The sequence below is a fragment of the Trachypithecus francoisi genome, unplaced genomic scaffold (genome assembly GCF_009764315.1).
Source record: "Trachypithecus francoisi isolate TF-2019V2 unplaced genomic scaffold, Tfra_2.0 Contig00404, whole genome shotgun sequence".
NCBI classification, from domain to species: domain Eukaryota; kingdom Metazoa; phylum Chordata; class Mammalia; order Primates; family Cercopithecidae; genus Trachypithecus; species Trachypithecus francoisi.
This window is the reverse complement of record NW_022680624.1, coordinates 5660-77748: the sequence shown is the minus strand read 5'-3', so window position 1 is coordinate 77748 and position 72089 is coordinate 5660. Positions and strand designations below refer to the sequence as shown.

The following is a 72089-nucleotide window of genomic DNA, read 5'->3' as shown; positions in this document are numbered from 1 at the left end:
TTTTTTTAATTTTAATTTTTGTGGGTACGTTGTAGGTACTTATATTTATGGGGTGCATTTGATGTTTTGATACAGGTATGCAGTGTGTAATAATCACATCAGGGTAATTGGGGTCAAGCCAAGCATTTATCATTTTTTTGTTGTAGGTATATTCCAATTCTACTCTTTTAGTTATTTTCAAATATACAATAAATTATCATTGATTGTAGTCACCCTACTGTGCTATCAAATACTAGATCTTATTCATTATATATAACTATATTTTTACACTCATTAACCATCCCCACTTTATCCCCCAATTTCTGCTACCCTTCTCAGCCTCTGGTCATCATCATTCTACTCTCTATCTCCATGAATTTAATTCTTTTGATTTTTAGCCCCCACATATGAGTGAACATGTATTTGTCTTTCTGTGCCTGGCTTATTTCATTTAACATAATATCTTCCAATTATGTCCATGTTGTTGCAAATGACAGGATGTCATTCTTTTTTATGACTGAATAATATTCTTTTGTGTAAATGTACCACATTCTTTTTATCTATTTATCTGTTGAACACACTCCCAATCTTGGACATTATGTATAGTGTTGCAATAAACGTGGGAATGCAGGTATCACTTTGCTGTACTGATTTTTTTTCTTTTGAGTATATATCTAGCAGTCGGATTGCTGGATAATACAGTAGTTCTATTTTTAGTTTTTGAGGAACCTCCATACTAGGTTGCTGAAATGTTTTCCATAGAGATTTACTAATTTCCATGCCCACTAACAATATACAAGTGTTCTCCTTTATTTTTTTATTTTTTATTTTTTTTTGAGACAGAGTCTTGCTCTGTCACCCAGGCTGGAGTGCAGTGGCCAGATCTCAGCTCACTGCAAGCTCCGCCTCCCGGGTTCCCGCCATTCTCCTGCCTCAGCCTCCCGAGTAGCTGGGACTACAGGCGTCGGCCACCTTGCCCAGCTAGTTTTTTGTATTTTTTAGTAGAGACGGGGTTTCACCGTGTTAGCCAGGATGGTCTCGATCTCCTGACCTCATGATTCGCCCATCTCGGCCTCCCAAAGTGCTGGGATTACAGGCTTGAGCCACCGCGCCTGGCCAAGTTTTCTCCTTTATCCACATCCTTGCTAGATGATGTCTCATTGTAGTTTTGATTTGCATTTCTGTGATGATTAATGATGTTGAGTATTTTTCATATATCTCTTTGCCATTTGTATGTCTTCTTTTGAGATTTCTATTCAAATCTTTGACCCATTTAAAAAACAGAATTATTTGATTTTTTTCATATTGAGTTGTCTGAGTTCCTTACATATTCTTGTTATTAATCCTTTGTTAGATGGATAGTGTGTAAATATTTTCTCTAATTCTGTGTGTTGTTGCTTCACTTTGTTGAATGTTTGCTTCGCAGAATCTTTTTAAACTTGATATATCCCATTTGTCCATTTTTGCTTTGGTTGTCTGTGCTTTTGAGATATTACTCAAGAAATCTGCGCCAAGACCAATGTCCTGGAGAGTTTTCCGGATACTTTCTTTTAGTAATTTCATAGTTTGAGGTCTTAGATTTAAGTCTTCAATTTATTTTAATTTGATTTTTGTATATGGTGAGAGATAGGGGTCTAGTTTCATTTTTTTCTGCATATAGATGTCCAGTTTCCCCAGTACCATTTATTGAAGAAAATATCCTTCCTCCAGTTTATGTTCTTGGCACTTTTGTGAAAAATGAGTTCATGGTAGGTGTGTGGATTTATTTCTGGGTTCTCCATTCTGTTTCATTGGTCTGTGTATCTGTTTTATTGCCAGTACCATGCTGTTCTGATTGCTATAGCTCTGTAGTATAATTTGAAGTCAGGTACTGTGATTTCTTCAGTTTTTTTTTTTTTTCTTTGGATAGCTTTGGCTATTCTGGGTCTTTTGTGGTTCCCTATAAATTATAGAATTTTTTTTCTATTTCGGTGAAGAATGTCATTACTGTTTTGATAGGGATTGTATTGAATATGTGGAGTGCTTAGGATAGTATGGACATTTTAAAAGTATTAATTATTCCAGTCCATCAACATGGAATATCTTTCCATTTTTTGTGTACTTTTCCATTTCTTTTATCAACGTTTTGTAGTTTTTATTGTAGAGATCTTTGGTCAAATTATTCCTAGATATTTTATTTTGTGTGTAACTATTGTAATGGGATTACTTCTTTTATTTATTTTTGATTGTTCACTGTTGGCACATAGAAATGCTACTGATTTTTGGATGTTGATTTTGTATCCTGCAACTTTACTGAATTTGTCAGTTCTAATAGTTTTCTTGGGAAGTTTTTAGACTTTTCCAATTATGAGATTATATCTTCTGCAAACAAGAGTAATTTGACTTCTTCCTTTCCAATTTGGATGCCCTTTATATCTTTCTGTTGTCTGACTGCTCCAGCTAGGACTTCCAGTACCATGTTGAATAACGGTGGTGACAGTGGGCATCTTTGTCATGTTCCAGGTCATAGAGGAAAGGCTTTCAGTTTTCCTCATTTGGTATTATACTAACAGTGGGTCTATCATATATGGCTTTTATTATGTTGAGGTATGTTCCCTCTATCCCCAGGTTTTTTAGGGCTTTTATCATGAAGTGATGTTGAAATGTATCAAATGTTTTTTCAGCATAAATTGAAATAATCATATCGCTCTTATCCTTCATTCTATTGGTATGTCACATTGACTAATTGTGTATGTTAAACCATCCTTGCATCCCAGTGATAAATCCCACTTAGTCATTCATCATCCTTCTAATGTATCGTTGATTTTGGTTTGCTAGTATTTTGTTGAGGATATTTGCATCAATATTTATCAGAGATATTAGCCTGTAGTTTTCTTTTTTTGTCTGGTTTTGGTGTCAGGGTAGTACTGCCCTTGTAGAATGAGTTTGGAAGTATTTCCTCCTCCTCCTCCTCCTCTGTTTTTCAGATTAGTTTAAGTAGGATTGGTATTATTCTTCTTTAAATGTTTGGTAGAATTCAGCAATGAAGCCATTAGGTTCTGGGTTTATCTTAACTGAGATTTTTTCTTAAGGCTTTGGTCTTGTTCTTTGTTACTATTCTGCTCAGGTTTTGGTTTTCTTCATGGTTCAATCTTGGTAGCTTGTATGTGTCTAGAAAATTGTCAGTTTCTTCTATATTTTCCAATTTATTGGCATGTCGTTGCTCATAGTAGCCACTAATGATCCTTTGAATTTCTGCAGTATCCGTTGTAATGTCTCCTTTTTCATCTCTAATTTTATTTATTTGTATTTTCTCTCTTTTTTCTGAATCTGGCAAAAGGTTTATCAATTTTGTTTAACTTTTCAAAAAACAAATGTCTTGTTGCATTCGTCTTTTGTATTGCTTTTAAATTTCAATTTTATTTATTTCTGCTCTGATCTTTATGATTTCTTTTTTTCTATTAATGTTGGGTGGGTTTGCTCTTGCTTTATTTATTTATTTATTTTTATTATACTTTAAGCTCTAGAGTACATGTGCACAATGTGCAGGTTTGTTACATATGTATACATGTGCCATGTTGGTTTGCTGCACCCATTAACTCATTATTACATTAGGTATGTCTCCTAATGCTATTCCTCCCCCTTACCCCCTGCCTACAATAGGACTTGGTGTGTGATGTTCCCTTTCCTGTGTCCAGTGATCTCGTTGTTCAATTCCCATCTTTGAGTGAGAACATGCGGTGTGCGGTTTTCTGTTCTTGCGATAGTTTGCTGAGAATGAAGGTTTCCAACTGCATCCATGTCTCTACAAAGGACACGAACTCATCCTTTTTTATGGCTGCAGAGTATTGCATGGTGTATATGTACCACATTTTCTTAATCCAGTCTGTCACTGATGAACATTTGGGTTGATTCCAAGTCTTTGCTATTGTGAATAGTGCCACAATAAACATACGTGTGCATGTGTCTTTATAGCAGCATGATTTATAATCCTTTGGGTATATCCCCAGTAATGGGATGGCTGGGTCAAATGATATTTCTAGTTGTAGATCCTTGAGAAATCGCCACACTGTTTTCCACAATGGTTGAACAGTTTACAGTCCCACAACAGTGTAAAAGTGTTCCTACTTCTCCACATCCTCTCCAGCACGTGTTGTTTCCTGATTTTTTTAATGATTGCCATTCTAACTGGTGTGAGATGATATCTCATTGTGGTTTTGATTTGCATTTCTCTGATGGTGAGTGATGATGAGCATTTTTTCATGTGTCTGTTGGCTGTATGAATGTCTTCTTTTGAGAAGTGCCTGTTCATATCCTTTGCCCACTTTTTGATGGGGTTGTATTTTTCTTCTAAATTTGATTGAGTTCTTTATAGCTTCTGGATATTAGCCCTTTGTCAGATGAGTAGATTGTAAAAATTTTCTCCCATTCTGTAGGCTGCCTGTTCACTCTGATGGTAGTTCTTTTGCTGTGCAGAAGCTCTTTAGTTTAATTAGATCCCATTTGTCAATTTTGGCTTTTGCTGCCGTTGCTTTTGGTGTTTTAGACATGAAGTCCTTGCCCAGCCTATGTCCTGAATGATATTACCTAGATTTTCTTCTAGGGCTTTTATGGTTTTAGGTCTAACATTTAAGTCTCTAATCCATCTTGAATTGATTTTCCTATAAGGAGTAAGGAAAGGATCCAGTTTCAGCTTTCTACTTATGGCTAGCCAATTTTCCCAGCACCATTTATTGAATAGGAATCGTTTCCCCATTTCTTGTTTTTGTCAGGTTTGTCAGATGGCTGTAAATGTGTGGTATTATTTCTGAGAGCTCTGTTCGGTTCCATTGGTCTATATCTCTGCTTTAGTATCAGTACCATGCTGTTTTGGTTACTGTAGCCTTGTAGTATAGTTTGAAATCAGGTAGGTGCCTCCAGCTTTGTTCTTTTGGTTAGGATTGTCTTGGCAATGAGGGCTCTTTTTTGGTTCCATATTAATTTAAAGCAGTTTTTTCCAATTCTGTGAAGAAAGTCATTGGTAGCTTAAAGGGATGGCATTCAATCTATATTATCTTGGGCAGTATGGCCATTTTCACAATATTGATTCTTCCTATCCGTGATCATGGTGTGTCCTTCCATTTGTTTGTGTCCTCTTTAATTTCACTGAGCAGTGGTTTGCAGTTCTCCTTGAAGAGGTCCTTTACATCCCTTGTAAGTTGGATTCCTAGGTACTTTATTCTCTTTGAAGCTATTGTGAATGGGAGTTCATTCATGATTTGGCTCTCTGTTTGTCTGTTACTGATGTATAAGAAAGCTTGTGATTTTTGCAAATTGATTTTGTATCTTGAGACTTTGCTGAAGTTGCTTATCAGCTTAAGGAGATTTTGGGCTGAGACAATGAGGTTTTCTAAATATACAATCTTGTCATCTGCAAACAGGGACAATTTGACTTCTTCTTTTCCTAACTGAATACCCTTTATTTCTTTCTCTTGCCTGATTGCCCTAGCCAGAACTTCCAACACTATGTTGAATAGGAGTGGTGAGAGAGGGCATTCCTGTCTTGTGCCAATTTTCAAACGGAATGCTTCCAGTTTCGCCCATTCAGTATGATATTGGCTCTGGGTTTGTCATAAATAGCTCTTATTATTTTGAGATACGTTCCATCAATACCGAATTTATTGAGAGTTATTAGCATGAAGGGCTGTTGAATTTTGTCAAAGGCCTTTTCTGCATCTATTGAGATAATCATGTAATTTTTGTCTTTGGCTGTGTTTATATGCTGGATTATGTTTGTTGATATACGTATGTTGAACCAGCCTTGCATCCCAGGGATGAAGCCCACTTGATCATGGTGGATAAGCTTTTTGATGTGCTTCTGGATTCATTTTGCCAGTATTTTATTGAGGATTTTTGTATCGATGTTCATCAGGGATATTGGTCTAAAATTCTCTTTTTTTTGTTGTATCTCTGTCAGGCTTTGGTATCAGGATGATGTTGGCATCATAAAATGAGTTAGGGAGGATTCCCTCTTTTTCTATTGATTGGAATACTTTCAGAAGGAATGGTACCAACTCTTCCTTGTACCTCTGCTAGAATTTGGCTGTGAATCCGTCTGGTCCTGGACTTTTTTTGGATGGTAGGCTATTAATATTGCCTCAATTTCAGAGCCTGCTATTGGTCTATTCAGGGATTCAACTTCTTCCTAGTAGTCTTGGGAGTGTGTAAGTGTCCGGGAAATTATCCATTTCTTCTAGGTTTTCTAGTTTATTTGCATAGAGGTGTTTATAGTATTCTCTGATGGTAGTTTGTATTTCTGTGGGGTCGGTGGTGATATCCCCTTTATCATTTTTTATTGCATCTATTTGATTCTTCTCTCTTTCCTTCTTATTAGTCTTGCTAGCGGTCTATCAATTTTGTTGCTCCTTTCAAAAACCAGCTCCTGGATTCAATGATTTTTTGGAGGGTTTTTTGTCTGCTCTGATCTTAGTTATTTCTTGCCTTCTGCTAGCTTTTGAATGCGTTTGCTGTTGCTTCTCTAGTTCTTTTAATTGTGATGTTAGAGTGTCAATTTTAGATCTTCCCTTCTTTTGTGAGCATTTAGTGCTATAAATTCCCCTCTATACACTGCTTTAAATGTGTCCCAGAGATTCTGGTATGTTGTATCTTTGTTCTCATTGGTTTCAAAGAATATCTTTATTTCTGCTTTCATTTCCTTATGTATCCAGTAGTCATTCAGGAGCAGGTTGTTCAGTTTCTATGTAGTCGAGTGGTTTTGATTGAGTTTCTTAGTCCTGAGTTCTAATTTGATTGCACTGTGGTCTGAGAGACAGTTTGTTATAATTTCTGTTCTTTTACATTTGCTTTTGTTTAGCTATGCCCTGTCCCCAGAGGTAGAGTCTACAGAGACAGGCAGGCCTCCTTGAGCTGCAGTGGGTTCCACCCAGTTCGAGCTTCCTGGCAGCTTTTTTTCCCTACTTAAGCCTCAGCAATGGCAGCGCCCCTCCCCTAACCTCGCTGCCTCCTTCCAGTTAGATCTCAGACTGCTGTGCTAGCAATGGGGGAGGCTCTGTGGGTGTGGGACCCTCTGGGCCAGGTGTGGGATATAATCTCCTGGTGTGCCCTTTGCTAAGACCCTTGGTAAAGTGCAGTAGTAGGGTGAGAGTTACCCGATTTTCCAGCTGTAGTGTGTCTCAATTTCCTTTGGCTAGGAAAAGGAATCCCTTCCCCCTTGTACTTCCTAGGTGAGGCGGTGCCTCACCCTGCTTCAGGTCTCGCTGGTCGGGCTGCCCCCGTGGACCAGCACCAACTGTCTGACATGTCCCAGTGAGATGAACCTGGTACCTCAGTTGAAAATGCAGAAATCACCCGTCTTCTGTGTCACTCACGCTGAGAGCTGGAGGCTGGAGCTGTTCCTATTCGGCCATCTTGGGCGTGCCCCCTACTTATTTTTTAAGATGCATTATTAGATTTCTTTTCTACAGTTTTTCCTGTTTGTGATGCAAGCAGTTATAGCTGTGAACTCCCTCTTTGTACTCCTTTTGCTGCATTCCATAGGTTTTTGTATGTTATGTTTCCATTTTTTTGTCACAAATTTTTTCAATTTCCTTCTTAATTCTTTATTGACCTGCTGGTCTTTCAGGAGTGTGTTATAATTTTCATGTATTTGTATGGTTTCAAAATTTCCTGTTATTAATTTCTAGGTTTTTTATTTTTTATTTAGTTTTTTTCTTTTTGAGATGGAGTTTTGCTCTTGTTGCCCAGGCTGTAGTGCAATGGCATGATCTTGGCTCACCACTACCTGTGCCTCCTGAGTTCAAGTGATTCTCCTGCCTCAGCCTCCCAAGTAGCTGGGATTATGGGCATGCACTACCACACCTGCCTGATTTTTGTATTTTTAGGAGCTATTGAGTTTCTTCCTGTTGGTCGGACTGGACACAAACTGCCGACCTCAATTGATCTGCTCACCTCGGCCTCCCAAAGTGCTGGGGTTACAGGCATGAGACACTGCACCTGGCCGATTTCTAGTTTTATTCCATTGTAGTCAGAGAAGATGCTTGATATTATTTCAATATTTTTGTATGTGTGTGAGAGGGAAACATTAAACGTTTCTTCCTATCTAGGACATGGAGCTGGTGCAGCCCACTCACCCTTTACAGAGACATCAATGAATCTTATCAGGAGCTCCTGTCAGCCATACTCATCAAACCCCATGCCTATGCTCATCACTGAGTTATTTATGGGCAAGCCAGCTTTGCCCAGCTGTGGCTCTGCATCCCCACAGAACAGGAAACTCAGGGAACTGGGTACTCCAATGTCCAGCCTATCACTTGAAACAACAGAGAACATCTCACAGTAAACAAAGATCCACTACATACACATCTGCTTGTGACACAGCTGGTTCTTACCTGTAAGTGCCATCTACTTGCTTGTAAGTTGAATCAGACAGTTTAATATAAAATCTGTTGACAAAGGGCATAGGGCTGTAGAAAAAAGCCAAAAGACCTTACCCAATATACTCTATAGTCACACCCCATAGGAAGGAGAGAAGGATAAAGGAAAAGAAAAAAATAAGAAAAGAAAAAATTCTATCCACAGAAAAATAGTTTCAAAATTAAAAGTGGCAGCCTCTCCAAATGAGAAGGAACCATCATAAGAATTCTGACACCATGAAATATCTGAACATTGTAAACCACCAAGGATCATGCTAGCTCCCCAGAAATGAACTCTAAGCAAAATGGGAACTCAGAAATGACATATAAAGGATTCAAAATATAGATTGCAAAGAAGATCAGTGAAATTCAAGACAAAATTGAAAATTAACACAAAAAACTACCAAAGCAATCTGGGAAATGAAGAAAAATAGACATCTTTAAAAAATCAATCAGAATTCTGGAATTGAAAAACTCGCTTAAAGAATTTCAGAATACAATGGAAAGATTTATAAATAGACTAGACCAAGCCAAAGAAAGAATTTCAGGGTCTGAAGACCAGTCTTTTAAACTAAACCAGTCAGATAGAAATAAAGAAAAATAGTTTTTAAAAATGAAGAAAGCCTTTGAGAAATACATGATCATGTCTAGCAACCAAACCTATGAATTATTGGCATTCTTGAGAGAGAAGATAAAGTAAACAAAATGGAAAATGCATTTGAGGGAATACTTCAAAAATTTTCAAGAAAAAAGAGCAGCAAAGTCTAGATGACAGCACATCAGTGTGCATGATAATTTGCTGAATATTTAAGACCACTTTTGAGATCTACCACTCAGAAAAAAGTTCTTTTGAAAATACTACTGCTCCTTGACCACGCACCTAATCATGGCACCCATGAGCTCTGATGGAGGTGTATCAGGAGAGTTCTTTTCATTACTGACAACACAACTTTTATTTTGCAGTCATGAATCAAGTAGTAATTTCAAATTGTAAGTCTTATGATTTGATATGTACAGTTCAGAAGGTGATACCTGCTAGAGATAGTCATTCCTCTGATTAATGAGGGCAAAGTAAATTAAAAACCTTTTCAAAATGGTTAAGAACATTGGTAATTCATGGGAGGATTCAAACTATCAATATTAACATGAGTTAGAAGAAATTGATTCCAACCCTCATAGATGACTTGGAGGTTCAAGACTTCAGTAAAGAAAGTAAATGCAGATGTGGTGGAAATAGCAAGAGAATTAGAAGTGGAGCTTGAAAATGTGACTAAATTGCTGCAATATTATGATCAAACTGTAATGGATGAGGAGTTCCTTCTTACAGATGAGCAATGACATTGTTTCCTTGACAATGAATCTACTAGTGTTGAACATTGTTAACATGACAAAAGAAAGGATTTAAAATATTATATAATTTTGTTGGGGAAGAAGTAGCAGGATTTCAGAGGATTAATTCCAATTTTGGAAGAAGTTTTACTGTGGATGAAATGTTATCAAACAGCATCACATGCTATAGAAAAGTCTTTTATGAAGGGAAGAGTCAATGTGGTAGACTTCATTGTTGTCTCATTTAAAGAAATTTTTACAGCCACTCAAAGATTCAGCAAGCACTACCATGATCAGTCAGCAGCCATCAACACTGAGCTAACACTCTCCACTAGCAACAAGATTATGACTTGCTGAAGACTCTAATGATTATAACCATAAAGTATTTTAAAATTAAGTTATGCACACTTTTTAGATGTAATGCTATTGTACACTTAACCTACCGTATAGTGTAAACATAACTTTTATACATACTGGGAAGCCAAAAAATTCATGTGTCCTGCTCTATTGAAATATTTTCATTATTGTGGTGGTCTGGAATTGAACACACAATATCTTCAAGATATGCCTGGTCATCCTCATAACCAGAATGTAGGTTTTCATCCAGTTTTGTACATTGTGGTCATTCTTCACTGTGTGTCTGTTTAATAATATATCTACCTCCCATATATCACTGAAACACATTTTTTTTTTGCTGTTCTATCAGCTTCCTTTCTTGGTGTGCATTATTTTATTATTTCTGACAATGATAGGGCAAAAAAATTAAAGATACAGCTATGTCTGGAGGTGACTAAGTGGTGGGAGAAGCATAATTTCTTAAGTTTTCTCTACTAAATTCTCTGACATTAGCTCTTCCATTGGTTATTCTGAGCACGTATTACTTCTACAGTAATGGGGAGAGGAGAACCCTATATTTTTTCCATTTTCTTGAACACCTATGACCTTTGTCTCCTTGGAGTGAAATAACAGCCTTCTATTTGATGTCATGACTTTTTTGATGAAGGAACAGAGTTACTAGAGTATACATTCAGGGAAACTAATGCTTTTGGGGTTTGTTTTGTTTTGCTAAAATTGCTCTTGAGACAGCTGTGGTATAAGCAATAATGTACCACAATGGAAATCATAAGATCTCCATTCAAATCTGAGTTCTGCCACATAATGAGATATGTGACACTAGATAGATCTCCCTTTCCCCATTTGAAAAATTAAAAAAAGTTAATCTTTGTCTTCTAGTGCTTTGAAAAAGATTTAATGATATACTGGTGAAAATTCTCTTTAGTTGCTTTCAACAACTCTGTCATTGTCTTTTGAAAATTAAGTTATTATGTGTCTTGATGTGGGTCTCTGAGGATATATTCATTGGAGTTTCTTGAGCTTCTTTAATGTTTAAATTCATAACTGTCATCAAATTTGGGTAGTTTTAAACCACTGTTTCTTTAAATATTCTGTCTATTTATCCCTTTTCCTCCTTGGATTTCCATAATGCATATGTTGGTCTTCTTGATGGGCTCCCACAAATCTCTTAGGCTCTACTTAATTTTCTTTAATCTTTTTTTCCATCTGTTTATCAGGCTTGATACTTTCCACTGACCTATCTTCATGATCTCTGAGTCTTTCTTCTGCCTGCTCAAATTCTGCTTTTGAATCCCACTAGTGAATTTTTTAATCTCAGTCATTATAGTTTTAAGCTCCAGAATTTCTTTTTGGTTTAATTTCAGGTTTTTATCTCCTTATTAATATTTATATTTTGTTCATGCATCTTTTCTTTTAACCTTTATTGTATCTTACTTTAGTTTGTGAACTCAAAATATCTGAGACAAGTCTCAGTCAAGTTAAGAAGCTTATTTTGCCAAGATTAAAGACACACCCATGATACAGCTTCAGGAGATCCTGATAACATGTGGCCTAAGTCAACAGGGAACAGCTTAGTTTTATACATTTTAGGGAGACATGAGACATCAATCAATATTTGTAAGATGTGCATTCATTTGGTCTGGAAAGATGGAACAAGTCAAAGTGGGGAGGGGGATTCCAGGATATAGGTGGATAAAAGAAAAAGGGTTGCATTCTTTTGGATTTCTGATAGCCTTTCGCTGAATACACAATTTATAGGAATAGTCACTTATGCCTTAGTCTGGCTTAGTAAAACAATAAGGCAGAGGAAGCAATCATATATTCATTTTTCTCACATAAACAGAGAGATGACTTTGAGTTCTGTCTGTTCTTTGTCCACAAGTAATTTTCTTCTGGCCAAACCGTGAGGGAGGTGTGTAGCTTTTTAAGCTCTTTGTAGCTATCTTATTTAGGAATAGAATGAGAGGCAGGTTTGCCCAGTACAGTTCCTAGCTTGACTTCTCCCTTTGGCTTAGTGATTTTGGGACCCTGAGATTTATTTTCCTTTCACATTTTCCAACTTTTATTTTCTCTTGGAAAAAGAATTTCTCAAGGAAAATGAGTCTTTGGTTTCAGAGTTTGTCTGATCTCTCCTGGTTAGGACAATGTATTCCTAGATGGGTAGGAATTATTAGGAAATCTCATTTTTAACAGGCAGTAAAGTCGCACATTTTATGAAGAGAAAATCAGAAGAAGGAATAAAAGCAACAACAAACAACAACAACAAAAATAACAATCCTGGAAAATTGATACAGACCATATTACCCTGAAGTCCATACATTAGTAGGCAGGTATGAAAGTAGTTTATGTATGTAAATAGGTTACTGTTATTTTCTTCTGAAGTTTAAGTTGTCTAGTTTCAGTTTATAGGGCTTTAAGAAAGAACAGCTTAAATTTTAGTTACTTCAAATCAGGAAAAAATGGGGGAAAAGGAAGGAAGAAAAAAAGAAAAACATTATTTCAGAGACTTGTAGGCAGGAAAAATTCTCAAATGCAGTCCAAACTTTAGAAAATAATAAAAATCAAAACTATTAGACAAGACTACAATCTAAAAACAATTGTGCTGTAGTTTATTGTGAAACATAATTTTTCTCTTTGTAATCCCATTTTCACTACAGACAAATCATAGGACAAATTCATTTGCAGAAAAAATTTTAGTCTTATACTTGGCCAGAGTATTTGCATAAAGTCAGCAAAAATAGTTGTTTGCCATTTAGGCTCCTTTTTTTTTTTTTTTTTTGGTTGGTTTAAATTGGATTTGCTAGAACTTCATTTCAGAAAAAATCTCAGATTTAGCTTCAATGCCTTAGGCCCAGCTTGTACCTGCAAATTCCTGTGTTAATTGGATGAATTCCTCACCTCACGGTCCCAGGAAAATTTGGGGCTCCTGGACTTGTCAGAAAATGACCTTCTTTAATTATCATGGGACAGAAACCTGTACAGTGGCTGTGTAAACAAGGTACAAGGCCAGCTTTCCCAGGGGGCTTTTATGGGCTCTGCAAGTCAATTTTGATTCCTTTAAAGAGCCTGTTTGTAACTCAATGCATGCCATTCCAGTCAAAACCTTGGTAAAAGAACCAGGATCTCCTATTGTGTCCTGTTACAAAAGAAAATAGATTCTTAATAATCTTATGTAAGTAAATGTATTGTTATAAGAATACTCACAGCTAGTTTCCAAATTTTGAAGACATCAGGTAGAAAGAAACATGCTCCAAATTTTGCTTATAGGAGTATAGTTTACTCAATTATTAAAAGCTGTATATAGCCCAAAAGAAAAGTTTTCTTGGCTCTGAAAAACAAACAAAGGATTAGCAAATGTTTTAAGCAAAATGTCATAAAATAATTATTTCAATCTTCTGTTAGTTCAGCTCATGCAGCTAACTCTTGTTTTGCTTGATATTCATGAATATTTCAGTTCTCCATGGGAGTCTTGGAAGTTTTTCCTTTATTCTAGTGTCACAATCTCCAGAGTTATCAGAAACTTGCATTCAAGACTCATCAGTCTTATAGCTGACTATAAAACCACCTTTTGAAAAGGATAAAAGTAACACAACTGTGGATGACAGAAGTCTCAGAACAGTCTTAATTAAATACACAAGTTACAAGGAAATCTGGTGAAATCTGTGGCATGTAACGATTTTACATAATAATCATAATTACTACTGATAACATATGCTAAAACATATCAGAAACACAGGAATTTCATAGAATTCAGGAACACATGCTAATAACACATTTATATAAATATAATCCAAAGAAGGCTAAACACCACTTTATATATGACAATATTTTCTGTATGATTTTATTATATCAAATAAGCCAAATATATCTCTTTTGGACTTCAGTGGACTAATATCAAAACTTTAATGAGGACCAAAGATAGAATTTGATTTTGGAAAGTTTGTTAAATATAAAAAGTTTAAGACACTTGATATCACAAAATTGGATCACAAGTTATTGTAAAATAAGTCATTCATTTAGCCAACATGATAACTCAAAGATTTGAGTGTTGGGAGCAAGCCCCCCAAAATCCTGGCCATAAACTGGCCCCAAAACTGGCCATAAACAAAATCTCTGCAGTACTGTAACATGTTCATAATGGCCCTAATACCAATGCTGGAAGGTTGTGGGTTTACTGGAATGAGGGCAAGAAACACCTGGTCCCCCCAGGGCAGAAAACCACTTAAAGGCATTCTTAAGCCACAAACAATAGCATGAGCAATCTGTGCCTTAAAGACTTGCTCCTGCTGCAGTGAACTAGCCAAACCTATTCCTCTAATTCAGCCCATCCCTTCGTTTCCCATAAGGGATACTTTTAGTTAATTTAATATCTATAGAAACAATGCTAATGACTGGTTTGCTGTTAATACATTTGTGGGTAAATCTCTGTTAGGGGATCTCAGCTCTGAAGGCTGTGAGACCCCTGATTTCCCACTTCACACCTCTATATTTCTGTATGTGTGTCTTTAATTCCTCTAATGCCACTGGGTTAGAGTCTCCCCAACTGAGCTGGTCTTGGCAAGTGGCACCCATCATGGGGGCTCAAATAGAGGTTGAAGGGTCACCGGAGTGGCAGTTGGAATGGAAAACTAGCTGGAGGACACCCGAATACTCTTAAAGCAATCTCTGTGGTGAGTAAGAATGGGAGTGCAGAAGTGTCAGGGTAGTAATGGGACAAGTGTGGGGTCTGGTTCGTTTCACCTTGGAACTTTTTCACACTGATGAGGAGGAGGAAGGAGAGTATAGTGAAGTAACAGAAGAGGTTACAGAGCATGTTTACCAGCTAAAGCTAAATAGGCAAAAGAAGGAGAAGTTCATCCTTACCTTTCTTCACCACCTCCTTATTATTGTGAAGAAAATGACCCTCCAGATCTTTCTTATCTGGAGGACGCTGGGTGAAAAGTAGTTGCCCCAGTGACTGTTTGAGCAGCACCTCGAGTGACTGCTCTTAGTTCTATTTAGGCAGGAATTCAGTAAGCTAGATGAGAGGGTGATATAGAGGACTTAGCAGTTCCCTGTTAGAATACACCCCCCAGATCAAGAGGGAAATATTATAGCTACATTTGAGCCTTTTCCTTTTAAATTACTCAAAGAATTTCAACAAGCTTTAAATCCCAATGGACCAGGTTCTCCTTTTGTAATGGGACTATTAAAGAATGTTGCTGTTTCCAGCTGGATGATACCTACTGACTGGGATGCTCTTACTCGAGTGTGTCTAACTCCTGCTCAGTTCTTACAATTTAAAACTTGGTGGGCAGAGGAAGCTTCCATTCAGGCTGCTTGCAACACCCAGGCACAACCTTAAATTAATATAACTGCAGACCACCTTTTGGGGGTGGTGGCTGGGATGGTTTAGATGCACCAGTGGTCATGCAGGATGATGCCATAGAACAACTTACAGGAGTGTTCATTGCAGCTTGGGAAAAAATCACTTCATGTGGAGAACAATACCCTTCCATTATTGCTATAAAACAGGGACCAAGAAAACCATATGTTGATTTTATAGCTTGGTTACAGGAGTCTCTTAAAAAGATGATTGCAGATTCAGCTGCTCAGGATATAATGTTGCAGTTATTAGCTTTTGACAATGCTAATCCCATTTGCCAGGCTGCTCTGCAACCTATGAGAGGGAAAGCACATTTAGTTGATTATATCAAGGCCTGTGATGGTATCAGAGGTAATCTGCGTAAAGCTACTGTGTTGGCACAGGGAATGACAGTACTGAGAGTGGATGAAGGAAATACTTCAATTCCTGGAGCTTGTTTTAACTGTGGGAAGCATGGTCATACTAAAAAAGAATGTGGAAAAAATCAGCGAGTCAGGCCACCAGATAGGGGAGAAAAGAAAACCATTCAGCCTGAAATATGTCCACAATGTAAAAAAGGAAAACATTTGGCTAGTCAGTGTCATTTTAAGTTTGATAAAGATGGGAACCCAATTTCAGAACATGCCATGTGGGGCCCATCTGAGGCCCCATTCTAAACTGGGGCATTTCCGGCTCAGGCCATTCCCTCACCCCTGTACAATGTCTGTCCCCCATCACAGCCGGTAGTACTGCAGTAGATTTATGCTGCACAAAAGCTATGAGCCTTCTGCCTGGGGAACCCCCACAAAAGGTCCCAGCAGGAGTCTGTGGACCGACTCTTGCCAGCAGGGACAATAGGATTACTTTTAGGAAGGTCTAGTTTAAGTTTGAAAGGCATACAAATACATACAGAAGTCATTGATTCAGATTACAATGAGGAAATTCAAATTTCGATATCTACTTCTGTTCCCTGGAAAGCAGAGCCAGGAGAGCGCACAGTACAGCTCCTGATTGTGCTGTATGTAGGAATGGGAAAAAGTGAAGTTAAATGAATGGAAGGATTTGGAAGCACAAATAAACAAGGCAAAGCAACTTATTGAGTAAATAAAACTACTGATAAATGTCCTACCTGTGAAATAAATATTCAAGGAAAGAAATTTAAAGGTTTGGTAGATACAGGAGCTGACATTAGAATCATTTCTCTGTAGCACTGGCTGTCCATGTGGCCAATTCAACCCACTCAATTTGACATTGTTGGAGTTGGTAAAGCCCCTGAAATATATCAAAGTAGTTATATTTTGCATTGTGAAGGGCCCCATGGACAACCTGGGACTATTCAACCAATTATAACTTCTGTACCTATAAATTTATGGGGAAGAGATTTATTACAACAATGGGAAGCACAAGTTCTAATTCCAGAACAATTATATAGCCCTCAAAGTCGTCATATGATGCATGAAAAGGGGTATGTCCTTGGTATGGGACTAGAAAAAAATTTGCAAGGTTTAAAAAGTTCCTGCCAAAGATTAGGATATCATTTTTGATGGCAGCCATTGTGAAGCCTCAAGAACCTATGCCTTTAAAATGGTTAACAGATAAGGTAATTTGGGTAGAACAATGGCTGCTAAGTAAAGAGAAACTGGAGGCTTTAAAGAAATTAGTTACTGAACAATTAGAAAATGGTAACATAGCTCCAATATTTTCCCCTTGGAATTATCCAGTTTTCATAATTAAGAAAAAAATCAGGTAAATGGAGAATGGTAACTGACTAAGAGCCATCAATTCAGTTATACAACCTATGGGAGCTTTACAGCCAGTATTGCCTTCTCCTGCTACAATTCCCCAAAATTGGCCTTTAATAGTCATAGATTTAAAAGACTATTTCTTTACTATCCCCTTAGCTGAGCAAGACTGTGAATGGTTTCTATTTACAATTCCTGCAGTAAACAACCTGCAGCCTGCCAGGCGTTATTATTGAAAGTGTTGCCACAGGGCATGTTAAACAGTCCAACAATTTGCCAGAAGTATGTGGGCCAAGCGATTAAACCTACCAGTAAAAACTTTTCACAGTGTCACATTATTCACTATATGGATGATATACTTTGTGCTACCCCCACTTGATAAATATTACTTCAATGTTATGATCACTTGCAACATTCGATTTCTCACGCTGGTTTAATTATAGCTCCTGACAAAATTCAGACTACTACTCCTTACTCCTACCTAGAGACCTTAGTAAATGACACTACCATTGTGCCACAGAAAGTAACCATACCTAGGGATCAATTAAAAACATTAAATGACTTTCAAAAATTACTAGGGGACATTAATTGGATATGACCTGCTGTAGGCATTCCTACCTATGCCATGAGTAATCTGTTTTCTGTCCTTAGAGGAAATCCTAGTCTCACTAGCTCTTGGCAATTAACAAAGGCAGCTGAGGCAGAGTTACAACTGACTGAGAAGCAAGTCCATAAAGCTCAAATAAATAGAATAGATCCAGAGAAGACTCTAGCTTTGTTAATTTTTTCAACTCAGCATTCACCTACTGGTGTTATTGTCCAAGAACAGGACTTAGTAGAGTGGCTTTCTCTTCCACATACTAATTCATGGACTCTAACTACTTATTTAGATCAAATCACTACTATTATAGGGATTGGGAGAATTTGGATTGTTAAATTACATGGATATGATCCTGGAAAAATTATTATCCCTCTCATGAAGGCACAAATACAGCAAGCTTTTATAAAAAGTCTTACTTAGCAAACCCATTTAGCTGACTTTGGGGTATTCTCAATAATCATTTTCCTAAAATGAAGTTGTTTCAGTTTTTGAAATTAACTAATTGGATTCTCCCTAAAATAACTAAATTTAAACCAATTGAAGGTGCTGAGAATGTTTTTACAGATGGGTCTAGTAATGGTAAAGCTTTTTATTTTGGCTCAAAAAGTACAGTTTTCCAGACGCTATATACTTCACTTCAAAAAGCAGAGCTTGTAGCAGTAATTGAGGTATTGACTGCTTTTGATATGCCTATTAATGTGATTTCTGATTCTTCATGCGTGGTTCATTCCACACAGTTGATTGAAAATGCTCAGTTATGTTTCCATACAGATGAACAACTGATGACTTTATTTACCCAATTGCAAACAGCAGTTAGGAGTAGAATGTATCCTTTTCACATCACTCACATTAGGGTTCATACACCTCTTCTAGGACCTTTGACTGAAGGGAATCAAATGGCTGATCGCCTAGTTCCTAATGCAATATCTAATGCTGGATATTTTCACAATTTAACCCATGTTAATGCCTTTGGTCTCAAACACAGATACAGCATTACCTGGACAGAAACTAAAGCTATTATCCAGCAATGCCAGACTTGCCAAATGGTACATTCCTCATCTTTTATAGGAGTTAATCCTCAAGGATTGGAACCTAACTCTCTTTGCAAATGGATGTCACACATGTTCTCTCATTTGGGAGACTAGCTTACATACCTGTATGTGTGGACATCATTTTTCACTTCTCTTGGCTACCTGTCAAACAGGAGAGACTTCTCCCTGTGTTAAATGTCATCTTTTGCAGTGTTTTACAGTGATGGGCATTCCAGCTACTATTAAAACAGATAATGCTCAGGTTATACTAGCTAAGCTCTAGCTTCATTTTTCTTTATGTGGAACATTAAACGCATTACTGATATCCCATACAATTCTCAAGGACAAGCCATAGTGGAAAGAATGAATCTCTCCCTAAAACAGCAGTTGCAAAAGCAGAAAGCAGGAGACAGAGAATATGGAACCCCACAGATGCAACTGAAGCTAGCATTATTAACGTTAAATTTTTTGAGCCTGATGTTAGCAGCAGCTGAACAGCATCCACAGAAACCAGCTGCAAAGACAAAAACAAAACAACTGATTTGGGCCGGGCGCGGTGGCTCAAGCCTGTAATCCCAGCACTTTGGGAGGCCGAGACGGGTGGATCACGAGGTCAGGAGATCGAGACCATCCTGGTCTACACGGTGAAACCCCGTCTCTACTAAAAATACAAAAAACTAGCCGGGCGAGGTGGCGGGCGCCTGTAGTCCCAGCTACTCGGGAGGCTGAGGCAGGAGAATGGCGTAAACGCGGAGGCGGAGCTTGCAGTGAGCTGAGATCTGGCCACTGCACTCCAGTCCGGGCGACAGAGCAAGACTCCACCTCAAAAAAAAAAAAAAAAAAAAAAAAAAACTGATTTGGTGGAGAGATCCAATAACAAAAAGTTGGAAAATAGGTAAAATAATAACTTGGGGTAGAGGTTATGCTTGTGTTTCTCAAGGCCAAAGTCAACAGCCAATTTGGATATCATCAAGACACCTGAAACCTTGTCATGAGCCAGATGCCAAGGAAGAGACTCCAGGAGGATGCTGAGGACCCACCAGTTGCAGCTGCAACATGTTGAGACTGATGCTGAGGAGGACCCCAACTGTCACGAGCAATACCCATCGAACACAGCCACCCACCTCTGGAAAGATCAAGAAGCTGTCACAGATGGCAGAAGAAAACCTGAGGAAAGTGGGACAACCAGTCACAAGGAATAATTTAATGGTAGCTATGATAGTGGTTATCAACACTGCCATGAGTATTCCTTCAATAAGGGCTGACACAGAGAACAGTTATACTTATTGGGCATTTTTATCAATCTTGGCTGGCAATAATGCCTGGATGCAATTGCTCTGACACAGTTACACATGCTTTCTGATCTCGGTATTTACCATAATAAATCTGCTCCTATAATTGAGGCATACCGCCTTCAAAAACCTATTTGTAAACAAAGTAGAACCTGGCCAGAAATAACGAACATACTTGTTTAGCAAGATTGCATTGCAGAACAGGCAGCGGTGCTGCACAACGATTCCTACGGAATCATTATTGATTTGTCCCCTAAGGGGATGTTTAGCTTGAATTGCACCTCTCAGTCTGTGTGCCACAGCCACACTATGTTCAGATGATCTGAACAAAATGGTCAGAAGGTAGAAATGATAAGAAGTACAGCAAAAGTTCCTATTATCTGGAACCATGGTGGTATTGTGTCACCTCAACCTCAAATGATATGGCCTACTCTAGGAGCTTAACATAAGGATTTGTAGAAACTATTAAATGCTCTTAATAAGATCAAAATGTGGGCAAGAATAAAAAAGCATCCAGAAGGACACTCTACAAACTTGTTTTTGGATATAGCAAAATTACAAGAACAAATATTGAAAGCATCCGAGGCACACCTGACCTTAATGCCAGGAACTGGAGTGCTTAAAGGAGCTGCAGTCACATTAGCAGCTAGTAACCCATTAAAATGAATAAAAACATTTGGAAGCTCTGTGATTTCAATGATGATTGTGCTTTTCATCTATGTTGTTTGTCTTTGTATAGTCTGCAAATGCAGAACCTGACTCCTGTGAGGAGTAGCTCACTGTGACAAAGCTGTCTTTGCTTTTATTGATTTGCAAATCAAAGAAGGGGGACATGTTTAGAGCAAGTCCCCCGAAATCTGGCCATAAACTGGCCCCAAAAACTGGCCATAAACAAAATCTCTGCAGCACTGTAACACGTTCATAATGGCCCTAATGCCCACACTGGAAGATTGTAGGTTTACCAGAATGAGGGCAAGGAACACCTGGCCCATTCAGTGTGGAAAACCACTGAAAGGCGTTCTTTTTTTTTTTTTTTTTTTTTTTTTTCTTTTTTTATTTTTATTATACTTTAAGTTCTAGGGTACATGTGCATAACGTTATATCATGTATAACTCCCCAATGCAATCCCTCCCTCCTCCCCCCTCCCCATGATAGGCCCCAGTGTGTGATGTTCCCCTTCCCGAGTCCAAGTGATCTCATTGTTCAGTTCCCACCTATGAGTGAGAACATGCGGTGTTTGGTTTTCTCTTCTTGTGATAGTTTGCTAAGAATGATGGTTTCCAGCTGCATCCATGTCCCTACAAAGGACGCAAACTCATCCTTTTTGATGGCTGCATAGTATTCCATGGTGTATATGTGCCACATTTTCTTAATCCAGTCTGTCACAGATGGACATTTGGGTTGATTCCAAGTCTTTGCTATTGTGAATAGTGAAAGGCGTTCTTAAGCCACAAACAATAGCATGAATAATCTGTGCCTTAAGGACATGCTCCTGCTGCAGTTAACTACCCCAACCTATTCCTTTAATTTGGCCAATACCTTCATTTCCCATAAGGGATATTTTAGTTAATTTACTATCTATAGAAACAATGCTAATGACTAGTTTGCTGTTAATAAATTTGTGGGTAAATCTCTGTTAGGTGATCTCAACTCTGAAGGCTGTGAGACCCCTGATTTCCCATTTCACACCTCTATATTTCTGTGTGTGTGTCTTTAATGCCTCTAGTGCTGCTGGGTTAGGGTCTCCTCAACTCAGCTGGTCTCAGCATTTGAGGAAAAAGAAGTTAAAAATCTTTATTCTTTGAGAGAGAAAATTTAATTTCCCAAACAATAAGTCCTAATAGTTCATATGGAACCAAAAAAAAGCCTGCATTGCCAAGACAATCCTAAACCAAAAGAACAAAGCTGGAGGCATCACACAACCTGGCTTCAAACTATACTATAAGGCTACAGTAACCAAAACAGCATGGTACTGGTACCAAAACAGAGATATAGACCAATGAAACAGAACAGAGTCCTCAGAAATAACACCACACATTTACAACTCTCTGATCTTTGACAAACCTGACAAAAACAAGAAATGGGGAAAGGATTCCCTCTTTAATAAATGGTGCTGGGAAAACTGGCTAGCCATAAGTAGAAAGCTGAAACTGGATCCCTTCCTTACACCTTATATGAAAATTAATTCAAGATGAATTAGAGACTTAAATGTTAGACCTAAAACCATAAAAACCCTCAAAGAAAACCTAAGCAATAGCATTCAGGACATAGGCATGGGCAAGGACTTTATGTCTAAAACACCAAAAGCAATGGCAACAAAAGCCAAAATTGACAAATGGGATCTCATTAAACTAAAGAGCTTCTGCACAGCAAAAGAAACTACCATCAGAGTGAACAAGCAACCTACAGAATGGGAGAAAATTTTTGCAATCTACTCATCTGACAAAGGGCTAATATCCAGAACCTACAAAGAACTCAAACAAATTTACAAGAAAAAAACAAACAACCCCATCAAAAAGTAGGCAAAGGATATGAACAGACACTTCTCAAAAGAAGACATTTAGGTAGCCAACAGACACATGAAAAAATGCTCATCATCACTAGCCATCAGAGAAATGCAAATCGAATCCACAAACAGATACCATCTCACACCAGTTAGAATGGTGATCATTAAAAAATCAGGAAATAGGTGCTGGAGAGGATGTAGAGAAATAGGAACACTTTAACACTGTTGGTGGGACTGTAAAATAGTTCAACCATTATGGAAAGTAGTATGGCGATTCCTCAAGGATCTAGAACTAGAAATACCATTTGACCCAGCCATCCTATTACTGGGTATATACCCAAAGGACTATAAATCATGCTGCTATAAAGACACATGCACATGTATGTTTATTGCAGCACTATTCACAATAGCAAAGACTTGGAATCAACCCAAACATCCATCAATGACAGACTGGATTAAGAAAATGTGGCACATATACACCATGGAATACTATGCAGCCATAAAAAAGGATGAGTTCATGTCCTTTGTAGGGACATGGATTCAGCTGGAAACCATCATTCATAGGAAACTATGGCAAGAACAGAAAATCAAACACTGTATGTTCTCACTCAAATGTGGGAATTGAACAATGAGAACACTTGGACACAGAAAGTGGCATATCACACACTGGGGCCTGTTGTGGGGTGGGGGGAGGGGGGAAGGATAGCATTAGGAGATATATGTAATGTAATTGATGAGTTAATGGGTGCAGCACACCAACATGACACATGTATATATATGTAACCAACCTGCATATTGTGCACATGTACTCTAGAATATGAAGTATAATAATAATAATAAAAAATTAGACCAGCGTCATGGTGGGCGCCTGTAGTCCCTGCTACCTGGGAGGCTGAGGCAGGAAAATGATTGGAACTCGGGAGGTGGAGCTTGCAGTAAGCCGAGATCGTGCCACTGTACTCCAGCCTGGGTGACAGAGCGAGACTCCGTCTCAAAAAATAATAATAATAAATAAATAAAAAGTCTTATACTGAGGCATTGTGATACTTTGTCTCACTGAGTCAACAATTGCTCATTTCTAAAAAAAAACAAAGTGAAGTTTAGTTGATCTCAGAGATCCCTTCTGTCTACAAATTATCTATAATTCTTTCTTTCTATAAACTGAAAGGCCTAGGCAGGAGCCTCAACTCGGTAGGAGAGAGGAGGAACCAAGCTGGGACATCTAGCTCTGAAGGAATGAAATGATTATACTAAAGAGAACAACTGAGCTTATTTTACCCAAAATAAGATAGTATATTTCTGTTAGAGTTTAAGGTTACATGAGTCAGGGACAAAGTTATTGCTTTTCTTTGTCCTGTATAAAGGGATCTCCAAGGCCTTTGACTTACCCAAGAACTAAAGGTTATAAAACCAAACTCTTCTGACCTCTCAGTCCAGTCAACTGGGGCTGCAATTATTGATGAAATTAATGTTTATTTTGAAAATCATTTACTAGACTGAATCACAAAATACTGAATCATTGTGCACAATCAGTAAATATTGGTGGACTCAACTGAACTCAATGTTTTGCTTGAAATGAAACCTTCAAGATGCAGGGCTTATGGGTTCTAGTCCCATAAGACATGGAACATGGTGCTGGCTGAGGTAGACACCATGTTCCTGGCTAAGGTACTGAATCTTCAAGGCTTAGCTTCCTCATTCCTGAAATGGGTCAATTTAATTGTAAGCAAAGGTAACTGAGAGAATCCAAACGGACATGAGGCATAACAATTCTCTGTAAATTCTTAGAATCCATGTTAAAAATGACCAGTAAAGCATGGTGCAACTGTGTCTTAACGTAACTTTATTTTTCTCAATAAAAGAAATGGAAATAACCCCACTAGGGAATTTAGCGCAAATATGATGATATAGTTAAAGAAAATGGCTTTGCACAAGTATTGTCATTAGTGATCTAGTAAAGTGTATCTTTCTAGTTGTATTTAGACCCTCAACTCAATATGTCAGCTCCTGTTAAGGTCTCTACATTGTGGTGGTTATGTACTGTGGATCCATTCAGTGATTTTCCTACCTCTCATCCTCTGTTGCATCCACAGCTGTGGTTCTGTCCATAATTTCCTTTGCTTGCTGTGCTTTATTACATTATTTCTGAAAATGAGAGACCAAAAACAATAGAAAGCAACCATGTCTGGAGGTGACTGGGTGATAGAGACGCCCTAGTTTCTCAAACCCTTAGCACCAAATTCTTTCCTCGGTTACACTGAGCTTTTCACCTCTGCAGTGATGGAGAAGGGAGAACTCTTATTTCTTTTCAAGAGCATCTCTGGTGCTGTTTTCCTTAGAGACAAATAAGGAGTTCTATTTAATGTGAAGCCTGTTTTATGAGCAGAATCAATGTGGTGTATATTCAGAATAACTAATGTTTAGAAGTTTGTTTTGTTTTGCTGTAATTGTTCTCAAGGCAGCTCTGGTGTAAGAGATAATACACTATGATGGGCATCAGAAGATCTCAGCTCAGATCCCAGTTCTGCCAGCTATGAGCTATGTGGCACCGACAGATGTCCTGTTCTCCCAGGGTCTCCCTTTTCCCATTTGAAAAATAAAAAGTAACAATTCCTGCCTTCACGTATTTTTTTAGCAGGTTTAATTGTAAAGGTGTTTATATCTGCTAAGCTAATTTTTTGATATATGTTTGGTTATTTAAGATATACAAGTTATGCTAGCTATTTCATGTTTAAGCTGTTGTATTTTTAGTAGGCTATATTAAATATTTGAAAGGATTTCATTATAAAGAACAAAATCTCCTAATCTTTGTATAGCATCGACATACTTTTTAAATATACAAGGTGTAAAATACATCACTTTCCCTCAAAATCATAAGTTCCCAACTGGTTATTAATCTAAGAATTCAGAATTTTGAGTAATTGTTTTTGCATCAGATTATTTACTTAGGTGCTCTCGATCGTGAAGGTGCATTGGAACCATCTGGGTTAACATTTGTTTTTTATTACCAATACCTAGGCTCCAACCTAGTACAATGAAACAGGAATGTGCAGAGTGGGCACTGGAACGAAGGAGAACAAGGTCAAAGCATATTTTATTTTTATCTCTATCAGTGGGTCAAAGTCCTTTCAGAAGGAGCCTATAGTGGACCTAGGTGATTGGTCACTTTATTCTTCAAAGAGGCACACACTGAATTAGCATAGAGTGTTATAAAAGGCTTGGAGTGCAAGCTCATGTTGGTCTTAACAAGAAGAGAAGGCTTCAATGGATTCTCTTGTGGTCCTTGTGCTGTGTCTCTCCTGTTTGCTTCTCCTTTCACTCTGGAGACAGAGATCTGGGAGAGGAAAATTCCCTCCGGGCCCCACTCCTCTCCCAGTAATTGGAAATATCCTAAAGATAGATATTAAGGACGTCAGCAAATCCTTAACCAATGTAAGTATGCTCTTTCAGTGGTTTGCAAAAGGTAAGTAAATTCACCTGTATTTTTTTGAATAAAGTATACCCCTAGACGTACATTGTTACAAGAGATCATTGTAAAGTAAAATACTTTGAAACGCTTTTGTTGCCTTTTCCAGTCTGTCAGTGTCAGAAATAGTGGAATGAAATCATGTATTTTGTGAGTAGAGAAAGATTTGGGTCTTTGCATGTTAGATTCAAAATAACAAGTCAATAGTTTGAAATGCTGTGTTTCTTCTTCATTTCATAGCCATTTGCTATAAATTTTGGCTGAAGGTAAATGGTAAGGGACGTGTTTGTTGTTAGAGATTTTATTAAGTCCTCTACTATACTAGCCATGTGTTTTATTCAGAATAGCCATGAAAACTGAACTTCTCTGAAGAATTAATTTATGCCTGTTGTAAAGGAAATAGCTGTGGATTCAGAACCAGCAAAAGCAGATAAATGGTAGATAAGAAGTTACAGGCTTCCATTATTAGATCCACAAACTAATGGTTTAATTAAACTGTAGCTACATTATATAAACCCCAAAATGACCTTAGGGTTGAGTAATGGTAGGAAGAGGGTCAGAAGATGGATAAGTATTAGGGTTTTTCTCAAGTGAAAGATGGTTTAACAGTGTTAATATAAAATGTGAATACCCCCTGTTGTGTAATAATTAGCACATACAAGGAGTAAAGGACGATTAGTGTATTAAACCTTATGAGCTTGATGGTATGATTAGACCAAGAGAATGAGGTATAGTTATGAAGACTACTCCTACTAGATTGATGGTAGGGGACAGGGCATGGTTGGCAAGACTAGCTAGGAGTCATCACATGGCTATCAGGGAGAGAAATGTTTGAAGGTCCCATGTTAGTAGTATGGTTTGGCTGTGAACTCATTTGTAGTTTGAGTTTGCAAGGCGGAATAATAGGGATGAGGTTAGTCTGTGGACAATTATTAGGGCAGTTGCACTGCTGAAACTTCAGGAGGTTTGAATGAGAAAAGCTATGATAACAAGTGCCATGTGGCTTATGGAAGAGTAAGTAATGAGTGATTTTAGATCAGTTTGGCACAGACAAATGGAGCTTGTTATGATTATAACTCATAAGGATAGCATGAGGGAGGAATAAGCTATAAACTCTGTTGGGGGTTAGGGATTAAAGTGATGCGTATAATCCTATAGCCACCTAATTTTAGGAGTACTGCTGTGAGGACTATTGACCTGGCAATGGGTGCCTCTATGTGGGCTTTTGGGAGTCCTAAGTGGAGTCCATAGAGAGATATTTTTAGTATAAATGATATGATGCATGCTATTCATAAAAGGCTATTAAACCAGGAAATTGTTAGTTCTTGAAGCTGGGTATTGTTCTTAAGGTGGTCTCAAGGGTGCTGATAAACATATCAAGCATCAGTGTTTGAATAAATGGAGTTTCAAATTTGGATCTTCTGTATATTAGCTGTAGTACACTGAAAATGAATTTGTCATTCTCTGAGCTCAGTTTTTATTTATTTATTTATTTATTTATTTTTGATACAGAGTCTTGCTCTGTAGCTCCGGCTGGAGTGCAGTGGTGTGATCTCAGCTCACTGCAACCTCCATCTCCCGGGTTCCCGTTCAAGCAGTTCTCCTGCCTCAGGCCCCCAAGTAGCTGGCATTACAGGCATGTGCCACCATGCCCAGCTAATTTTTGTATTTTCAGTAGAGAAGAGGTTTCACCACATTGGCCAGGCTGGTCTTGAACTCCTGACCTTGTGATCCACATCCCTCAGCCTCCCAAAGTGTTGAAATTACAAGTGTGAGCCACCACACACGGCTGTTTGTTTAAAATAGAGTAAATAGACCTGCTGAATATGTTGATGTGAGGATTAATTGTAATCTGTGCCGCAATTGTCTGACTATTGCCTTGAGCATCACAGACCATCTGGGTGGCGAATATAATCATCATCATGTTTATATGTAAAATTCAGAAATATCTGAAGCCTGTGTGGCTGCATAAAAGCATACAAATACAATGAAAATATCATTCTAAGTGAGGCTTAGTAAATGGACGTAATAGTTGCTTCATTTGCTGTTATCTATATCTACTTTCCTAGCTCTCAAAAGTCTATGGCCCTGTGTTCACTCTGTATTTTGGCCTGGAACGCATGGTGGTACTGCATGGCTATGAAGCGGTGAAGGAAGCCCTGATTGATCTTGGAGAGGAGTTTTCTGGAAGAGGCCATTTCCCACTCTTTGAAAGAGCCAACAGAGGATTTGGTAGGTGTGCATGTGTCTGTTTCAGCGTCCATCTTGGGGATGGGAAGGATGAAAAACAGAGACTTGCCAAGCTTCTCAGGCAGAGCTTGGCCCATCCACATGGCTGCCCAGTGTTAGCTCCCTCTTTCTTGCCTGGGATCTCCCTCCTAGTTTCTGTATCTCTTCTTGTTAGGAATCATTTTCAGCAATGGAAAGAGATGGAAGGAGATCCGGCGTTTCTCCCTCATGACACTGCGGAATTTTGGCATGGGGAAGAGGAGCATTGAGGATCGTGTTCAAGAGGAAGCTCGTTGCCTTGTGGAGGAGTTGAGAAAAACCAACGGTGGGTGAACCTACTCTGTATCACTGACCTTATTGGACTACTATTTTCTCTACTGACATTCTTGGAAACATTTCAGGGGTGGCCATATCTTTCATTATGAGTCCTGGTTGTTAGCTCATGTGAAGTGGGGGTTTGAGGCTGAGAGCCAAGGGAATTTGCACATATTTGTGCTGTGTGTGTACAGGCATGATTGTGCATACACTGTGGGTATAAAAGGTTCATTTAATCCTATGTTCTCCTGAACTTTGCTTCTTTGCTTTCAAATAAGAAATCACGAATATAGATTTTGAGTTCATTTTTTGAAAGAGTTAAAGAGCAGTGTTTTTCCCATTACCTATTCCAGGTCATGTCACCAGAGAATGGACATGGTGGGAATGGCCCTATCACACCCCTAGGTAGCATGAACCAAATGGCATGTGCTTTTATTTAATTGGACTGTGTTTGTATGGTCAGCCTCACTGACTTGTCTGGGATTTCTTTTAGGCCCATGCTTGCTTAGGCATATCTTACAGCAGTTCTCATCAATTATTATTTCTCTGTAAACATGGTATTATTTTAAAAATAGTATTAATTATTTCTTGTTACTCTTGATTTATGTATTTTCAGTAAATATATGCTGTAGCATAATTCTGTGAAATACACAAATTTCACAGATTGTACACAGATAATTTCACAATTATACACAGATAATTTCACAATTGTGAAACACACAAATTTCACAGATAAATATACAATTTATAAAATGATTTATTTAACTGGATTTTAATTATTAGTAGTAACTCTGTAATCTGTTTTCCCTAAGTATAATTTGGCTCTGTTTCAGTTTTGCTTATCTTTTTCCCACCATATTTATGAAATTTTGGCTTAGAAATTTATGGTAATTATTTTTTTCCACTGCCATCTCTACTCATCTATGAAGTTATACAATATATCTGTTTGTCAGCCTCGATACCAAATTACTTTGTTTTTAAATTCTGTTTTCCAAATGAAGTGAAAGACTGAAAATCAGATTTATCTGTGAATGACGCAACAAACTAACACATTTCCAGCTGTTCGATGCCTGGCCATTCAGAGTACTGTTGAATAAACTCACTATTTAGGGCCCATAGATGTGAATTTGGGAGCTCTTTAAATATAAAGTTTAGTATCTCAAAATGATAAGAGCTATTTATGACAAACCCATAGCCAATATCATTTTGAATGGGCAAAACCTGGAAGCATTCCCTTTGAAAACCAGCACAAGACAAGGATGCCCTGTCTCACCACTCCTATTCAACATAGTATTGGAAGTTCTGAACAGAGCAATCAGGTAAGAGGGTATTCAAATGGGAAGAGAAGAAGTAAAATTCTCTCTGTTTGCAGGCGACATGATTGTATATTTAGAAACCCTATCATATCAGCCCCCAAACTCTTTAAGCTGATAAGCAACTTCAGCAAAGTCTCAGGATACAAAATCAATGTGCAAAAATCACAAGCATTTCTATACACCAATAATAGGCAAGCAGAGAGCCAAATCATGAGTGAACTCCCATTCACAATTGCTACAAAGAGAATGAAATGCCTAGGAATACAATTTACAAGGGATGTGAAGGACCTCTTCAAGGAGAACTACAAACCACAGCTCAAGAAAATAAAGAGATGATGCAAATGGAAAAAAAATTCTATGCTTATGAATAGGAAGAATTAATATTGTGAAAATGGCCATACTGCCCAAAGTAATTCATAGATTCAATGATATACCTATCAAGTTATCACTGACTTTCTTCACAGAACTAGAAAAGACTACTTTTAATTTCATATGAAGCCAAAAAAGAACCTGTGTAGCCAAGACAATTGTAAGCAAAAAGAACAAAGCTGGAGGCATCATTCTACCTGACTTCAAACAATACTACAAGGCTACAGTAACCAAAACAGCATGGTACTGATATCAAAACAGATATATAGTCCAATGGAACAGAACAGAGGCCTCAGAAATACCACCACACACCCACAATCATCTGATCTTTGACAAACCTGACAAAAGCAAGCAATGGGGAAAAGATTCCCTATTTAATAAATGGTGTTGGGAAAACCGGCTAGCCATATGCAGAAAACAGAAGCTGGACCCCTTCCTTACACCTTATACAAAAATTAACTCAAGATGGATTAAAAACTTAAGCATAAAACCTAAAACCATAAAAACCCCAGAAGAAAACCCAGGCAATACCTTTCAGGACATAGGCAGGGGCAAAGAGTTTGTGACTAAAGCAATGGCAGCAAAAGCCAGAATTGACAAATGGCATCTAATTAAACTAAAGAGCTTCTGCAGAGCAAAAGAAACTATCATCAGAGTGAACAGGTAACCTACAGAATGGGAGAAATTATTTGCAATCTATCCATCTGACAAAGGGCTAATATCCAGCATCCACAAGGAACTTAAACAAACTTACAAAAAAAAAAAAAAGAAATATCCCCATCAAAAAGTGGACAAAGTATATGAACAGATAGTTATCAAAAGAAGACATTTATGGAGCCAACAAATGTATGAAAAAAAGCTTATCATCACTGGTCGTTACAGAATGCAAATCAAAACTACAATGAGATACCATCTCATGCCAGTTAGAATGATGATCCTTAGTAAGTCAGGAAACAACAGATGTTGGTGATAATGTTGAGAAACAAACCCTTTTACACTGTTGGTAGGAATGTAAATTAGTTCAATCATTGTGGAAGACAGTGTGGTGATTCCTCAAGGATCTAGAACTAGAAATTCAATTTGACGCAGAAATCCCATTACTGGGTATATGCCCAAGGGATTATAAACCTTTCTACTCTAATGACACATGCACATGTATGTTTATTGTGGCACCATTCACAATAGTAAAGACTTGGAACCAATCCAAATGCCCATCAATGATGGACTGGATAAAGAAAATGTGGCACATATACACCATGGAATACTATGTGGCCATAAAAAAGGATGAGTTCATGTCTTTTGCAGGGACATGGATGAAGCTGGAAATCGTCATCCTCAGCAAACTAACACAGGAACAGAAAACCAAACACCACAAGTTCACACTCATAAATGCGAGCTGAAGAGTGAGAACACATGGACACAGGGAGGGGTACATCACACACTGGGGCCTGTCAGGGGATGGGAGGCCAGAAAAGAGAGAGCATTAGGACAAATACCTAATGCATGAGGTGCTTAAAACCTCGATGACAGGTTCATAGGTGCAGCAAACTACCATGGCACATGTACACCTATGTAACAAACCTGCACATTCTGCACATGTATCCTAGAACTTAAAGTAAAACAAAAGAAAATTTTAAAAATATAAATTTTACCAATCACTTGATTATAACAACTTTATTTCAGAGATCCTCCACCAAACAAGAAAACCTTTCCTATAATTTAATTTATTTAGCTATTAAATGATAGGCTGGGCCTAATCAATATCAAATTAAATAAGTTAAATTTGCAGGATGACTAGAGATGGTGGGCATTTAGTTCCTAAATAAGAAAATTCATTTTTAAAAAGCTACAGAAGAAAAAAACTCCATTTATCAATTTACACTTTCTTGTTTGCCTTACCTGGGATTTATATTTAAAATAAAAGTTTTTGGCCAGGCATGGTGGCTCATGGCTGTAATCCCAACACTTGGGGAGACCAAACCTGTCACCTGAGGTTGGCATTTCGAGACCAGCCTGACCAACATGGAGGAACCCATCTCTACTAAAAATACAAAATTAGCCGGACATGGTGGCACATGCCTGTAATCCCAGCTACCTCTGAAGCTGAGGTGGAGAATTGCTTGAACCCAGGAGTCAGAGGTTGTGGTGAGCTGAGATCGTGCCATTCCACTGCAGCGTGGGCAACAAGAGTGAAACTCCATCTCAAAACAAACAAACAATAAACAAAAACAAACAACAAAGTTTTCTTTAAAATTTTTGCAGACTAATCTATGTTAAGCATATTATTCATTTACATTTGTTTTCCTTCTCATAAAACACATTCTACTTCTTACATTTATTTCCTTAAATACATGAATTCACCCACAGTCTCTGTAGTTCCTCTCTACTGGTTCAACACATGACTCTTTCAGCTATTCATTATATATAAAAAGCTTTAAAATCCTCAACTATTCTTGCCCTTTCTATCTCAGTGCCTTGTTGTCTACAGACTTTGCAGACTGATGTGATTCCCTCTGAAACCTGAATTATTAGGTTTTTAGAAAATGTCTTTTTTTTCCCCAAAGTAAAAGACAAATAGGCTGGCAATGTAAATTTATCATTTGAACAACCATTATTTAACCAGCTGGGTTGTAATGGTCAACTCGGGATTAATGTAAAAGTGCTGTGTTGATTTTATGCATGCCGAACACTTTTTTGCTGTTAAGGGAATTCGTAGGTAAGATATTGCTTAAAATTTCTAAACTACTATTATCTGTTAACAAATACAAAGCGTTTTATATCTGAAGTTTAATAGTATTTTAAATTGTTTCTAATTCTTTTTTTTTTTTTTTTTTTTTTTTTTATGCTTTTGGGTTCTTATGGTTTTGGGTTTTTTATTTATTTATTTATTTATTTATTTATTTATTTTTTATATACTTTAAATTGTTTCTAATTCTTTAGCCTCACCCTGTGATCCCACTTTCATCCTGGGCTGTGCTCCCTGCAATGTGATCTGCTCCATTATTTTCCATAAACGTTTTGATTATAAAGATCAGCAATTTCTTAACTTGATGGAAAAGTTTAACGAAAACGCCAAGATTTTGAGCACCCCCTGGATCCAGGTAAGGCCAAGATTTTTACTTCCTGATAAACCACTTATGCTCTTTTTTTCTGACAAATCCAAAATTCTATATGGATCAAGCTCTGAAGTGCGTTTTTGAATACTACAGTGTTGCCCAGACAGCAATGGGGTGAATATCTGGGAAAGATGGCCAAGCCCTTTATTTTATGCATGGGAAATAAATGTCCCAATACAGGCCTGACTTCTAAGCCCATTAGCTCCCTCATCAAAGTTTCTTCCACTAAACTCCAAAGCCCTGTTTCTATAAAGTACTTTGGTGACAGCCCCAGAGCGTGCTCATATCACTCCATGGATATCCAGGCACTTTGGAGGCTTCTATTACTCATAAGACTTGTCCTTCAATTCACACTTTGTCATATTGTGTGGCAGAAATATCCTAATTTAAAAGACATCTCCTTCAAGAAGGGAGAATATTTGGGACCATAGAAGCTGCCGAGAAACATGAATAGGGCAGGGATGTTTGATATCTCAGTTGGGATTCTAGCTGATGAGATAGCTGGGTTAGGAATGATGAAATTATTGGTTTTATGGTGTATGAGCCATAAACAGATATGATACTTATACTCTATGCTGAATTGGCATGTTTTATACTCTGCCTAAATAATAATTGTGTGATTTTACAGAAGTCATTTAACTGCTCTGGTCCACAGTTGGAATTTGAAGTATCTTTGAGCCCCTCCTACTTCTAAAATACTAATTCCATTTCAGAGGCTGCTTGATAGAAATCAATATAGTAGGGACTAGCTTTGTACTATCAATCAGGTTGTCCAAACTCTCTTAACCTATACTGTCGTCTACAAAATGTGAATGTGGTAATTGATGCCATCTTATATTTCAAGATTGTAGAGAAGAATTGTAAAAAGTAACAGAATTATTATAAAGATGCTTTTGTACAATAAAAAGGAGATATGAGTCTAGAAAATGTTTATCATCTGGTTAGAATTGATTCTCTGGTCAGAATTTTCTTCCTCAAATCTTTTATAATCAGATAATTACTATATATATACAATAAAAACTTCCCCATCAAGATATATGATATATTTTATTTAATATTTATAGCTGTAATTTACAACCAGAGCTTGGTATATGATATATATGCCTTCATTAAAATCTTTTAATTTAATAAATTATTGTTTTCTCTTAGATCTGCAACAATTTTTCTCCTATCATTGATTATCTGCCGGGAACCCATAACAAATTACTTAAAAACATTGCTTTTGTGAAAAGTTATATTTTGGAGAAAGTAAAAGAACACCAAGAATCAATGGACATGAACAACCCTCGGGACTTAATTGATTGCTTCCTGATCAAAATGGAGAAGGTAAAATGTTAACAAAAGCTTAGTTATGTGACTGCTTGTGAATCTGTGATTCATTGACTTGCTGTGTGTTTACTAGGGATGTTTAACTGGTCAAACAGTAATGCTTGAGAAGCACTTTAAGTTTTTATTGTATGAATGAACATACAGTAAGCATAATGGAAAATATAAAATTAGATTGTTAAATAATTAGAATATGTAGACTAAATTGTTTAAATAAAAATAGTCTACCCAAACAATAAAGATGTCTGAATAGGAACAGCTCTGGTCTGCAGCACCGAGCGAGATCAATGCAGAAGGTGGGTAATTTCTGCATTTCCAACTAAAGTAGGTGGCTTATCTCATTGGGACTGGTTAGACAGTTAGTGCAGCCCACGGAGGGTGAAACAAAGCAGGGTGGGTTGTCGCCTCACCCAGGAAGGGCAAAGGGTCAGGGAACTCCCTCCCCTAGCCAAGGAAAGCTGTGAGGGACCCTGCCATGAGGAATGGTGCATTCTAGCCCAGATACTATGCTTTTCCCATGGTCTTCACAACCCTCAGACCAGGAGAGTCCCTCAGGTGCCTACAGCACAAGGGCCCAGCACAAAACTGGGGGGCTGTTTGGGCAGACAGAGCTAGCTGCAGAAATTTGTTGTTGTTGTTGTTCATACCTCAGGGGCACCCAGAACACCAGTGAGACAAAACTGTTCGCTGCCTCGGAAAAAGGGCTGAAGCTAGGGAGCCAAGTGGTCTGGCTCAGTGGATCTCACCCCCACAGAGCCCAGCAAGCTCCACTGGCTTGATTCTTACTGCCAGCACAGCAGTCTGAAATTGACCTGGGACATTTGGGCTTAGTGGGGAGAGGGGCGTGTGACATTACTGAGGCTTGAGTAGGCGGTTTTCCCCTCACAATGTAAAGAAAGCCACTAGGAAGTCTGAACTGGGTGGAGCCTACTGCAGCCCCCAAAAGCTGCTGTAACGAGACTGTCTGTCCAGATTCTTCCTCTCTGGGCGGGCATCTCTGAAAGAAAGGTAGCAGCCCGTCAGGGGCTTATAGATAAAACTCCCATCTCCCTGGGACAGAGCTCCTGGGGGAAGGGGCGGCTGTGCATGCAGCTTCAGCAGGCTTCAAAGTTCCTGCCTGCTGGCACTGAAGAGAGTAGATCTCCCTTCAAAGCACTTGAGCACTGCTAAAGGACAGACTGCCTCCTCAAGTGGGCCCCTCACCCCCATGCCTCATGACTGGGAGACAACTCCCAGCAGAAGTTGACAGACACCTCATACAGGAGAGCTCCATCTGGCTGGCATCTGGCAGGTGCCCATCTGGGATGAGGCTTCCAGAAGAAGGAACAGGAAACAATCTTTGCAGGACTGCAGCCGCTTCTGGCAATACCCAGACAAATAGGGTCTGGAGAAGACCTCCAGCAAACTCCAGCAGACCTGCAGCAGAGGGGCCTGACTGTTAGAAGGAAAACTAACAAACAGAAAGGAATAGCATTAATATCAACCAAAGGGACATCCACACAAAAACCACATCCAAAGGTCACTAGCATCAAAGACTAAAGGTAGATAAATCCATGAAGATGAGGGGAAAAAAAAAAAACAGTGCAAAAAGGCTGAAAATTGCAAAAACCAGAATGCGTCTTCTCCTCTAAAGGATCACAACTGCTCTCCAGCAAGGGAACAAATTGAATGGAGAATGAGTTTAATGAATTGACAGAAATAGGCTTCAGAAGGTGGGTAATAACAACCTCACCGAGCTAAAGGACCATGGTCTAACCTAATGCAAGGGAGCTAAGAACCTTAAAAAAGGTTACACGAGTTGCTAATTAGAATAACTAGTTTAAAGAAGAGCATAAATGACCTGAAGGAGCTGGAAAAAAAAGCACGAGAACTTTGTAAAGCATACACAAGTATCAATAGCCAAACTGATCAAGCAGAAGAAAGGATATCAGAGATTGAAGATCAACCTAATGAAATAAAATGCAAGGACAAGATTAGAGAAAAAAGAATGAAAAGGAACAAACAAAGCCTCCAAGAAATATGGGATTATGTAACAAGACCAAACCTACGCTTGATTGGTGTACCTAAATGTGATGGGGAGAATGGAACCAAGTTAGAAAACACTCTTCAGGATACTATCCAGAATAACTTCTTCAACCTAGCAAGACAGGCCAACATTCAAATTTAGGAAATAAAGAGAAGACCACAAAGATACTCCTTGAGAAGAGCAACCCTAAGACAAAAGAAGTCCATCAAACTAACAGCAGATCTTTTTGCAGAAACAGTACAAGCCAGAAGAGAGTGGGAGCCAATATTCAACATTCTTAAATAATTTTCAATCCAGAATTTCATATTCAGCCATACTATAGCAAAGGACTATAAATCATGCTACTATAAAGACACAGGTGCACATATGTTTATTGCAGCACTATTCACAATAGCAAAGACTTGGGACCAACCCAAATGCTGATGAATGACAGACTGGATAAAGAAAATGTGGCACATATACACTGTGGAATACTGTGTTGCCATAAAAAAGGATGAGTTCATGTCCTCTGCAGGGATATGGATGAAGCTGGAAACCATCATCCTCAGCAAACTAACACAGGAACAGAACACCAAACATTGTATGCTCCCACTCATAAGTGGCAGTTGAACAATGAGAACACATGGACACACGGAGGGGAGCATCAACGCTGGGGCCAAGATGGGTGCAGCAAACCACCATGGCATGTGTATACCTATGTAACAAACTTGCACCTTCTGCACATGTATCCCAGAACTTAAAGTATATATATGTATAAATCTACCCAAGGAGAAACAGAATGCATATTTCGGGTGAAATGGAATCAATTACCGACAAATATGAAAATATAAAATATGCCATATGATGAAGATGAGCATCATTATTGCACACAGTTTATTTGAGAATGGGAAAGAATGGCTTAACCTACCTAGGTGGGTTTCCTGAATTCCTGCAAATTGAAATAGGCCATAAAATATTTGCAGTGAGAGTCAGAGGAAGGTTTCAGATGGATTGGAATGCTCTACATGGAGGTGCAGAGGTGGGTGATGGGGAAGAGTAGGTGGATGGAAGAGGGAAGGGAAGCCTTCATTGAGTGTAAACTAAAATGATTTGTACAGATACCAGTTGGAATTTGGTGTCTATCAGATGATGTGTAAACATCAATCCTGTTGTCATTGCACCATTGTTGAAAATGCTATTTTTTTCCCCTATTGAATTGTCTTGGCAACCGTGTCAAAATCCAATTGACTATAAATGTGTGAAGGTTTTTTTTGTGTGTGTCCTCTCAATTATATTCCATTGATCTATATGTCTCTCCTAATCCCTATAGTACACCGTCTTAATTACTGTAGTATTGTATTAATACCAAGTTATTAAATCAAATCAAGGCATGTGAGTCTTTTGTTGTTCTTTTTCAGTACCGTTTTCACTATTCTGAGTCCCTTGAATCTTCATATGAAATTTAGAATAAACTTGTCAATTTTCTCAAAGGAGCCAATGGGGATTTTGACAGGATTGCATTAAGTCTGTAGATCAGGGAATTATGTCATTTCTGAAATTGAAGTGAAATTCACACAATGTATAATTAACCATTTTAAAGTGTACACTTGAGTGGTATTTAATGTATTCACAATGTTGTGCAACCACCAGCTTTCTCTGGTTTCAAAATGTTTTTATCACTCCACAAAAACATATCATATTCATTAAATAATCACTCCATTCCTCCACCCCATTATGTAATGACCTCTAATCTTCTTTCTGTTTCCATGGATTTGCCTGTAATGGATATATAAAGGACTCATAGCATATGTAGCCTGTTATTTTTGGGTCCTTTCAGGTATAAAATTTTGGAGGCTCATCTAAGTTGCAACGTGTATCAGTACTTCATTCTTTTTGTCGCCGAAATATATTTTATTTTCCACACACATATATCACAATTTGTTATTCATCTGTTTATGGACATTTGCATTGTTTCCAACTTTCGGCTCTTATAGATAATCTTGCTTTGACCATTTGTGTGTCTTTCTTTATAAGCATGTTTTCATCATTCATGGGTATATTCTCAGGAGTTGAATTGCTGGGTCAAATGGTAATTTTATGTTTATCTTCTTGTATAAAAGCCAAACTTTTCTACAGTGGATGTGGCATTTTATATTCCTTCCAGCAAGGTAGAAGGATTTCTATTTTTCCACATAGTTGCTAATACTTGTAATTTTCTGTATTTATTGAAGCCATCCTAGTGAATGTAAAGTGGTATCTCATTGTGGTTTTATTTTTTTAGAGACAGTCTTACTCTGTCACCCAGGCTGGAGTGCAGTGGCATGTTCTCAGCTCCCTGCAACTTCTGCCTCCTGGGTTTACACAATCCTTCTGCCTCAGTCCCCAGAGCAGCTGGAATTACAGGGATGTGCCACCACACCTGGTTAATTTTTATGTTTTTGGTAGAGATGGGTTTTCACCAATTTGGCCAGGCTGGTCTCGAACTCTTGACCTCAGGTAGGATCTGCCCATCTTGGCCTCCCTAAGTGCTGGAATTATAGGTGTGAGCCATTGCGCCCAGCTCTCATTGTGGTTTTAACTTGTATTTAATGGCCAATGATTTTGAACTTGAATAATAATATATTATTATTATTCAATATATATAATATGATATATAGTATAATAATATATTATTACCCATTTGTATATCTTCTTTGGATACATGCCATTCAAGTACATTTTCTATTTAAATTAAGTTGCTTTTATTTTTCTTTTTAAGCTGTTAGAATGGTTTGTGTATTCAAAACATTAAACTCTTACATATACATAATATGAAAATATTTCCTCCCATTCATTCAGTTGTCATTTCACATTCTTAATTATATTCTTGCTGCACCAAGTTTAATTTTGATGAAGTTTCATTTATCTATTTTTCCTTTTGCTGCTCTGGTATCAAATTTATAAATCTATTGCCAAATATGAAGTCATGAAGATTTACCCCTACGTTTTATTGTAAGAGTTTTATAGTTTTACCTCTTATATTTAAGTTTTTCCATCCATTTTCAGTTGTATTTTTCATTTGGAGTGAAGTAGGGAAGGTCTCAGCTTCATTCTTCTGCATTTCACTGTCCTCTTGTCTCATCGCCATTTGTTGAAGAGATTCTTTCCTCGGATTGGATGGTCTAGGCACCCTTGATGAAACTAAATTGGCCATAGATCTTTAGGTTTATTTCGTGATTTCAGTTTTATTCCATTTGTCTTGATGATATCTTTATGCTAGTACCACACTGTTCTGATTATTATACTTTGTAGTAAGTTTTGAAGTTGGAAACTGAGTACTCACAGATACAGAAATTAAGTAGAAATTACTTAGGGAGATACTATGCCTTTGGGAGTCCTCAGTAAGGTTTTTCTTTTTAATGGAAAGCAGCCCCAAATCATTTTCTAACAAAGAGCAGCTAGTAAAATCGAGCTGCAGACACAGACGAGGAAGCTGGAAGCTTCTTGGATGAATGCTGATAGTACAGAACTACCTGTGACTAGGCATGTTCAAAATAGCAGCTTCATCTTCCCTCCCCTTTGCCAGCAATGTGTACAGTAAGGAGCAGATAAATGGCACTGGTCAAGTGGAAAGTCCATATGCGTAATAAGATTACAGTGGGGAGGCCAACCTTGCCCACCTGCTATGTAAATATCACACCTGATTAAACCAATCTCTATGGGCCCTATGTAAATCAGACACTGCTTCCTCCAGCCTGCCTATACGATCTGCTGTCATCCACCTCCTTCCCCCTTTCCAATGTCCCTCTCTCGCACAAGAAGCTGCTCTTTTCTCTCCTTTCTTCTATTAAATTTTCTGCTACTTAACCCACTTAGATGTGTCCATGTCCTAAATTGTCCTGGGGCGTGATGACAAACCCGAGGGTGTACATCCCAGACAACGTAGCTGCTTCATCACCATATAGTTGCATATTAATTGAATAATCAGCTTTCCCATTTCTGGAAAAAAGACCATTGGTATTTTGGTAGGGATTGCATGACTTTTTAGGTCACTTTGAGGAGTATTGCCATCTTAACAATATTAAGTCTTCCAATCCTTGAACATGGGATAGTTTTCAATTTATTTAGGTATTAGATATTCTTTTCTCCTCTGTTGCAAGGGTCTGGTTGAGTTTAAAAGGCAAGTTTATCTTAAATTTTGTATTTAGTTATGACCATTGATTGTCTGATTTTAAAATGATACCATATTAAATGCCTTCTTTTTTAAAAAATATTTCAACTTTTAGATTCAGGAAGTGCACGTTCACGTTTGTTACATGGGTATATTGTGTGATGCTGAAGTTTAGGGTACAAATAATGCCGTCACCCAGGTAGTGAGACTAATACCCGGTATGTAGTTTTTCAGCCTTTGCCTTTATATCTCTCTACCCTCTATAGTAATTCTGTGTGTGTTGTTTCCACCTTTGTGTCCCACTTTTATATGAGAACATGTGGTATTTGGTTTTCTGTTGTTGCATTAATTCTCTCCAGATAATGGCCTCCAGCCACATCTATGTTGCTACAAAGACATGATTTTTTTTCATGGCTGCAAAGCATTTCATGGTGTATATATACCACATTTTCTTTATGTGACACATCATTGGTTGGTTTTGTGTCTTTACTATTTTGAAAAGTGCAGGAATGGACATATGAGCACATGTGTCTTTTTGGTAAAACAATTTGTTTTCCATTGGGTACATACCCAGTAGTGAAATCGAATGATAGTTCTGCATTTAGTTCTTTGAGAAATCTCCAAACTACTTTCCATATGGCTGAACTAACTTACATTCCCACCAGTAGTATATAACTGTTCTCTTTTCTCTGCAGTCTGACCAACATCTGTTATTTTTTTGGCTTTTTAATCATATCCATTTTGACTGGTATGAGATGATATCTCACTGTGGTTTTGATTTGCAGTTCTCTGATTATTAGTGATGTTGAGTATTTTGTCATGTGCTTGTTGGCCATGTGTATGTCTTCTTCAGAAGGACCACGTATGTCCTTTGCCCACGTTTTAATGGGGTTACTTGTTTTTTAACTTGTTGAATTGTTTAACTTCCTTATAAATTCTTGCTGTTGAACCATTGTTGGATTCACAGTTTGCAAGTATTTTGTCCCATTCTGTAGGCTGTTTATTCTGTTGGTAGTTTCTCTTGCTGTGCAGAAGCTCTTTAATTAGGTCCCACTTGTCAATATTCATTTTGGTTCCAATTGCTTTTGAGGAATTATTCATAAATTCTTTTCTAAAGCCTGTATCCAGAATGGTATTTTATAGATTTTTTTCTATAGGATTTTATGGTTTAGGTCTTAAATTTAGATCATTAATCCATCTCGAGTTAATTTTTGTATATGGTGCAAGGAAGCATTCCAGTTTCATTCTGCATATGGCTAGTCAGTTATCCTAGTTCAATTTACTAAATAGAGAATTCTTTCCTCATTGATTATTTTTGTCAACTTGAAGATCAGATGGCTATAAGAGTGTGGCTTTATTTCTGGCTTCTCTACTTCTGTTCAATTTGTGTTTTGTAACAGTTACAAGCTCTCTTGGTTACTGTAAACTTACAGTATTGTTTGAAGTCACCTAATGTGAAGCTTCCCACTGTTCTTTTTGCTTAGCATCGCTTTGGATTTGGGCTCTTCTTTGGTTCCATATGAATTTCAGAATAAAATGACATTGGTAATTTGATAGGAATAGCATTGAACCTGTAGATTGCTTTGGGCAGTCTAGCCATAATGATATTGATTGTTTCAATCCATAAGCATGAACTGTTTTTCCGTTTGTTTCTGTCATCTATGATTTTGTTCAGCAGTATTTTGTAGCTCTCCTTATAGAGACTTTTTGCCCCCTTTGTTAGTTGTATTCCTAGGTTTTCTCCTGTGGCTATTGTAAATGGGATTGAGTTCTTGATTTGGTTTCCAGCATGAACATTTTTGGTGTACAAAAATGCTACAGATTTTTGAATATGTATTTTGTGTACTGAAATCTCTCTGAAGTTGTATATCAGTTCCAGGAGTTTTTGGAAGGTTCTTCAGAGTTTTCTAGGTCTAAGATGGGTCTTCTAGGTCTGAGATGGTTCTTCTACTTCTACTAGTAGAAGATGGTCCTTGTAGTCTTGAGGACAGTAGAAGGATGGGTCTTATTTTTAATCCAACTTCCTGCTCTTTGACTTTTATGTGGAACATTTAGACTGTTTACCTTCAATGTTAACATTGATATATGAGGTTTTGATTCTATTGTGAAGTGGTTAGCTAGTTGCTTTGTAGTTTCTATCGTGTGATTGCTCTATAGAGTCTCTGGGCTACATACTTAAGTGTGTTTTGTGGTAGCAAGTATTGTTCTTTCATTTCCATATTTAGAACTCCCTTAATGATCTCTTATAAGCCTAGTCTAATGGTAACAGATTTTCCTGGCACTTACTTGTTTGGACAAGACTGTATTTCTTCTTTGCTTTTGAAGCTTACTTTGGCAAACTATGAAATTCTTTTTTGTAATTTTTTAAAAAACGAATGTTGAAAATAGGCTGAGCATTCTTTTAGCTTGACAAGGTTCTCTTCGTATGTGATCTGACCTTTTTCTCCCGCTGCTTTTAAAATTATTTTTTAGCCTTGACTTTGGACAGCCTGGTGAGTAAATGCCTTGGTGATGTTCATTTTGTATAGTGTCTCACATATATTCCCTGGATTTATTGTATTTGGATGTCTACCTGTCTAGCAAGTTTGGGAAAACTTTCTCTACTTATTAGCTCAAATATATTTTCTAGATTATTTACTTTTTCTTCTCTCTCAGGAATGTCAATAATTCCTAGGTTTACTCCTTTTCAATCATCACATATTTCTTGAAGACTTTGTTCATTTGTTAAAATTATTCTTTCTTTATTTTTGTCTGACTGGGTTAGTTCAAAAGACTGGTGTTCAAGCTCTGAAATTGGTCCAGTCTATTGATAAACCCTTCAATTGCATTCTGAAATTCCTTAAGTGAGTCTTTCACTTCCAGAAGCTTTGATTGATTTCTTTTTAAGATGTTTATCTGTCGCTCCATTCCCTGGACTGCTTTAGTTGTTTATTTGCATTGATTTGCAACCTTGTCTTGGATCACTGAGCTTACTTGCAATCCATATTTTGAATTGTTTATCTGTCATTTCTGAGTTGCCAGTTTGTTTAGGGTTCATTGCTGGGGAGTTCATGTGATCCTTTGTTGGTTTTACAACATTCAGACATTTCATGGTGGCAGAATTCTTAATGCTGGTTTCTTCTTCTTTGGAGAGACTACCTCTTCTGATTTTTGAAATTATTTTTGTGCAGATAGAATTGTTTTTCTCTCCGTATGTTTTTTTCTTTCCTTTTCCTCTCCCCCTTCCTATGTGGTGTGACTATAAAGTATGTTGTGTGGGGCCTTTGACTTTGATTCTATAGCTGTGTTCACCTCTGTGGGCAGTTTTATGTTGGCCTGTGAAGTTTGACATACATGTCAGTAGATGGCACTTAGAGTAAAAGCCAGCTGTGGCTGGCACAACTTGATATAGCACAGCTTGATCCTTGTTTTCTGGGGGAGCTTCTCTGTTTCCTCAGACAATCTGTTCATCTGTGGAATTCAGAGCAGCCTGGGCTCCTTGCTCAGTCCTGGGGGGATCAAGATGGGTGTCGCTGGACTGGGTAGTCCTATCTACAAGTCCCCTAATGGCAGGCACTGGCACCAGCACTGAGAGACAACTGATTTTTGCATTGATCTTGTACTTCGAAATTATGCTGAAATCATTTATTAGCTCTACTTGTTTTCTATCTGTATTGTATGAGATTTTTCTATATATAGAATCATGTTATCTTCAAATACACATGACCTGAATTTTTCCTTTCCTATTTGAATGTGTTTTATTTCATTTCTTGCCTAATTGCTCTGCCTATAACTTCCAATACTATGTTTAATAGTAGTAAAAATGGACATTCTTGTTTTTTTTTCTTTTCTTTCTGATTTTACATTATAAGCTTTTAGTCTTTCACAATTCAGTATGCTTTAGCATTGGAGTTTTCATAAATATGCTTTATTTGGTAAGGGAGTTTTATTTCAGTTAGAGTTTTCTAAGTGTTTTTGTTATGATGGGTATTAAAAGTTGTCAATTTCTTTTTCTGCGTCTAATGAGATGAACATGTTTTTCTCTTTTATTCTAATATGGTGTAGTACACTGATTGACTTTCTTGTTAAACCACTTTTGCATTTCTGGGATAAATCTCACTTGTTTATTGTGTATATATATATTTTTTAATTTTGTAAAAAAATTGTGGCAAAATACACATAACATAAAAGTTTCTGTATTAATCATTTTAAGTGTATAGTGTATTGGTATTAATTACATTCACATTGTTGTGCAAACGTCACTGCCATACATCTCTAGAATCCTTTTCATCTTGCAAAATGGAAACTTTATACCCATTTACTAATAACTCTTGACCGGGCATTGTAGATCATGCCGGTAATTCCAGCCCTTTTGGAGGTTGAGGTGGGAAGACTGCATGAGCTCAAGAGTTCAAGACCAGTCTGGGTAACATGGCAAAACCCTGTCTCTACCAACAAAGTAATCAACAAACAAAACCAGAGTAACATAATCTTCTCAACTATGCAAACTAATTCATATTAATAATTCCATGAAGTGTGTCCATAGTAACACAAGAGCAGAAAATGGGCCTTGTAAAGGTGGCCCACCACATTCTTTGAGGTCTTTGTCAGTCTTATCTGCCAGAGACCGTGTAGACTAGCTGCAGTTAAAATTCCCATTCCCTTATCTCTTGCCCTGAAATTTATCTGAAGTCAAAGGGAATGGGTTGCCCTAAGAGAAGTGTCCAGAGACGTAGATGATGCAGGAAGAAATGTTGTAGAACCTCACCCCCACCTCAAATGATAACTCTATGTTTCTCGCTTCCACCATCCCATGGCAACCAACATTCTACTTTGTGTCTCTATAAAATCGAGTATGCTGTGTACCTCATAAAAGTGGAATCATTACATATTTGCCCTTTTGTGACTGGTTTATTTCACTTAACCTAATGTTATATTCTCAGGGTTTATTCATGTTTTCTCATGTGTCAGATTTTTCTTCCTTTCTAAGAGTGAATAATATTCCGTTGTATGTATAAACCAAATTTGCTTACCCATTTATCTGTTGATGAGCACCTGGATTGCTTTCACCTTTTGACTTTGTGAGTAATACTATTATGAATATGGGTAAACAAATATCTCTTTGATGTGCTGATTTTAATTCTTTTGGATATATATCCAGAAGTGGCATTTCTGGGATATGTGGTAATTGTGTTTTTAATTCTTGAACTGCCTTAATATTTTCCTTAAGAGCTTCACCATTTTACATTTCCATTAGTAGGACCTGAGGGTTCCAATTTCTCCATATTCTCACCAACACTTGTTATTTTCTTTTGTTTTCTTAGCCTTTATTTATTTGATTTAATTATTACTTATTTAGTTATAATTTATAAGTATTACAAATTATAATAATGAAATGTATAAGACAGTATTACATATTATAAATATATTATACATTTATATTATATATCATATATAAATGTATAATTTATAATTTAATGGGCACAATAATTGTACATATTTATGGGGTGTACTGTAGTATTTCAGTACATGTATACAATGTGTAATGATCAAGCAGGATGATTAATATATCTATAACCTCAAATATTTTTCATTTCCTTGTGCTGGAAACATTAAAAATCTGCTCTTCTAGCTATTTTAAAATATACAATAAGATGTTGTTAACTATAGTCACTCTATACCGGTATAGAACACTATAACTTATTCCTTTTATATAGCTGAACTTTTGTATCTGTTAACCAACTTCTGGCTATCTCCCTTACTTCTCTACCTGTACTAACTATTCTGCTATTTCTTTCTCTCTTGTTTTTAATTGCACTTTAAGTTCTGGGATACATGTGCAGAACATGCAGGTTTGTTACATAGGTATACATATGCCGCGGTGGTTTGCTACACCCAGCAATCCATCATCTATATTAGGTATTTCTCCTAATGCTATCCCTCCCCTAGTCCCCCAACCTCTCCACAGACCCTGGTGTGTGATTTTCCCCTCCCTGTGTCTTTGTGTTCTCATTGTTCAACTCCCACTTATAGGTGAGAATATGTGGTGTTTGGTTTTCTGTTCCTGGTTTAATCTTGGAAGGGTGTATATGGGAAGGAATGTATCCATTTATTCTAGATTTCACAATTTATTTGCATAGAGGTGTTTTCAGTATTCTCTGATGGTAGTTTGTATTCCTGTGGAGTCAGTGGTAATATCCCCTTTATCATTTTTTATTGTGTCTATTTGATTCTTCTCTCTTTTCTTTTTTATTAGTCTGGCTAGTAACCTATCTATTCTGTTAATCTTAACACAAAACCAGCTCCTGGATTCATTAATTTTTTGAAGAGTTTTTCACATCTCTATCTTCTTCAGTACTGCTCTGATCTTAGTTATTTCTTGTCTTCTGTGAGCTTTTGAATTTGTTTGCTGTTGCTTCTCTAGTTCTTTTAATTGTGATGTTAGGGTGTCGATTTTAGATCTTTCCTGCTTTCTCCTGTGGGCATTTAGTGCTCTAAATTTTCCTCTAAACATTGTTTTAGCTGTGTTCCAGGGATTCTGGTACATTGTGTGTTTGTTCTCATTGGTTTCAAAGAACATCTTTATTTCTGCCTTCATTTTGTTATTTACCCAGTAGTCATTCAGGAGCAGGTTGTTCAGTTTCCACATAGTTGTGCAGTTTTGAGTGAGTTTCTTAATCCTGAGTTCTAATTTGATTGCACTGTGGTCCAAGAGACTGTTTGTTATGATTTCTGTTCTTTTACATTTGCTGATGAGTGTTTTACTTTCAATTATGTGGCTGATTTTAGAATAAGTGCAATGTGATGCTGAGAAGAATGTATATTCTGTTGATTTGGGGTGGAGAGTTGTGTAGATGTCTATTAGGTCCTCTTGGTCCAGAGCTGAGTTCAAGTCCTGAATATCCTTGTTAATTTTCTAATTTTCTGTCTCATTGATCTGTCTAATTTTGACAGTGGGGTGTTAAATTCTCACACTATTATTGTGTGGGGGTCTCAGTTTCTTTGTAGGTCTCTAAGAACTAGTTTTATGAATATTGGTGCTCCTGCATTGAGTGCATATACATTTAGAATAGTTAGCTCTTCTTGTTGCATTGATCCCTGTACCATTATGTAATGCCTTTCTTTGGTTCTTTAATCTTTGTTGGTTTAAAGTCTGTTTTATGAGAGACTAGGATTGCAAGCCCTGCTGTTTTTTTTTTTTTTTTTTTTTTTTTTGCTTTCTAATTGCTTGGTAAATCTTCTTCCGTCCCTTTTATTTGAGCCTTGGTGTGTCTTTGCACGTGAGATGTGTCTTCTGAATGCAGAATGGGTCTTGACTCTTTATCCAATTTGCCAGTCTGTGTCTTTTAACTGAGGCATTTAGTCCATTTACATTTAAGGTTAATGTTGTTATGTGTGAATTTGATCCTGTCATTATTACGCCAGCTGGTTATTTTGCCCATTAGTTGATGCAGTTTCTTTATAGTGTTGATGGCCTTTACAATTTGGTATGTTTTTGCAGTAGCTGGTTCTGGTTTTTCCTTGCCATATTTAGTGTTTCCTTCAGGAGCTCTTGTAAGGTTGGCCTGGTGGTGACAAAATCTCTCAGCATTTGCTTGTCTGTAAAGGATTTTATTTTATTTCTTCACTTTGAAGCTTAGTTTGGCTGGATATAAAATTCTGGGTTGAAAATTCTTTTCTTTAAGAAGGTTGAATATTGCCCCCACTCTCTTCTGGCTTGTAGGGTTTCTGCAGAGAGATCCACTGTTAGTCTAGTGAGATTCCCTCGGTGGGTAACCCGACCTTTCTCTCTGGCTGCCCTTAGCATTTTTTCCTTCATTTCAATCTTGGTGAATCTGACAGTTATGTGTCTTGGGGTTACTCCTCTCAAGAAGTATCTTTGTGGTATTCTTTGTTTTTTCTGAATTTGAATGTTGGACTGTCTTGCTAGGTTGGGGAAGTTCTCCTGGATAATATCCTGAAGAGTATATCCCAACTTGGTTCCCCTTTCCCCATCAATTTCAGGTACCCCAATCAAACGTAGGTTTGGTTTTTTCACATAGTCTCATATTTCTTGGAGGCTTTGTGTATTCCTTTTCATTTTTTTTCTCCAATCTTGTGTTCAGGCTTTATTTCATTAAGTTGATCTTTAATCTCTGATATCCTTTCTTCCACTTGATCAATTCAGCTATTCATACTTACGTATGTTTCATGAAGTTCTTGTGCTTGGTTTTTCAGCTCCATCAGGTCATTTATGTTCTTCTGTAACCTGGTTATTCAAGCTAGCCATTTGTCTAACCTTTTTTCAAGGTTCTTAGCTCCCTTGCATTGGGTTAGAATATACTCCTTTCTCTCAGAGAAGTTTGTTATTACCCACCTTCTGAACCCTACTTCTGTCAATTCATCAAACTCATTCTCTGTCCAGTTTTGTTCCCTGCTGGTGAGGAGTTGTGATTCTTTGGAGGAGAAGAGGTGTTCTGTTTTTTTGAATTTTCGGTCTTTTTGCGCTGGTCTTTCCTCATCTTCATTGATTTATCTACCTTTGGTCTTTGATATTGGTAACTTTCAGATGGCGTTTTTGTGTGGACATCCTTTTAGTTGGTGTTGATGCTATTGCTTTCTGTTTGTTAGTTTTCCTTCTAACAGTCAAGCCCCTCTGCTGCAGGTCTCCTGGGGTTTGCTGGAGGTTGACTCCAGACCCTGTTTGCCTGGCTATCACCAGTGGAAGCTGCAGAGCAACAAAGATTGCTGTCTCTTCCGTCTTCTGGAAGTTTGTCTCATTGGGGCACCCACCAGATACCAGCAAGAGCTCTTCTTTCTGAGGTGTCTGTTAACCCCTGCTTGGAGGTATCTCCCATCAGGAGCCATGGGGTCAGGGACCCACTTGAGGAGGCAGTGCTTCCTTTAGTAGAGCTCAGGCACTGTGCTGGTAGATCTGCTGCTCTCTTCAGAGTCAGCACACCAGAATATTTAAGTCTGCTGAAGCTGCACCCACAGTTGCCCCTTCCTCCAGGTGCTCTGCCCCAATGAGATGGTAGTTTTACTTATAAGCCCCTGATTGGGCTGCTGCCTTTTTTTCAGAGATGCCCTGCCCAGAGAGGAGGAATCTAGATGAGCAGTCTGGCTACAGCTGCTTTGCTGAGGTGCAGTGGGCTCCGGCCAGTCCAACTTCCCAGCCATTTTGTTTACACTGTGAGGGAAAAATTACCTACTCAAGCCTCAGTAATGGTGGATGCCCCTTCCCCCACCAAACTCGTGCATCCCAGGTAAACTTCAGACTGCTGTGCTGGCAGTGAGAATTTCAAGCCAGTGGATCTTAGCTTGCTGGGCTCCATGGGGATGGGATCTCCTGAGCAAGACCACTTGGCTCTTTGGCTTCAACTCCCTTTCCAGATGAGTAAAAAGTTCTGTCTCTCTGGTGTTCCAGGTGCCACTGAGGTATGAAAAAAATCTCCTGCAGCTAGCTCAGAGTCTGTCCAAATGGCTCCCCAGTTTTGTACTTGAAACCCAGTGTCCTTGTGGTGTAGTCATCTGAGGGAATCTCCTGGTCTGCAGTATGTGAAGACCACGGGAAAAGCCTAGTATCTGGGCCAGAGTGCACTATTCTTCATGGCACAATTCCTCGCTGCTTCTCTTGGCTTGGAGGGGGACTTCCCTGACCATTTGGGGTTCCTGGGTGAGGTGATGCTCCACCCTGCTTTGACTTGCCCTCTGTGGGCTGCACCATCTAAACAGTCCCAATGAGATGAGCTGGGTAATTCAGTTGGAAATGCAGGAATAACCTGCCTTCTTTGTTGATCTTGCTGGGAGCTGCAGATTCAAACTCTTCCGATTCGGCCATCTTGCCAGCCACCCCCACTATTTAGTTTCTTCAAGGTAATTATTTTGAATTCCTTTTTTGGATATTTGTTGATTTTATTTTCATCGAGTTCTGTTATTTGAAAGTTATTATGTCTTTTTGGTGGTGTCATATTTCTTGATTTTTCATGTTGTGTCCCTGCATTGATGTCTATGCATGTGGTGGGACAATGGCTGTTCCAGTTTCTGGAGTGGATTTCATAGAGAAAGACTTTCATCTGAAGTTGAGTATTTGTGTGCAGGTGATGAAGGGTGGGTAACTCAGTTTTTGAATAGATGCCATGTGATAGTATCTGTGTAGTTTCTCTAGCTGTGGTCAACATCAGGAATAATTTTGGGTGCTTCAGTGGCCTAGGCTATGGAAGTTTGCAGCAGTATCAGGAGTAGTGTAGGTTGTTAATGTCCTTGGTGTCAAAGTATTTGGGTATCCTCCTATTTTTATTTTCCTAAAATTGGAGTGACTTAGCCTAAGGGATTCCTTTTGGTGTCAGCTCTGACATGGCATACACGCAGCTGCATTGGTGCTGGGTTACAAGTACAGGTCCGTGAAATTGTCATAGAGGCATCATTCTAGACTCAGGGTCTTTTAATCATGTATTGTGACACCTGGGTCTTGGGGTGCAGATTCACTCTCAGGCAGAGTTGAATGTAGATTGCCCACAGAGTCAAGATCTATGACTCTATAGCACACCCTAGCAGCTGAAGCCCACAGACTGAGTTGTAGCTGTGAGTCTGTTTCTGAGGGTGAGGTGCAGGACAATGCCCTGGCCTGCCTCTAACATAGAAGGGGTGTTCTTTAGATTTGAGCAGAGCAAGTAGAATATGGCTACTATCGTTAATAAGGTAGGATAGACACATAACTGCTAAAGAACCAAGCTCAAGTCAGCAGATGGAAATGTTAATACTGGTTTGTGAGTGCACTGTTTTTACTTAAGAGTAATTTTTAACATGACAAGCTTAGAAAACGGTGTGAAGCTGATGTTACCAAGGGAGAGGACTGTCTTCATCTAGTAAGTAGACATGTTGAGTGGATCTAGTCTATTTCAGTGGTGTTGATTAAACAATATTCAACGTGACATACGTCACTTGGAGACTCTGAAAACGTAATTAATTTATTACTGGCCTAGAGACTGGTTAAAAAGTAATATGTTTTGTATATTGATGATCTCTTTCAACTAAGTATTCCTTATTCGTTGCTTTCTTTCTCCTAACTTTCAAATTATGAAAACTCCAGTCTTCGAGCCTTGGCATATGCATTACCCTTACTCTCTCCTTTATCCCCGTGACAATTAATTGCTTTATTCTCCATATTCATCATTGTTCTTTCTCTTCATTTTGTATATTTTTTATTTATTCCTGCACTACTGCATCCTAGAACAAGTTGTCTGTTGCCTCCCATCTAGATTATAATAGTGTGGGCCCATCTTGTCATTCCAAACCCATTCTCTTTCTCTATGATTTATCCTAGGTTTTGCTGTCATATTGCTTTTTTCATATTTGTTTTTACAAAATTTCAACTTTGTAATGAATCTGGAGGCAATATTGAGTCCATGTACCTTTCTGACAGAAGAAGATAATTGCAGACTCTTGATTCAGGCTCACAGTATCTAATGATATGGTCCTAATTTACTTTTTTTATTAATTTAGATTGCGGTTGTCTACAGGTAATAATGGCTTTAACACATAATATCTTTACTTGTCCCAAATACAGGGAATCTCAGTGGGGCAATCTAGGGATAATACAGCAGCCCCAAAGCAGTAGAGAGTCAAGGGCCTTCCGTTTTCCCACTAAATTTAGTATACAGACCTTCATTTTCATGATTAAATCCCAAGAAGGAGTCTACTCTACCCCCTACTTCACAAATTTGTATTTTGGGTATGAAAGAGGAAATAGAAGAAGTGGACCTAGAGAACTTCTGCTTATATTTTTTGGCAAAAAACTATGGTGTGTGACTCAGCTAACTGCAAAGAGCCTGATGAATGGAATTTTTAAGGCAAGCATGGAACAAGGGGGTAGGAAATAAAACTTGGGAAAGTTGGTCTACAGCTTCTGCTACACCATACAGTATTTTTTTCTAGTAGTATGCTTTCCAATTTCTATGTTGGTAACTATATAACAATGTGAGTAATTTTGAATTCACTGTAATCAAATATGCTGGTAAATAATTTGTCAGATAATTGCATTAAATCATTCCTAGGAAAAGCACAACCAACAGTCTGAATTTACTATTGAAAACTTGGAAAACACTGCAGTTGACTTGTTTGCAGCTGGGACAGAGACGACAAGCACAACCCTGAGATATGCTCTCCTTCTCCTGCTGAAGCACCCAGAGGTCGCAGGTATGATCACAGATGAAGAGTTAATTGACTTTCAGAAAAGATGTTGGGAAGGTGTTGCTAGTGTCCTCCTTCATGATTCTCCTAGAGGAGCTTCATTATTTAAATTTCTGTGCTTCCAGCTGTAATATGTTCCAAACTAATGGTGATTAAAATGGGATACATTGGCCTGGTATGGTGGCTCATCCCAGTAGTTTGGGAGGCTGAGGTGGGTGGATCACTTGAAGCCAGGAGTTCAAGACCATCCTGGCCAACATGGCCAAACCCCATCTCTAATAAAAATACAAAATTTAGCCAGGCATTGTGGCACACGGCTGTAATCCCAGCTGCTCAGCAGGCTGAGGCACCGTAATCGCTTGAACTCACGTGATGGAGGCTGTAGTGAGTCAAGATTTTGCCACTGCACTACAGCCTGGGCAGCAGAGTGAGATTCTGTCTCAGAAAGAAAAAAACAGAAGAAGAAAATAAAAAAGGTCATCTTTGCACTGTAGAGGAAGATAACTGAGAGAAACGAAGACAGCATGGCAGTAGCAAAAGCAATAGAGCTCTGGTCCAGCATGTCTGGATTTCATGGACAACGATTTATGGCAGGAAGAGACAAGATAAATTGACCTGGGATTGCATGTTGGTTTTATTATAAGAAGGCCATTTTAAATAGCAAGTATATTCTTAAAGATAACTTTTCTCATTCTCAAAATTTCAGGTTTGAATGCTGGAGTAGGGAAACTGGAAACTCTCCTTATTGAAGGATAAATGGTAATCCTAGAAATGTAGTGAGTCTGCCTGAGTAAATTCCTAGTCTGATAAGTGTTCTAAAAAGTTAGATTCATAAGAAAGGTAATTCTGTTTACTAGAAGAGTTACCTAAAGAATGTTCCATTAGGCAGAATATGTACCTGAGACAATTTCCATGTAATTGGTGTTGGACAAAATAAGATTTTTTTTAAGGGAGTCAATAATTTTATCTTTTATGAACAACTTTACTTTAGATATTTACTTTTAAGGTTTTGGTTATGCTGTAGATAAGAAATATTCTTTTTTTCTCCTATGTCAGTATCCCCAATTGAAATGACAATAAGCCAATTACGAATAAGAATTAGGCCTCTTTTTGGAACAGTTACTAGTCTATTGAGTTCTAGATGATTTTTTTCAACTTTTATTATAAATTAAAGGGTACAAATACAGGTTTGTTACATAGGTAAGTTGTGTAACACTGAGACTTGGGGTCCCAGCTATTCCATCACACTGACAGTAAACATATTACCCAGCAGATGGTTCTTCAGCCCACATCCCTTCCCTCCCTCCCCCATCTAGTGATCCTCAGTGTCTATTGTTCCCATCTTTAAGTTCTTGTGTATTCAGTGCTTACCTCTCACTTATAAGTGAGAACATGTGGTATTTGGTTTTCTGTTCTTGTATTGGATTGCTTAGGATAATGGCCTCCCGCTTCATCTATCATCCTGCAAAAAACATAATTTTTGTTCTTTCTTATGATGGCATAACATTCCATTGTGTATGTATTAGTCTGTTCTCATGCTGCTAATAAAGACATACCTGAGACAGGGTAAAGGAAAGAGATTTAATGGACTTTCAATTCCACACAGCTGGAAAGGAATCACAATAAGTCTCTGATAGAGACTTATTCACTATCATGAAAACAGCATGGGAAAGTCCGGCCTCTGTGATTAAATTACCTCCCAATGAGTCCCTCCCATGACATGTGGGAATTATGGGAGCTAGAATTCAAGATGAGATTTGGGTGGGGACCCAGCCTAACCATATCAGTGTCTATTTACCACATTTTCCTTGTACAATCCAATGTTGATGAGCACATAAGTGGATTCCATTTCTTCGCTATTGTGAAAAGCACTACAGTGAACATATTGAGGTGTGTGTCTTTTTGAGAGAATAAATATTTGGGGGGCATAAACTCCCTAGTGGGATTGCTAGGTCAACTGGTAGGTCTATTTTAAGTTCTTTCAGAAATATCCAAACTGGTTTCCACAGTGACTGAACTAGTTTGCAACAGTGTAAAAGTATTTCCATTTCTCTGCAACTTCACCAGCATCTGTTGTTTTTGGACTTTTTAATATTAATAGTTTCTATTCTGACTGGTGTGAGATGGTACCTCATTGTGATTTTGATTTGCATTTCTCTGATGCTTAGTGATGTTGAGCATTTTTTCATATATTTGTTGGCTGCTTGTATGTCACATTTTGAGAGGTGCCTGTTCATGTCCTTTGCCCATTTTTAATTGATTTTTTTGTTTAATGCTTGTTGATTTGTTTACATTTTTTATAGATTTTGGATATTAGACATTTAGGTCCTTTAATGTAGGAAGAGTACAGAAGATAGTCAAGAAGACTTTAACAAATTTCTAAAACACAGAGAGCATATAGAGGAATGATAAATCTGTACAGAGAGGATAAACCTGTAACCAAAAAGTCAGAAGAGAAAAATGTATCAAGGAGGAAAAGTTAATCAGTGTCCCTTAAATCCCCCCAATTGGTATTTGGAAGTACCAAGGGTCAAAGATAGTGGAGAATGAGACTGAAAAAGGAGGCTCTCCCTGCCTACGTTTCCTCCACAACTCTTTTCATCAGGTAACTAATTTTCTCCCACACGGAAAGGAAGCTTATTCTCTAGAGAAACTGAGTTTAAGAAGCCCTGTACTCAGGGACACAGGGAAGTGCCAGAAAAGGCATGAGGTGTAGGCTTGAAAGGCAAATTTGGTACAGATCGGCTCCTTGAATTCAAAGATTCTTAGCTCTTTTATTCATCTTGCTTCCTAAAATTCAGCAGCTAGCTTTATCCCACAGAAAGGGAACTGATCTAGAGAAACGACATTTTCCTTTTGCCATCTTAACAGAAAATTATCTTCAATATCCAACAGAGTGAATGAAATGAAAGCATATACTGCTAGACCCAGAGTTATGGAATTTCAGGCATGAAAATTAAATGGTAAATCACAAAAACTTTCAGAGCTATACCAGGTTATATTGAAAGAATTAGGATTCAGAATTCTCAAGAACTATTAATATTATCTTGTATATTAATAGAAATAGGGTGTTTTCAGACTTGCATGTTTGCCAAAAATTTTACCTTCTATTTTCCCTTTCTCAGAAAAATGTTGGAGAATGCACTTCACTCAAATGCCTGAAACCTAGTTAGAGAATGTCCTGAGCTCTAGCAATCAGGAAACCTCACATAGGAGAATGAGAGTGTCAGGGAGGCTGCCTAGCACCAGACCTAGAAAACAACTACTTCAGAATGGACCTGGTAGATTATTCAGAAGTGAGAGGAGACAGCAAGAACAAGAGATGTGACAGATTTTATGGGAGTTTCCAATAACTAAAAAAGGAGTTTCAAACATCTGCCTGAACATTTGTAAATAATTCTAACTTGGGAAACAGAAATTACAAATTGAAATAAAGAGACATGGTTAAGCCCAGAAAAGTACTAAAAATATAATTTAATCATAGCTGTCTTACCAGAGAACCATATTTGTGTAGTCAGAATGATGTAAGCAATGAATACTGATATCATAAAAATTGTCATCTAAATATATTCTGGAAAAAAGCATGTGAAAAAGTGAGTATGTCTATCTGTTGTGTTCAAATATGAGGTGAAGATGGAGATTAAAATTCTCATCTCTCATAATAAAAAATTATTAAATATAATCTACAAAAGGATAAGTAAGAAATAGAAACAGAGTCTTTATTTAAAAATGTGAATGTATGTTCAGAAGAAGCTGCTAGAATGTTCAAAATGGTGGATTTGGCAAGTGTGCAAATTGCACACCATTGCAATTTGCGACCCTTGCCACACACAGATGCACAAATACAGTCATATATATGCATAAATCTGAGAGTATAATTTAATGTTTAAGCAACATGTTATTTTGATATGACATTAATCCCTGTTTTTTTCAAGACAGTAATTTCATGACTAAATTATATGCTTACTTTATGTTTTCAAACATTTTATTATTTTTATTTGTATTATATATACTAATGTATAATTTATACACAGATTCATCTTTTATCTTCTTTAATTTCTATTGGTACATAGTAGGTATACATATGTTTGGGGGTACATGAGATGTTTTGATACAGGCATGCAATGTGAAATAAGCATGTCATGGAAAATGTGGTATCTATCCCCTCAAGCATTTATTCTTTGAGTTACAAACAATTAAATTACATTCTTTAAGTTATTTTAAAATGTACAATTAAGTTATTATTGACTATAGTCACCCTGTTGTGCTACCATATAGTAAGTCTTATTCATCCCCACCTCCCCTCCCAGCCCCCACTACCCATTCGAGTCTCTGGTAACCATGCTTCTATACTTTATGTCCATTAGTTCAATTCTTTTGTTTTTAGATCCCACAGATAAGTGAGAACATGCTATGTTTATCTTTCTGTGCCTGGCTTATTTAACTTAACATAATGATCTCCAGTTCCCTTCATGTTGTTGCAAATGAGTGAATCTCATTCTTTTTATGACTGAATAGAACTACATTGTGTATATGTACTACATTTTCTTTATACATTTGTCTGTTGATGGATATTTAGGTTGTTTTGAAGTCTTAGCTATTGTAAACAGTGCTGCAACCAACATAAGAGTGCAGATGTCTCTTCAATATACTTATTTCCTTTTATGGGGGTTATATACACAGCAGTAGGGTTGTTGGATCATATGGTTGTTTTATTTTTAGTTTTTTGAGGAACATTCAAACAGCTCTCCATAGTGGTCATACTAATTTACATTCCCACCAACACTGTATGAGGCTCCACTTATCTCCACATCCTCACTAGCATTTGTTATTGCTGTCTTTTGGATATAAGCCATTTTAACTGGAGTGAGACGACATCTCATTGTAATTTTGATTTATATTTCTGTGAGGATCAGTGGTGTTGACCACCTTTTTGTATGCCTGTTACCCATTTAAATGTCTTCTTTTGAGAAATATCTATTCAAATCTTTTGCCCACTTTTGGATTGGATTATTAGATTTTTTTCTATAGAGTTGCTTGAGTTTCTTATATATTCTGGTTATTAATCTCTTGTCAGATGAATAGTTTGCAAATATTTTTCTCCATTCTGTGGGTTGTCTCTTCCCTTTGTTGATTGTATCTTTGGCTTTGCAGAAGCTTTTTAACTTGATGTGATCCCATTTCTTCATGTTTGCTTTGAATGCCTGTGTTTGTAGGGTATTGCTCAAGAAATTTTTGCCTAGACCAATGTCCTGGAGATTTTTCCTAGTGTTTTCCTATATTAGTTTCAGAGTTTGAGGTCTTAGATTTAAGTCTTTAATTGATTTTGAGTTGATTTTTGTATATGGCAAGAGATATGAGTTCAGTTTCATTCTTCTGTGTAGGATATTAAATTTTCCCAGCACATTTATTCAAGAGACCGTCTTTCCCTCAGTGTACATTCTTGGCACCTGTGTTAGTCTGTTCTCATGCTTCTAATAAAGCCAACACAAGACTGGTAATTTATAAAGGAAGGAAGTTTAATGGTCTCACAGTTCCACATGGCTGGGGAGGCCTCACAATCATGGGGGAAGCTGAATGAGGAGCAAAGTCATGTCTCACATGGCAGCAGGCAGAGAGCTTTGCAGGGGAACTCCCATTTATAAAACCATGAGATGTTGTGAGATTTATTCACTACCATGAGAAAAGTATGGAGGAAACCACCTCCATGATTCAATTATCCCCACCTGGCCTCACCCTTGACTTGTGGGGATTATTACAATTCAAGATGAGATTTGGGGTGGAGACACAACCAAACCATATCAGCACCTTTGTCAAAAATGAGTTCACTCTAGGTCTGTGAAATTGTTTCTGGATTCTGTATTCTGTTCCATGTTTCTGGATTCTGTATTCTGTCCATGTGTTTGTTTTTATGTCAGTACCATACTGTTTTAGTTAGCTCTGTAGTATACTTTGAAGTGAGATAATGTGATTCTTCCAGTTTTGTTCTTTTTGCTTAGGATAGTTTTGACTATTCCGGGTCTTTTGTGGGTCCATATAAATCTTAGGATTTGTTTTTTCTATTTCTGTGAAGAATGCCATTGATATTTTGATAGGGATTTTATTGAATCTGTAGATTGTTTTGATAGTATGGACATTTTAACAATATTGATTTTTCCAATCCATGAACATGAAATATTTTTCTATTTGTTGTGTCCTCTTAAATTTCTTTCCTCAGTGTTTTATAGCTTTCATTTTAGACATCTTTCAGTTCTTTGGTTAAATTAATTCCTAAGTATTTAATTTTACTTATGGCTATTGTAAATGGGATTACTTTTTAAATTTGTTTTTCTTTTTGTTCACTGTTGGCATACAACAACACTACTGATTTTTATGTAGTTTTCGTATCCTTCAACTTTACTGAATTTGTTCATCAGTTCTAATAATTATCTTGTGGAATCTTTAGGGTTTTCCTAATATAAGGTTATATCATCTGAACACAAGGATATTTTGACTTCTTCCTTTCCAATTTGGATAGCCTTTATGTCTTTCTCTTGTCTGATTGCTCTTGCTAGGTCATCCAGTACTATGATGAATAACAATGGTGACAGTGGGCATCCTTGTCGTGTTCCTGATCTTAGAGGAAATACTCTTGGTTTTCCCCATTCAGTATAGTACTAGTTGTGGGTCTGTCATATAGCTTCTTTATGTTGAGATATGTTCCTTTTATCTCAGGTTTTTTTAATGAATTTTTATCAGGAAGGGATGTTAAATTTTATCAAATACTTTTTAAGCATCAACTGAAGTGATCATATAGCTTTTATCCTTCATTTTTTTGATATGATGTATCACACTGCTTGATTTGCACATGTTGAACCATCCTTGCATCCCAGGGATAAATCCCACTTGGTCATTGTGAATGCCTTTCTATTGTATTGCTGAATTTGGTTTGCCAGTGTTTTGTTGAAGATATTTGCACTAGTGTTCATCAGGTGTATTGACCTGTAGTTTTCTTTTCTTGATATGTCTTAGTCTGATTTTGGTATCAGGGTAATACGGGTCTCACAGAATGAGTTTCGAAGTATTCTCCTTTATTTTTTGGAATAGTTTGAGTAGGATTGGTATTAGTTCTTCTTTAAATGTTTGGTAAAATTCAGCAGTGAAGCTAGCCAGTCTTGGGGTTTTCTTTACTAGGATATTTTTATTTCTCATTTGATCTTGGTACTGGTCATTGCATGTTCAGGTTTTGGATTTTTTCCTGGTTCAAACTTGATGGGTCATATTTGTCTAGTGATTTGTCCATTTCTTCTAGACTTTCCAATTTATTGGCATATAGTTGCTTATAGTAACCACTAATTATTCTTTGAATTTCTGCAGTATCAGTTGTAATGCCTCCTTTTTAATTTGTTTTTATTTATTTGAATCTACTCTGTTTTTTTTTAGTCTGGATAAAGGTTTGTCAATTTTGTTTAACTTCTCAAAAAAGCAACTTTTTGTTTTATTGATCTTTTGTTTTTCTTCGTTTAAATTTTATTTCTGCTCTGATCTTTATTATTCCTCTTCTTCTATTAATTTTGGGTTTAATTTGCTTTTGGTTTTCTAATTATTTAGGATGCATCATTAGATTGTTTATTTGTCTATTTTCTCCATTTTTGATGTAAGTTCTTGTAGCTATAAACTTCCCTTTTAGTACTGGTCTTGCTGTAGCCCCTTGGTTTTGGTATGTTGTGTTTCCATTAAAATTCGTTTCAAGAAATTTTTCAATTTCCTTTTTAATCTCTTCATGGGCCCACTCTCCATTTATGAGTATATTTTAAAATTTCCATTTATTTGTGTAGTTTCCAAAATTCCTCTTGTTATTGATTGCTGGTTTTATTACACTGTGGTCAGAGAAGATGCTTGATATTATTTCAGTTTCTTTGTATATTTTAAGACTTGTTTTGTGACCTAACATATGGTCAATTCTTGACAACAATCCATGTGCTGCAGAAAAGGATGTGTATTCTGTAGCAGTTGGATAAAATATTCTGCAAATATCTATTAGATCCATTTGGTCTATAGTGCAGATAAAGTTCAATGTTTCCTTGTTGATTTTCTATCTAGATGACCTGTCCAATGTTGAAAATGGGATGTTGAAGTCTCCAGCTATTATTTTACTGGGGACTATCTCTCTCTAGTTCCAATTATATTTCTTTTATGTATCTGGGTGCTCCATTGTTGGTTGCATATATATTTAAAATTGTTCACCAATAGTGATCTTCTTTGTCTCTTCTTATAGTTTTTGTTTTGAAATCTACTTTGTCTGTTTTAAATATAGTAACTCCTGCTGTTTTTTTCTTTTCTATTGGCAGGTACTGTCTCATTCCATTCCTTTATTTTCAGCCTATGTGTGTCTTTATAAGTGAAGTGTGTTTCTTTTAGGCAACAGATTAATGGATCTTGTTTTTCCATCCAGTCAGTATGTCTTTTGATTGGAGATTTTAGCCCATTTACATTCAGTGTTATTATTGATAAGTAAGGACTTACCCCTGCCCTTTTGTTATTTGTTTTCTGGTTGTTTTGTGGACTTCTCTTCCTTTTTTCAATCCTTTCTATCTTCCTTTATTGAAGATAATTTTCTCTGCTTATATTTGTATAGATTTTTCTTAATGCCTAGTTTATGGTAGTTACACATTTGTGCATCTGTAACAGTCCTCTCTTTACATTTGCATATACTTCCAGCACTATAATTTAAATTTCTAATGATGTTTGGATACCTTCATCATGATTCATGTACCCCTGAATTGGGACAACAAATGTGCCATTTTTCTCCTTTTCCATCAGTTTTTACTTGTGTCTTATCAGCTAAAGTCCAGGAAGAGATTGAACGTGTGATTGGCAGAAATCGGAGCCCCTGCATGCAGGACAGGAGCCACATGCCCTACACAGATGCTGTGGTGCACGAGGTCCAGAGATACATTGACCTCCTCCCCACCAACCTGCCCCATGCAGTGACCTGTGACATTAAATTCAGAAACTATCTCATTCCCAAGGTAAGTTTGTTTCTCCTACACTACAACTCCATGTTTTTGAAGTCCCCAAATTCATAGTATCATTCTTATCCTCTACCATCCCCCCGTGAGAGAAGTGCATAACTCATATGTATGGCAGTTTAATTGGACTTTCTGTTGTTTCCAGCTTGGGGCTACAAAGTCTTGTAACAGGTTCTTGTGTCTGGCAGTGTGTGTTTTCCAGATTTATTATCTTTCTTCAAGATTGGTTTGGCTACTCTTAGGTGCTTATATTCCAAATACATTTTAAAGGTATTAGTTTGTCAATTTCCCAAAACATTGGGCTGGAATTTCTGTCAGGGTGACATTAAATTTGTAAGTCAGTTTGGAAAGAACTGAATCTTGACACGTTGAGTCTTTCTATTCCTCAATATAATTATGCTTCCAATTTATTTGGGGTTTCTTTTATTTTCCCAGGAATGTTGTGATTTTGTTGTCATGGCTTTCAAGTCTTTGGTTTTCCCTAGATAATTAATATTCTTGTTGTGGAACATAATTAGTTTTTATCATTCTGATGATGTTAATCTGTCAACTTTGCTAATTTTACTAATAACTGTTCATAATTTATATCTGGATTCATCGTAATTTCCGTGTACATTATATGTATCTGGGTTAATATTGTTTTATTTCTTATTTTCCATTTCTCGTGGGCTTAATGTCTCTTTATTGCATTAATTATTGCATTGGCTAGAATTTCTAGGAGAGTGTTGAATAGAATTGGTGTCAGTGGGGATCCTTGTTTCTCATTTCTAATCTGCAGGAAACAGTGGAAGTTTTCCATTTCAATATTGAGAATGATGCTTGAAGTAGATTTTGGTAGATATTTTTTATCAGATTAGAGAAGTTTGCTGTCATATATATATGTCATAATTGTGTGTAAAATCTTATCAAATCAATTCTCTGCACCTATTTATATAATTGTGTGTTAGTCCGTTTCCATTGCTATAAAGGAATATCTTTGACTGGGTAATTTATAAATAAAAAGGTTTTATTTTGGCTCATGGTTTTGCAGGCTGTGCAAAAGGCATAATGGGGGCAGGCATCTGCTCCTAGTGAGGACTTCAGGTAGCTTTCAATCATGGAAGAAGGTGAAGGGGAAGCAAGCATGTCACATGGCAAGAGAGGGAGTAAGAGAAAGGAGTGGAAGTGACTTTAAACAACCAGCTCGGGTGTGAACTAACAGAATATGAACTCACTTATTATCATGAGAAGAACTTTAAGCCACTCAAGAAGAATTCACCCCCATGTCTTAAATACCTCCCACCAGATTCCACCTCCAATATTGGAAATCACATTTCAACATGAGATTTGGAGGGGACAAATATCCACACGACATCAGATTATATGTATTGGGCTTACATTCCTCACTAAAGAGAAATAAGTATGCGCATAGAGATGAATTGACCTTCTTCATATTGTTTAGGACTTCAGTGTTTACATTCACAAGAGATTTGGTTTATAATTTTCTTTCTTAGAATTTTCAAGAGTTTTGATATTAAGATTATGCCAGCCTAATAAAACTAGGCGAGAAAAGTTTCCTAATGCGAGTCTGATTTTATTGCCGTTCCTTCTCCCCACTTTCCTTCTTGTGATCACTTAGTTGTATCTTTGAAATGTCTGATAACTTTTGGTTAAATACCAGATGCTATATATAAGAAATTGCAGAATTTCAGAGGTTTATATTCTTCAAAGAAAGATTCATTCCTCTCCCATAGGCAGTCATAATGACATAACACCTGTTGTTATGATTCAGAATTGGACATAATGTGAACCCATTCGAAAATTGAGTGTCAGTGTTAGCTTAGCTCTCTGAGGTTCTCCTACCTCTGGAACCTTGAGACCAATTTTTGTCTTGGCAGCTTTACAATGCTTTCTATCACATGGTTTCTGTATTTATCCAGACACTCCAGTTGCCATCTCAAACCTACTTTTTCCAGTTAAAACCAATACATATTATTAGTGAAATAAAAAATAATATAACTGAAACTTGTATTTTCAAGGGGAAAAACCAATGAGATTAGTAAGGTTGCAATTACTAATGTCATCTTTTGAAGAAGACAGAATTGATAATTTACTGAGAGATTATGGGGCTTACCCTAATGGTCACCGATTTAGTACAAGAGATAAGACTTCAATGCACTCTGTTTTCACAAACACAGGAGGTAACCAGGAGAAGGTTTTTGTTTCTCAAAACTAGGGTCTGAGGGTAATAGTAATGAAACTTACTTCTTCTCCTATAACTAATTAAATGAGAAATATACTGAAGAATCAGGCAGGAGCTGCCAATCTCCCCAGTTCACTGAATCAGCTTTGGTGACCTGCTGGAGGGGAACGATGCATCTGATGAGCTTCTTCATTCACCCCCATGCAGGGCAGCTCATGCTGAGAAGCCAGAGCCCAAGGGAATCACCCATTGAATCCCTTCTTCATGGAATAGCCCAGTACAGAAAAATGCAGCACTGTGTGGTCAATTCTACCCTCTTTACAAATCAGATACATGTGTTCTTCTGCTATAGGCTGGATCCATTTATCTAGCTGGAGATAATAGTCTGAGACAGGAGTTGGCAAACTTTCTGTAATGGGCCAGATAGTAAATATTTTAGACTTTTCCAGCCATGTGGTTTCTGTTGCAATTTTTGACATCTGCTATTGTAGCATGAAAGCAGTCATAAACAATCTGCAAATCAATGAGGATTGATATGTTCCAATTTTTATAGAAACAAATGTAAATTTCCCATAAAATGTTTGTTTCAAAAATATGATTTCTTATTTGCATTTGTTCAATGTAAATACTTCTAGCTCACATACTATACAAAAACAGGTGGCAGGATGGACTTGTGCAGGGAGTATTTTTTATTGATGCCTAATATAAGACATTTCTGTCCAGTAGAATTTTCTGCAACTATGTGTGATTGATTTGTGCTTTTGTGTCCTCTTAAAGAATATTTGTCAGCACAAGATTCCACAGACTGGCTTTTAACTTTCCCAGAATTTTTTTGTTTTAGCTCTTATATTTAGATCAATGACATATTTCAAATGAATTTTTATTTGTAATATGAAGTAATAATGATCATGCTTCAATGTCTATAAATTTCTAGTTATTCAAGTAACATTTGTTGAAATAAATCTGCTTTGGTTCTTAATAACATTTTAATATAGTACTTGTTTATAAATATTCAAGGGAATATTTTTGAAAAACCAAATTATAGACTATTTATATAGAAATTTAGGGGGTAGAATTTTTCCTTACCTTTTTATTATAAAATATTTTAAAATAAGTAACATTACACACACATATGTATATGTACATATGGCAGTATGTATATATATCTACTTTGATATCTGTCCATCCATCTATTTATGCTTCTGTACTTCAGTATGTATAGCACAATAACAATGGTTTTCTCCTACATAATAATAATAGCATTCATACTGTAGAGTTATTAATACAATAATATTATTAACTACACAGCTTATATTTAAAATTTTCTAATTTTTAAAGAATATGTTAATCACTTTTTTTCTTGCAATTCACTCTCCAGTCAAGAAACAGGCACATAATTTCAGTATCCTGTTATTTTCATCTCCCGTAATCAAGAAGAGTCCATTTCCTCTGTTTCCTTTCAGTATGTTGACCTCTGTGAAGAGTTGAGGCCGTTAGTCATTTAAATTTTCCTGGGGCTCATTTTGTATGATTGTTTTCTAGATATTATATTCCAGTTATGACTTTGGCAAGAAAACTACATAGTACTTTGAATATTCCACTGAATCACAGTGGTGAGGCGGAGGCACATAATGTCACATATGTCATTATTGGTTATGCTAAGATTCTCACCTAATAAGTTGGAATCTGCCAGATCTCTCCATTGAAGGGGTTCTGTTTTTTTATGTGTGAATGATGAAAATCTATGGCATGGTACTTTAAAACTGAACACTCTGCTTCCCAAGTCACACATCCAATAGTTTTATCTTTCATTAATGATCCTTACCTGACCTGATGATCTTGACCTGAATGGTTACAAATAGGTGATTTTTCTAATTTCATCGTTCCTTCTGTATTTTTAAGCTAGGATTAATCTGTAATGAATATCTCTCCCATATCTTTAAATGAAGACAAAGAAACTGCATGACAATGACAAGAACTCAATAGTTTTATCCTTGTGACTATACTAGTTATCATCCCAGAAGATGTCATTTGAAACTCAATCATGTGTTTATTCACAAATGCCCTGTGAAAAGATACTGTGTCCATTTCCCGTGTCAACAGAGACTTCAACTTTAAGTCATACTCTACACATAAGGTTGGTGAAAACCAAAGTGAGCAGCAAGTGTGGACAGCCACTAGTGTCCAAGCTTGATGAAAAGGAAGACAGATTCAGAAGGTTGCACCCAAGTATCCAAGTACTCAGGACTTCAAATGTGATTGCAGGGCACTTTAGCAAGATTATTGTCACTGGCCTTAAGCTCATGCCTCTTATTACTTGGTCTATCCATCTGGAAATGGTACTGCTCTTCTTTGGAATGGTGTGTCCTCATCAGCACATCAAAAGATTCAACTACGTGATCACCACTGTTTCTTCAACCTTCATGACTTCTTTACAGCTCAGTTCATCTATGTCTCTTGTTTCTAGGGCACAACCATATTAATTTCCCTGACTTCTGTGCTACATGACAACAAAGAATTTCCCAACCCAGAGATGTTTGACCCTCGTCACTTTCTGGACGAAGGTGGCAATTTTAAGAAAAGTAACTACTTCATGCCTTTCTCAGCAGGTAATATAAATGTATTTCTATTTGTGTTTCAGGGTATAAGATAAATTTTTTGATCAGTTGGAACTTACGTGTGCCTCCTCTGCAGTGGTACAATTACTCTTCCTACATGATCAAGAGCACTGTTCTGAATGTCTGTGTGCTCCCTGCTCATGATACATCCTAATTATTGGGCCAGATTAGTGGGCTTTGGGGAGTTAATCCAATTCTTCCAAATTGAGAAAGCTGAAGTATAGATTGGTTGAATTCTGCCTCTAGGTACACCACTGAGGTACCCAAGAACTCCTCCTAGAAGAGAAAACTAATTACATTTTCCTCACTAGCCATGAGGAAGTTATCTCACTCCAAAACTTCACTGAGTGTTTTCCACATGGTGTCCCTCACCCCCTAGGCTGGGCCTGTAGGATAAAATTATCCTCAAACACTGAAGAGGGTCTTAAAAGGCTCGCTTCTGAGTTTGGAAAGCAGAGTAAACAGATCATTGTAGTTCAATAGGACTGAGGCTGTGATATAGGAAAGAACAGGCCGTTGGGGTTTGGGAGGTAGATGGAAAAGCTGTCTGCTTCTTGTTCTCTTATACCCCAAAGTGAGGCATAAGTAACATTTTAATAACAGTAAAGACATTTGAGCTACCTCAGAGGAGGCAGAGAGGATGAAAGGAAGAGAATGCAGGGCTGCTAAAGGAGATAATGAGCCACAGGAGCAGGACATTAGCTCTAAATAACGGATATTAGAACCTTTGCCAAATAACCATGGATGGGATGAGGGGGACATTGGGAACGTAGCAGGAGCCTCTGGGGTGATGCAGAGCACCACGCTCTTCCCCTAGTCATGGCCATGTATCTTAGATGTTGGATCTCCACACCTGAAATGTGTGTGCTGAGCATCTGGTGATAGAATCTCCTTCCTTCCTTCTGTGGCCTTTGATATCTGCTTTATATCTGGCACTGTAGATACCAAGACAACAAGAAAAGAAACTTTCCTTCAGGCATTCACATTTGGCACATGTATTAGTCCATTCTTACATTGGTATAAAGAACTACCTGAGACTGGGTAATTTATGAAGAAAAGCGTTTTAATTGACTCACAGTGCCACAGGCTGTACAGGAAGCATGACTAGGAGACCTCAGGAAACTTACAATCATGGTGGGAGGCAGAGCGGAAGCAAGCACATCTTTCCATGGCAGAGCAGGAGAGAGAGAGCAAAGAGGAAAGGCTACATACCTTTAAACAACCAGATCTCATGAGAACTCACTATCATGAGAACAGCAAGGGGGAAATTATCCCTCATGATTCTATCACCTCTCACCAGGTATCTCCCCCAACATTGGGAATTACAATTTGACATGAGGTTTGGGTAAGGACACAGAGCCTAACCATATTACACTCTAATAAATAAATAAATCAGTAATTATTATACTAGGTGACCCATGCTGTCTGTTTCTTTGGCCATGACAAAATATCCAAGACTAGGGAATTGATGAATAATGGAAATCTATTTCTCACAGTTCTGAAGGCTGGGAGTTCCAAGATCGAGGTGTCAGCAAGTTCAGTGTCTAGTGAGGGCCTGTTCCTTATAGATAATGCTCCCCCTGTATCCTTATATGGCAGAAGGGCAAAAAAGGCAAAAGGGGAGAAATGGCTCCCTTGCATCTCTTGATGTTATTATTTTAGCAAGGACAGAGCCCTCCTGACTTATTCATTTCCTAAAAGGAGCCATCTCTTTAGTAATGTTGCATTGGGTATTATGTATCAACATATGAATTTGGGGGAGGCATATTCAGACCATAGCACATTTTTCAATGGAAGCATAAATATAATGTTGAGGAAACCCAGAGAAAGCAACATTTTCTTGCTCAAGGAGATGAGAAAAAGGGTAAAAAAGGAGATAAAATTTGACCTATGTCCTAACTGTGGTAATAGAAAAGTTCATCTTGACCAAAAGGAGCAGCATGCTGTAAAACTTGAAACCTTGTGGTGTGCTAGAGGCTGATGACGAGTGGCTATGCCTAGAGTTGACAGTATCGGATTTGAAGAGTGTAAGGAGTGATATGGATTATCAGACTGGAAACAGAATGTGAGGTCCAGGTCAATCCATAGGTACCTTATCCTATAGGACAGACAGGGAAGCCATTTAAAGTTTTAAAGTGAGAAGGTGACATGTTTAGCCATGTGCTCCTGAAAGTACCTAGGGGAAAAAAAATCTTTGACTGTATATTGATCCAGAAATACAAAGGGAAATACAGTATGTTAGCTTCCTCCTCTAACCCTTCTCAGTTCAATCCACTTGACAAGGAATGTATATTTCTAAAGAAAGATTGACGAAGGCATTTAAAGTCTGTACAAAGATTTTAATAAAGTGCTTGGCATGTAGCTGGTACTCAATAAATATTTGTTCAATATAGGGTGGCTGTTAAGATCTGATATTAGGTGAAGAGTAAATATGTCCACTCATTTTTCAATTGCCTACCCATCCATCCATTCATCCATCTATCTATCCACCCATCCATGCATTCGTGCATGCACCCATCCACCCATCTATCTCCTAATCCCTCCTATGATTCACTGAACAGTTATTGCATATTCTGTTTGTGCCAGTTATAGAGACAGTGTTTGTCACTGTCACAGTTACACATGAGGAGTAACTGCTCTCTGTGTTTGCTATTTTCAGGAAAACGGATTTGTGTGGGAGAAGCCCTGGCCCGCATGGAGCTGTTTTTATTCCTGACCTCCATTTTACAGAACTTTAATCTGAAATCTCTTGTTGACCCAAAGGACCTTGACACCACTCCAGTTGTCAATGGATTTGCCTCTGTGCCACCCAAGTACCAGCTGTCCTTCATCCCTGTCTAAAGAAGAGCAGATGGTCTGGCTGCTGCTGTGCTGTCCCTGCAGCTCTCTTTCCTCTGGGGCGTTATCCACCTTTCACTATATGTGATGCCTTTTCTGGCCTGTCATCTCACATTTTCCCTTCCCTCAAATCTAGTGAACATTCAGCCTCCATTAAGGAGAGTTTCTTATGCTTCACAGTGCAAATATATCTGATATTCTCCATACTCTGTAACTGTTGCATTGACTGTCACATAATGCTGATATTTATCTAATGTTGTTATTATTAAATAGAGAAAGATGATTTGTGCATCATAATTCAAAGGCATTTCTTCTCTGCATATTCTAAATAAAAAGCATTATTATTTGCTGAGTCAGTTTATTAGACCTTCCTTCTTTTATGCATAATGCAGGTCAGAAATTAAAGAAAAACAGAGTTCCAGGAGGCCATGCTGGTTCTCAAAATGATGAGGACAGAAAGGACAAAGGGGAAGAGGGTAGGGAAGCTATTTTTGCTGAGTGTGAGAGTTACCGGAGGATTGGATTTGAAAGTGAGAAACTGTCCAGGAGCAGCTCCAACCTGTAGGGAAATATTCAGAGGATCAACCAAAGGGAGGAATGGACATTAAATGTTAGAATTCTTATATCCACATTGGTGTTCCTTTTTTTTTTTTTTTTTTTGAGATAAAGTCTTGCTCTGTCACCCAGGCTGGAGTACAGTGGTGGAATCTCAGCTCTCTGCAACTTCCGCCTCCCAGGTTCAAGTGATTCTCCTGCCTCAGCCTCCTGAGTAGCTGGGATTACAGGTGCATGCCACCATGCCTTGCTAATTTTTTGTATTTTTAGTACAGACGGGTTTTCACCATGTTAGCTAGGATGATCTCGATCTCCTGACCTCGTGATCTGCCCGCCTCAGCCTCCCAAAGTGCTGGGATTACAGGTGTGAGCCACTGCACCTGGCCTGGTGTTACTTTAAAGTGTCATTACTTTATCTCTAAAGAATCAGATTACTTTTGTTACTTCATGTTTCCAACTTATAATGATATAATGAAGTATAAATATATGCTTTCATATTGCTTCTCATGTGTCCTGTCATGCTTCTCTCTTCAAACATGAACAAAATTTCTTTTCTTTTCTTTTTTTTTTTTTTGAGATGGAGTCTTGCTTTTGTTGCCCAGGCTGGAGTGCAATGGCATGATCTTGGCTCACTGCAATCTCCACCTCCAGGGTTAAAGTGATTCTCCTGCTTCAGCCTTCCAAGTAGCTGGGATTACAGATGCCCACCACCACACCAGGCTAATTTTTGATATTTTTAGTAGAGACAGGGTTTCACCATGTTGACCAGACTAGTCTTGAACTCCTAACCTCAAGTGATCCACCCACCCCGGCCTCCCAAAGTGCTGGGATTACAAGTGTGAGCCACCACGCTTGGCTGGACAAAATTTCTAAGAAGAATTACCAGGATTTAATCTTTCTCAGCTTCTCCTATATTATTTTACTTTTAACCTAAGTGGGATGATAATTTTATGCTATGGTCCTAATATAATTAGCCTCAGGTCATCTCCAAAGCATAGACAGTTAAGTATGTTATGTTAAATTATGTTCACCACTCTCCTGTCTTCTACTTGAAATGTAAGAAATAAGAAGTAACATAACTCGTTATGCTTCTCACAGCTCATCTCCCAGAAGAAGTTACTTATACTTTGGAACATGTTTTAAAGGTAATATGTGGGTGCAGGTGTACATATACATCTATATATTTATGCATACATTATGTGTGTATATATAAAATATATACATTTATGTATGTATATATAATATATATATTTATGTATATATAATATATCTACATTTATATATGTATATATAACTTATGCACACACACATATAGGGTTAAATGTTTATTTACAATATTGGGCTCATATCACACATCTTGTATTAAAACTTACTATTTTCCTGACAAGTAACATGCCAGCAAAACCTCTAAGGTAATAGAAACATCGGCAAATGATTCAGAGAGATAATAGAAGAGAAAGTGGATATGAGTATTACATCAATGGGAAGAACCAAATGGAAATTACACATTATACCTTTTAAACCTTCTTCAGTGGGAAATGAAAATGTATTAATGTAGTGTTAGTAGAGGTGTTGGCAAACACCCCTAGGTGAGATACATCAAGGAGTTGTTAAGTCTGTTTTCTTCTGGAGACCATAGTGAATAATCTGTTTTCCTGCCTATTTTAGCTCCTAATGGCTGCCTACATTCCTTGGCTCATGAACTCTTCCTTCTCTCACTCCAAACACTTGCTTCTGTTGTCACATCTCCTACTCCTACTACTGACTCTTATTCTCACATCTCCCTTACATTAGAAATGCAAAATGCTTTTTTCCTGGTGCCACAAAGAAATAGCACTCAAACATTAATTTTCTCATCAAGGCAATTTTTACTTC

At 37.5% G+C, this 72089-nt stretch overlaps 1 protein-coding gene across 1 annotated transcript; it reads left to right on the top strand.

Annotated features, from left to right (window-relative positions):
• The first annotated feature begins 25742 nt into the window (after window positions 1–25742).
• LOC117083900 (cytochrome P450 2C9) lies at window positions 25743–70015 on the top strand. Its single transcript, XM_033212082.1, has 9 exons — window positions 25743–26000; window positions 28104–28266; window positions 28439–28588; window positions 33204–33364; window positions 34529–34705; window positions 52875–53016; window positions 61834–62021; window positions 66671–66812; window positions 69481–70015. The coding sequence occupies exons 1-9, from the start codon at window positions 25833–25835 to the stop codon at window positions 69660–69662; spliced, it is 1473 nt and encodes a 490-aa protein (XP_033067973.1). The 5' UTR covers window positions 25743–25832; the 3' UTR covers window positions 69663–70015.
• Window positions 70016–72089: the final 2074 nt, after the last annotated feature.

What these genes read in the sequence shown, in the direction of transcription:
- LOC117083900 (XM_033212082.1), top strand. Translation starts at nt 25,833, where the DNA reads ATGGATTCTCTTGTGGTCCTTGTGCTGTGTCTCTCCTGTTTGCTTCTC. An exon ending in TCCTGATCAAAATGGAGAAG is followed by an intron (nt 34,706 to 52,874) that starts GTAAAATGTTAA and finishes AATCATTCCTAG; the next exon opens with GAAAAGCACAACCAACAGTC. An exon ending in GAAACTATCTCATTCCCAAG is followed by an intron (nt 62,022 to 66,670) that starts GTAAGTTTGTTT and finishes TCTTGTTTCTAG; the next exon opens with GGCACAACCATATTAATTTC.